Consider the following 60,948-nt stretch of genomic DNA (forward strand, 5'->3'; position numbering starts at 1 on the left):
TTACTTGGAAGAAGGCAAGGGATAAGTAACTGCCTTTAACAGTCACCTTGGATACCAGGGAGAACAAAACCTCAGCACACGACCTCAGACCTCCAAAGTGGAGAGCACCCTGGAACCTTGTATGAACCAGACTGGCCCCCTTGACAAAGCTCAACCAAACCACACCCTCATTTGCTGTGCTTGCCACTACCATAATTCTTCTTTTATTTAAAGGCCTAAAGGACAGGCGGTGGTGGTACACACCTTTAACCTCAACATTCGGGAGGCAGAGCCAGCCAGTTCTCTGCCAGCCTGGTCTACAGAGCAAGTTCCAGACAGCCAGGGCTACAGAAAACCCTGTCATGGGGAAAAAAAAGGGGGGGGGAGGGTAAGAAAAGAAAAAGGCAACAGTGAGAAAAAACATGGAACCATGTGAACAATGCAGTTATCAGTCAACAGGAAAGGAGCAAGATTCCATAACCTCTGTTCATCTGTTCACATCTCAAAACTATATGCCTAAGACATCTACTGAAAGGAAGAAGGGCTGGAGAGAGAACTCAGCAATTAAGAGCAGTTGTTCTAGCAGAAGACCTAGGTTCAGTTCCTAGGATCCACAGGGCAGCTCACAGCTATTCCCCAACACCAGTTCAAGGGGTCCTGATACCCAGTCTTCTGATCTCCAGGCACACAAGTGGTGCACATACATACATATGGGCAAACACACATATATAATTTTTTGTTTGTTTTTTTCGACACAGGGTTTCTCTGTGTAGTTTTGGTGCCTGTCCTGGATCTCACTCTGTAGACCAGGCTGGCCTTGAACTCACAGAAATTCACCTGGCTCTGCCTCCCCGAGTGCTGGGATTAAAGGCGTGCGCCACCACCGCCCAGCTACATATATAATTTTTTAAAAAAAATAGACGACCATATAGCTATAAGAATCAATTAAGTTCCTAAAGTTTTCCATCTAGCTATGTATTTGTCTGAGATGGAATCTTACCTAACTCAGGCTAGCCTTGAATTCTGCTATGTAGTAGGATGCCTCCGCCTACGAAATGTTGGGATTATAGGCATGCATACATGACAGCTTTTTTTTGTTTATTTAGGATTATTTTATGTATATGAGTGTTATGCTTGCATGTATGTCTGTTTACCACATGCATGCCTGGTGCCTGAGGAGTTCCAAAGAGGACACAGGATCCCCTGGAACTGAAGTTATAGATGGTTGTGAGCCTCTATGTAAGCGCTGGAAATCAACCCTGGGTCTTCCATGAGAGCAGCAAGTGCTCTTAAATGCTAAGCCATCTCTCCAGCCCATCTGTTTATTTTTAGAGTCAAGGTAGTCTGGAATTCTCTATGCAGCCAAGGATGACACTGACTCCTGACCTTCCGCCTCTACCTCCTGAATAAAGTCATTAGTCTTTTATAAAGCTTTTAGTTCAGCTAACTCTGATGCATGCCTACAATCAGCACAAGTCAGGCAGAGGTATCAGGAGTACCAGTTCAAAGTCAATCTGGGCCACATGGTAAGACCTGTGCCCTCAACCCCATAGATAAATTTAGGTATATACACAAAGCAAAACTTAGTCCAGGCACATCGTAGAGCACATGGGCACCCCTGAAGTTCCAGCTACTGGAAAGGCTAAGGAAGACAACTTGAGCTCCCTCAGAAACATATATCCCCTCCAAATAAATAAAAATAAAATAAAATAAATCAAGCCTAAGCAACATAGTGAGATCTCATTTCATTCAAAACATAGAAGGGGCCCAGTGAGATAGCTTGGTGACCCGAGTTCGATTTCCACAGCTTGAGAGGAGGAAGGAAAGAACTTTCGCCAAGTTATCCTGACTTCCACATGTACACCATCATTATTGCTCATACATGTGTATGCATCATATACATACTCACACAAGTGTAAGAAAAAGCTTTATTTTTTAAATTACTTTTATGTGCATGGGTGTTTTGCCTGCATGTATGTCTACATCACACACATGCAGTACCCTTAGAGGCCAGAGGTGTCAGATTCTCTGGGACTGGAGTTACAAACAGTTGTGAGCTACCATGTTGGTGCTGGGAATGGAATCCGAGTCCTCTGAAAGAGCCAAAAGAGCTCCTAACCACACACCAAGTGGACTCTCCAGCCCCAGGGGAAAAAAACGTTAGAACAACAGTAAGAGGCAAGAAAGTCTGAGGAAAGCATTTGTCTAGCGATCTTTTTAGAAGTCCTCTAGGTTCAATGCCCAGTACAGTAAAATTTGCTAATTCCAGATTGGAAAGGCTGAGTCAGGACCACTTGAGGCCAAGAATCCAGCCTGGGCAACAATGAGATTTCACTCAAAACTGAGCTTTTGCTCAGTGGTAGATTACTTGTGTAACTAGTGTGTGCAAGGTCCTATGTGCAATTCCCAGCACAACAAATGGTTTGCAATCCCAGCAGCTAAGAAATGGGAGAGACAAGAGGAGGATTCCTGGAGCTTGCCGGCCACCCGCCATAACTTACTTTATAAAGTTATAGGCTATTAAAAATAGACTATCTCAAAGAGTGGGAAGGCACCTGAGGAATGACATCTGAGGTTGTCCTCTAATGTACACATCAAAAATAATGTTTCAGTCTATAAACTCACTGGACAAAATTGCTTTCAGAAAAGCAATTCCTCAGCGCTCAAGAAATGAAGCAAAGGCAAAAGGATCTCCAGTTTGAGGCCAGCCTATGCGACAGGAAGAAGCAGGGGTGGGGTGGAGTAGGGAGGTGGAGAGGAAGACAGAGGGGGAGGGGAAAGCAAGCAGGCAGAGGCAACTCTTCAGTCCCTATGTAAGAAAAACAGGTCCTGAGACTAAGGAATGGCTGCCTTGCTCCCATTTCATGATGGCTGAGGTTCAGCTGCCCCACATTCCACTATCTCCTGTTGTCTCACCACTGGAAAATATACTCAACGAGCACACTCATCTTCGTATAAAAGCAGCAAGACTCAATGAAATTAAGCCAAAAGGCTGTTCCAAGTAACTTTATGTACTTATTGTGTGTGTATTCACTTATGTGCAATTTTACAAGTACATGTGGAGAACCTCAGCCACCCTCAGATGTCATTCCTCAGCAACCATCCATCTATCTTGGTTTTTCTTTCTTTCTTTCTTTCTTTTTTGGGGGGAAAGGGGAGCAGGGCAGGGGGTAGGGCTAGGGGTTCAAGACATAGTTTCTGGGTAGCCATGGATGTCCTGGAACTCACTCTGTACTCCAGATTAGCTGAATTCAGAGATCCACCACCAGGCTCCCCCTTGGTTTTTAAAAACAACTTCTCTCATAATCCTAGAGCTCAGCAATCAGGGTAGGGTGACCGGTCAGGAAACCCCAAGGGATTCACCAGTCTCTGCCTCCCCAGAGACGGGATGACAAGCATACTGGAATGACAAGACAAGCAACAGACCTTTTGACAGGGTGCTGGGGCGTAAACTCAGTGTCTGTGATTGCATGTCAAGCACTTGACAGACTGAGCTATCTCCCCAGGCCCCCAAAGCAATTTCCACATTATAAAATTAAAAACTAAGAATAGTGCTTCAATGAGAGGATCAGCAGTTCAGGGCCGTGTAGGCAAAGAAGAAGCAAGTTCAAGGTTAGCCTGAGTGAGCTATGTGAGACTCTGTTGAAACAGAGGAGGGAGGAAAAGGAGAAACAGCCTAGGTTTTGACTGATGTTTATAATACTGCACAAATTATCAAGTGTGAAGTGGAAGGAATACCATCTTTAGAGTAAAACACACTTGACTAAATAACAGTAATATTACCCATTTGTCCTCATTTTAAAACAAATTTTTTGGAGGGTGGCAGCTTGAGACAGGGTTTCTCTGTGTAACCCTGACTGTCCTGGAACTTGCTTTGTAGACCAAGCTGGCCTAGAACTCAGAGATCCTCCTACCCCTGCCTCCTGAATGCTGGGATTAAAGGGGTGTAACACCATTGCCTAGCTAAATCTTTATTTTTTTTTTTAGATTTTAAGTGCATGTGTTTTAAAAACACTTACTTTTATGTGTTTGTGTTCCTGGGTGTGTGTATGTGCACTCGGTGCATGTGTGACTGTGAAGACCAAAACAAGATGTCAGATTCCCTAAACCGGAATTATGGCAACTGTCAGCCACTACGTGGGTGCTGGGAACCAGGCCTGAACCCTCTGCAAGACATGGCAACAACTGAGCCATGTCTCCAGCCCCCTCACTTGAATATTTATCTGAAGAACGAGTGGCACCTGCTTTACACTGCTGTTTCTTTTTCTTGAGGCAGGATCCACTATGCAGCCTCAGCAGGCCTAAAACTTGCTACTTAGACAAGGCTGCCCTCCAACTCCAAGATCTCCAGGCTCTGCTCCAAAATGTTTTGATTAAAGGCTTGTTTTATCCTGGTTATTCAAAAATGTCATGATCATTTGGGAGGCAAGGGCAGGAGATCGCTTCAAGTTTGAAACCAGCCTGGTCTTCTACATATACAGTTCCATGTCAGCCAGGGTGACATAGTGAACCTCTTTCTATTGCTAAGGTCTCACATAACCCAGGCTGGCCTCAGTACCATCAGAGCCCAGCTGGACTATTTTGAGCCATGACAGAACAGCATTTAAGAGTAGTAGTGCCAGGAGTGCCAGGAGGTGGTGGCACAAACCTTTAATCCTAGCACTAATCTGCCTCCTCAGGAGGCAGGGGCAAGAGGATCTCTGAGTTCAAAGTCAGCCTGGACAGCCAGGGTTACAGAGAGAAAGCCTGTCTTGGGGGAGAGGGGAAACTAGCTTGTCTTACTTAGGGTTTCTATTGCTGTGAAGACACACCATAACTCGTATGTTTTACATAAAGGAAAACATTGACTGGGGCTGACTTACAGTTTCAGAGGTTTAGTCCATTATCATCATAGTTATCATCATGGTGGGACGAGGCAGCATGCAGGCAGGCACAGTGCTAGAGAAGGAGCTGTGGGTTTTACATCTTTATCTGCAGGCAGCACAAGGAGTCTATGTCCCACACTGGGTATAGCTTGAACATATGAGACCTCAAAGCCCGTCCCCACAATGACACACTTCTTCCAATAAGGCCACACTTCCTAACAGTGCCACCGAGTCTATGAGGGCCATACCTATTCAAATCGCCACACAGCTCATGTAAGACAAAATAAAACCAGCATATTTGCTTCTTAACACCGTCAAGTTGATTAGCTGGTAGGCCAGCTAGCTCTACTGTCAGCAAGTACAATTTCCTTGACTTTTCCCAGTGCCACTTTGGAAAGGGTTCCATTTTTCTTTTGATCTATTTTGTTTCCTACCAAATGCAAAATTTGAAGAAGCCAAAATTCTCAGGACTCAGATCTACAATATCTGTGGTAGAAGAACAAAGCTTAGTAAGTTTTATGGGTTTTTTTTTTTGTCTTGATGATTCCTTTTGTCTTATGTGCACTGGTGTTTTGCTTACATGTATGTGTGTCGGATCCTCTGAAACTGGATAAAGTTGTGAGCTGCCATATGGGTGCTGGGAACTGAACCAGCCAGTGCTCTTAACTTCTGAGCCATCTCTCTAGTCCTGGGAAATTTTCATTTAAGTGTGAAAACTAGCCTGGGTATAGTGGCATGACTGGAAACAAGACCCGGGTCTCAAAATAAAAATTAAGCCAGGCATGGTGGCACACAGCAGAGGTAGGTGGATCTCTGTGAACTGAAGGCCAGCCTGGGTCTACATGGCAAGTACCAGGCTAGCTGGGTATGGTGGAACACACATGTGATATTCCACTGCTTCAGCAGAGGTGACAGAGTGACTGTCACAAGTTTGAAGCCAGCCAGGCCCACAAAGCAAGCAGCAGACCAGCCAAGAAGAGAGACCCTGTCATCGCCAAGAATAAAAATAGGGACTGGGAAGACAGCTCAGTCCATCAAGTGCCCGCAACACAAGCGTGAGGACTTGAATTCTAGCTTCAAAACTTACACTAAAAAAGAAGAAAAAAGAAACCCAGTAATGTCAAATGGCAAGTTCATACCAACTGTTCCAGCACAATCATGAATTAGTATTTCTTTTTTCCTAATACATCCGGGATTCATGATAAATTTTGAAGACCCCTTTGTCATCACTTGCTTCTAGTGAGCTGAAACAAGCCCCTGGAAGTACTCTTGCAGGCCTGGTTGAGCATCAGCATTTAGTTACAGAATGAGCTCAATCCATAAAGTTATGTGGGCAACTCCATCTTACCAACTTGGATGTAACAGTACTTAACTGTAGCAAACAAGCCACAGAAGAAATAACTACATTGTAGTGCTGCAACTCGATACCTTCTGGTACTCAAAAACAACTTTTAACACATGAATTTATTGAACCAAAATTTCAGTTGAGTGTACCAGACAGAAATATTTAAACACTTCCTAGACCTGGGAAGTAGCTCAGAAGTAGAGCACCTGCCTATGGTGCACATGGCCCTGGGCTCCCCAGGACCCGAGAATAGTAAATAACCGATTCTCTTGACCAAGCTAGCAGAACAGTTCTCAAAGGCCCATTTTCATGTGCTTTTGCTTTTATTCCCCCAGGCAGCGCATTAACCCAGCGCACTGCCCGTGTTTAGCAGGCACTCAATCACTGAGTCAACATACTCAAGCCCTGCTTCTACTTTAAGACCAAGTCTGGCTTAATTGCTAAAATTTACATCCTCCTGCCTCAGCCTCCTACTGGGGTTAGTCATGAGCTCCAGTGCCCTGCTTCAGAACTTTTTTAAGGAAAGGTGAGAAGAGGATGGAAGAGCTGGCTCACAGCACACACACGGTGGCTCACAACCACTTTAAGTCCAGTTCCAGGAGATCTAATGTCCTCTTCTGACTTCTGCAGGAAGCGGGCATGCATGTGGTACAAGGAAGGCGAAACATTCACACAGAAAATAAAAGCAGTTCTTTAGGTAAAAAGAGGGCCTGTGAGACAGTTCAGGTAAAGACACCCACCGTCAGCCTGACCATCTGAGTTCAATCTCCAGCACCTACATGGTGGAAAGAACAGTTTTCCATTAATTGTCCTTTGACCTCCACACACACCACAGCACATGCCGACCCACACGTAACACACATAGACGGCTGGGCATAGTTTCTAAAGCCTTTAATCCCAGCACTCAGGAGACGGAGGCAGTTGGATCTCTGTGAGTTCAAGGCCAGCCTGACCTACACACTGAGTTCCAAGACAATCAGAGCCACATAGTGAGACCTTGTCTGGAAAAAAACAAACAAAACAAACAAAAACCAGACATACAAATTTTTATTTAATAAAACTTAATAAAAATTAAAATAAACAGAATGCTTAGAGAACATCCACTGCAGTTTAAAAAAAAATCACTTCAAATACACAGCGATTCAAAAACAAAGAATATGCACAGTACTGTACAAAAAAATTAAAGTGTAGCTGTGGGGTGGTGGCGAACACCTTTAATCCCAGCACTCAGGAGGCAGAGGCAGGCAGATCTCCGTGAGTTCAAGACCTGCCTGGTCTGCAGGGCAGAGTTCCAGGACAGCCAGGACTACATAGAGAACCCTGTCTCAAAATAAACAAACAAACAAACAAAAAAAAAACACCTGAAATGTACAAAAAGAGCATCCCTTTATTTTTAGAGAGAGGGAGCTGAGACAGTGTCATGTAACCACAAATTCACTACATGTAGCTGAAGCACTTGGGAGGTACAAATGAGGACCTCTGTGAATTCCAGGCCAACATAAGACCCTACCTCTAAATAAATGAGTAGATAAATGAGTGTGTGTTCTCCATCCTTCCCTAACTAGCACAGTATGTTCTTAGAAATGCGGCTTTGATGTTTTAAACTGCTCTCAAGTCAATGACTCAGAACAGATGCATTTCTGGTGTTTCAGTATTTAGAGTGACCCAAGTGACTAGGGGTAGGGTAGGGGGCACACAAGCCACACCCCACAGGGCCAATTCTTTTTTTTTTCTTTTTTAAAAGACAAGAGTCTGATCTAACTCTGGCTGGCCTGATGCTGCCTGCACCTGCCTCCTGAGTGCTGGGACTGACATGCCACTCCACCTGGTTATCTGTCTTTTTCAGACAGGACTGCATAGCTCAGGCTAGCCTGAACTCCAAGAGCCTCTTCCCTTGTCTTCTAAGTGTAGTTTAAAGGGATGTGCCACCATACTAAGCCCCAGTGAGCCAATCCAAGCAGGATGAAGATTATTAGGGAAGGACAAAAAACAAAACTACCACACAAGCCAAATATTAGCTATGTTGACCACTCTGATCCCAGAAAATAGAAAAAATACTCCTTTTTTGGACAGGTCAAACTCTGCTGTTTGGGAGGCTGAGGTAGGAGGGCAATGACAAGTTCAAGGACACCCTAGGCAACTTAGTGAGACTCTGTCTCATAGAGCTGGGTAGATATAGTTCCATGGTAGATCACTTGCCTAGCATGCACAAGGCCCCCAATTCAATCCCAGCAACGCACCCCTTAATTTTTCTATACTAATATTTTAATTATGTGTGAAAATTATGATTTGGTTGACTATGACGATAACTTGATTAATATGGCTACAAGTATACAAAAATATCTCTTAGACTACTGACTTGTTAAAGAGATTACTAAATTAGGCTGGGTGTTGTAGAGCATTTCCCAGCACTCATGAGGCAGAGGCAGAAGGATCTCCATGAGTTCGAGGCCAGCCTGATCTATATAATGAATTCTAGGACAGTCAGGACTCTTTTAGAAAGACCCTGTCTCAAAACACCAAGAGAGAGAGTGAGAAAAACATTAAACTTATTGAAGTGAACAGTCCTAGTCTCAAGCTTTGATATTTCCTATATAAACCCCCAAATGATTCTGTTCTTGGAACATAGCTTCTCACCTCCTCTTCCAAGACCATTAAATAATCTATATAGATTGATTTCAATTCCCTATGGAGAGAGTAAAAGATACTTTAGGCACCAGATTCTACATAGCATGCAAAATACAAGATAAACCTAGGACAGGAGCAAGGAAGGTCAGCTAAAAAGCCAATATTTACATGCAAGTACCCCAAACTCAGGATTCCAATGCATTCTTGCTACCCCTCATAGTTTACTTAGTGGTCACTCTATAGAACCACTTCTGTTACACAAACACACTGAATCAATGCAGTCGGTAAAGGAGCGATGACGTTTCCTGACTTCCTTCCCTCCTCTCCCTTCCTACTGGATCCCTTCCTCATGCCAAATCACAGAGGTGCTTCCTATTTCCTTCCCTCTTTTAGAGTCTGGAAGAGGACAGAATAACAAGTCAAAACCAAGTGGCTTGCACTCCTATGTTCAATAATCAACAAGGCCAGGCTTGGGTCAAAAACAGTCAGCACTCATATCGCAACTATGATTTGAAATTAACTTGGAAGCTACAATCATATAAGCTTCCAAATCCTTTCTAAAATGACTTTTAGAAACAAACCAAAAATGTTCCCCTATACCGGGGTGTATGTGGGGGGGAGGGTGTTATCACATTCACACAAAGCCTTAAATCCCCAGTCTTCCATGTAATTTCATGTTTCTTCCCAAGGACACTAGATTAAGGGGAGGTGAGAGAGAGAAAACCTCCAATGCTAGCAAACTCTCCTGGTTATAAACACACTAAAATGTAGGGCCAGGTAGTGGTGGCGGCAGCAGTGCACACCTTTAATCCAAGCACTCGGGAGACAGAGACAGGCGGATCTCCATGACTTTGAGGCCAGTCTGGGCTACACAGTGAGTTCCAGGACAGTCAGGACTTTGAGAAACCCTGTCTCAGAAAACCAAAAAAATAAAAACTCACACTAAAACGAAAGCTGACCTTGAGCTGCATTTATTTGTACTTTCCCCATCCCACCTCCTCCCACTCCCAACAGGAGCCCAGAACAGTGTAAACTGCAACTTCAGTCTTTAAGACAAAATTTAGTTCAGTATCTTTCCTAAATTGGAGGTTCTGAAGCCTGCTGTTCTACTTTCCAAATACTGAACAGTAATTTCCAACAAGACTCTAGGAGGACTAGTTCAAAAGCTGCCACAGGACCCAAGTGGCATTCAAGGAAAGGGGTCTGACCTAACTTTTGGAAAACAAGTGGCTTAAGTAATCTGGAAAAAACCTGAGGGGCAACAGCACTTAATCTCAAACATGTCTCATCCCATCCTAGCCACCAAACATTAAAATCTCATGGGCCTGTCTGCCTTAGTGCACATGCCTTTAATCCAAGCACTCAGGAGAAATACAGGTGGACCTCTATGAGATCGGGGCCAGCCTGGACTACAAACTGAGGTTTCAAGAGCAACCTAGTGAGACCCTATCTCAATCAATAAACAAACCAACCATAGGAAGCACATATGTGATTTTTCACTTTAAAATACTAGTTTGATGGATACTGCCTAACTCAAGTATCTAGGTACAAAATTAGGGGAAAGGAAGACATAAAAAATGCATATAAATTGCCTAAAACTGACTAAACACAATGGATATTTCAATGAAATACTGAAGAAAGACTAAATTCAAATTAGCACGATCCAAGGATATAACTAGTGACAGAAAGCACTGACCTAGCATGGACAAGGGCTTGGGTCCATCACTCAGGGTGAGTCGGGTGTCAATGAACAAAGAGTAACAAGTAAAATGTGTACATAAAACCATTCGCTTAAAATGGATAAAACAGAACTAGAATGTATCTAAGTATTTGAGCACTTGTGTTGCATGCATGCAACCCTGGATTCCAACTCCAGCCATGCAACAATGAAGTCATAAAACAGAAAAAAAAAAAAGAACACGATGTCATAATTCAAAATCCCCAAGCCTCAACTGAGTGTTCAAAATAAGCCAAGATCCCCAAGCCAAGCAACACACATTTTCCAAACTTGGGTTGTCAACCAAAGGAGTGTTACTAAACATTTTTCGAATTAACTATTTTTCAACAGGTCTTTCCATGTGTCATAATGCTGAGTGTGAATAGTAAAGTCATTTTCACAAACGAGTAGACTGAGGCACGGGCACTGTAAAGGGCAATCAGTACTCAAGAGTCCTGGCAAGCTTGGTCTCCTGTAGTCTATTCTATCCATCAGAACACGGTGCTTCTGAAGGTTGAAAAAAAAACAACAAACAAACAAAAAACCCCGCAGGAACTCTGGGATGTCCTGGGTAAGAACAAACGGAGAAGAGTGAGGGTCTGCACCTCCCCGGATGGAGGCGAGGCGGAAAAGCCCCCACACCCCTCAACTCCCGAGGTGCGCCGGCCTACGGGAAGAAATCCAATCGCAGCATCTCAGCTTGCCTCCTCCACCCAAGGCTGACCTGCAGTGATTTCCACACACTCCACCCTCCCCGAAGACGACTCCCCACCACCGGCCCAGGGCAGCCGTCCGCTCCCGAGGCTTCTCCTTTGTGAGGCTCCACAGCCGCCGCCCCACACTGGGCCTCCGGGGAAAAGCCACCGCCCCCACCCGCCATATTTCCCTGAAAGGCGCCCGCGCTACGGCTCCCTGGATTCCGCCCTCTCCCGAGCCGCCGGTGCCGCTCCTCACCCCACCCCACCCAAGGGCCCTCCACCGCCCGCCACGGTCCCCCAAAGCTCCCGTGGGGCCTGCGCGCCGGGAGACGGCACCCGCCATCGCCTCCCTCCCCCTCCCCCGCCCGGGGACTCGCCCTCCCCCTTCAGCCGCCATTTTACAACCAACTCCTCCACCCTACGCCCCGGCCTGCTGGCTGGCGAGCGCCTGCAAGCTAAGGACACCGGAGGGGTCAAATTCCCGGGCCCGGGAGACTCCCACCGCCTCGGGAGCCCGCAGGCCATTTCCTGCTTCCCGACCCACGTCCCGAGCCAGGCTCGGAGACGATGCCGCCATTTTGTCTCCGGTTCCCGGCCTCTGTGGGCGGCGGCGGAGGGTCCGAGACTTCCAGCCCCCCGACACCTCCCCAACTCACCGTCGTATCGCTCGGCCTGCTCTGCCAGCTTCGCCTGGTACACCAGATCCTCCCGATCATCCATAGCGGCAGCGGCTCCGGCAGGGTCTGCGCGACGGATGGAAGCGGATAGCGTCTCCGACTCTCAGCTTCTCGCTCCGCGTCCGAGCAGTAAAAATGGCGGCGCCTCAATCCGGGACTTCCGCCTGCGCACGCGGACAACTGCTCAGCTCTATGGCAACCGCTCCCTGGCAACTGGAGCGGGGGGGCGGGTCCGGGAGTTCGGCGCCAGAAAAGGCTGGAACCAGCCCGACGGACGCCCCTCCTCCGTCGGCTCCGCGGGCGGCCCCGCAGCAAGGCGGGAACTGCAACTGCGAAGAAGAATGGCCCCGGAGAGCCTGAGAGGCTGGAGGCGAGGTCGGCCTAGGCTGGGCGAGGGGAAAGAGCCAGGAGCCTGTTCTGTGGCCGCGGGTCGAGGACTGGCCTGCGGAGGAAAGACAGAGCGAGAGGCTTGATGGGTTCCTGCAACCGCAGGCCTTTCTCATTGAAATCCACGCACTGTGCACTCTTGCACGGTTTTTCTCATCCATACGCCTTTTTCAGGTCCTTTTAACCTCTATGTAAAGAATTGAAAGGTGGGGGACTGGAGAGATGGCTCAATGGTTAAGAGCACTGGCAGCTCTTCCAGAGTACCTGGGTTCAATTCCCAGCACCCAAATTGGCAGCTCACGACTGTAACTCCAGTTCCAGGGGATCCAACACCTTCACACCAATGCACGTAAAATAAAATAAATTATAAAGAATCTTATTTATTTTTGAATTATTTTAAATTACTATAAAATTATTTATAAATTTTATTTATTTTTAAAATAAAATAAATTATAAAGAAAAAAAAGAGGGGGGTGCGCTGGGGGGAAGGTGGGGGGGGAGAGCAAGGGAATCCGTGGCTGATATGTAGAACTGAATTGTATTGCAAAATAAAAATAAAAATAATTAAAAATAAAAAAAATATTGGAAAAGAAAAAAAAGAATTGACATTTGAGCAAGGGAGGGCTCCAGTCTTCATTCATCAGCTTTTCTTTTGCTCACACACTGTAAGCATTTTCTTCTCCCCTTCAGCCGAATCTTATCACTTTGACCCATCATAGACAGGATTTTTGTTAAAAGCCCCTGGTTTTAGCTGGGCGGTGGTGGCACACTCCTTTAATTACAGCACCCCAGAGGCATTGGCAGGCAGATCTCTACAAGTTCTCGAGGCCAGCCTAGTCTACGCAGTTCCAGGACAGCCAAAGCTACACAGAGAAACCCTGTCTCTGAAAAACAAAACAAAACAAAAAGTCCCAGGTTTTGCCTTGGATGGTGTCGCATGCCTTAATCTCAGCATTAAGGAGGCAGGAGGATCTCTGAGTTGGGGACCAACCTGCTCTATAAAGTGAATTTCAGGTCAGCCAGGGACTATACTGTGAGACCCCCATCTCAAGAAAAAAAGCAAGGAAGGGTGTCTGTGTGTGTCTCGTGTGTGTGTGTGTGTGTGTGTGTGTGTGTGTGTGTGTGTGTGTGTGTCTGTCTGTCTGTCTGTCTGTCTAGTTTTCCTGGGCATGTGTAGTAATATCACCCCTCCCCACCAGTACTATAGTGGCTGAGGCTGAAGCAGGCTGGATTAAGGATCAGGCACTCAAAGCCAATCCAGTCTTCATAGGGACACAAGGGGAAAAGGGGGAAAGAGAGTGACATGCCTAGTTTGGAGTGCAAGGTGCACCAGAGGTGGAGTAAGGGCAAAAAGACATTAATTAGCTAGAGATAAATAACCCTCAATGGGCATTGCTTCTCTTGCAAAGGCCGTCATACTCTGCTTCCCAATGGATTTTCAACATCTTATTCTTTTTTTTTTTAAAGATTTATTTATTATGTATACAGAAGAGGGTGTCAGATCTCATTACAGATGGTTGTGAGCCACCACGTGGGTGCTGGGAATTGAACTCAGGACCTCAGGAAGAGCAGTCGGTGCTCTTAACCTCTGAGCCATCTCTCCAGCCCTCAACATCTTATTCTTAATATCTGTTGCTGAGACGTGGAGGAAAAGGGCCTCAAAATAAGTGTGAAATAAAAAGGTTGGAATCATCTGGGCAGTGGTGACGCACACCTTTATTCCCAGCACTCTGGAGGCAGAGGCAGGAGGATCTCTGAATTCGAGACCAGCCTGGTCTACAAAGTGAGTTCTGAGACAAGACAAGCTGTCACACAGAGAAATTTTGTCTCGAAGGGAAAAAAAAAAATGTTGGAATCAAATTATGATAGGCCTGAGGTCACAAACCAAGAGGCATGTGTCTTAGTCTGTGAATGGAAGAGAATTATTTTGTTGTTGCTCAAGTGCTGGGGACTGACCCGGGGCCTCCAGCATGTGCTTTAACATTGAGTTATAGTCCTATCCAGGAGAGCTCTATTTTGATGGTTCTGAGTAGAAGGTGACAGCATCATAATTACACTTAAGAAAAGTATTGAGGGTTGGGGATTTAGCTCAGTGGTAGAGCGCTTGCCTAGCAAGCTCGAGGCCCTGGGTTCGATCCTCAGCTCAAAAAAAAAAAAAAAAAGAAAAGAAAAGTATTGCACATTTACAGAAGTGATTCATGCCTATAATTCTAGCACTGTGGAAAAGGAGACAGAAGAACTGCAACAAGTTCTAGGTCAGCCTGGACTAAAATAATACCCTACCTCAAAACACACACAGAAAAAGAAAAAGAAAACATTTCAGTAAAACAAAGCAGTAATTGAATAAGAATGGTAAATTATCATATTACAAAATATAAGCAAAAGGTAATCGATAATAGCCTCTAGATAGAGAGGAAAGGATGGACAGGAATAGCATCACAGAGAAGCCACAAGACTTTGTAGGTGACCAGCTGTGGGAAATAATGCAAAATTTGATTTCCCATCTCCCCCTCCTCCCGCCCCCATCATAGGAATGAGGAACAGTACAAATAACAAAAAAGTAGAAATACAGAGCTGAATATGGTAACTCACACTTACAATGCCTGCACTGAGAGGCTGAGGCAGAAGGATTGCCATGACCTTGAAGTCAGCCTTGATTACACAGTTCCAGTACCAGAAAGTAAGGCTTTGTCTAAAAAGCAAACAGGAAAGCCAAGGGTGGTGGTGCAGGCCTTTAATCCCAGCACTCCGGAGGCAGAGGCTGGCGGATCTCTGGCCAGCCCGGTCTACAGAGCAAGTTCCAGGACAGCCAGGTTTACATAATGAGACCCTGTCTCAAAAATTACAAAGAATAAAGCCAGGCGGTGGTGGCACACACCTTTAGTCCCAGCACTCTGGAGGCAGAGGCTGGTGGATCTCTGTGAGTTCAAGGCCAGCCTGGTCTACAGAGTGAGTTCCAGGACAGCCAGGACTGTTTCACAGAGAAACCCTGTCTTGAAAAAATAAATAATAATAATAATAACAACAATAATTGAATAAAGAACAGGACCCTAGGAAGAGTTGCTGGCTGATAGGATACAGAGGAAAACATTAGTTCTCTTTAGCACATGATGTTTCTGAGGCTGCCCAAAAGTTATGCAGGTAGAATAACAAGCATGGAATTGAAAAGGAGCATTGACAAACCTGGCATGGTGGTATATACCTGTAATCCCAGCACTGAAGACACCACGGCAGGAAGATTAGGAGTTCAAGGCCACCCTCAGCTACACATCAAGTGTAAACCCTTCCTGGGTTTTGCAGGATGCATTTTCCTAGCAATCAAGATATGTAAGTATATTATATCACTTAGGTTATTGTATCAGGTTGGTTTTGTTAAGATTTATTTATTGTAATTATGCATATAGGGTTTTACCTGTACAGAGGTGTGCATTGTGTGTGTCTGGTGCCCTTGGAGACCAGAAGAGGACTTCCTTGGATCCCCTGGTAACAGATGATGGTAAGGCAGCATGTGTGTGCTATGACTTGAACCCGGGTTCTCGGCAAGAGCTCTCAACTGCTGAACATCTCTCCATCCCCTGTAAATAGTTTTTAAAAATCAGGTTGGAAAGAGGAACTGAAGGGCTACAAAATAGAAAATGTAACTGTAAACTATTCCAATAAATCTGGAGGAAGACAGGGAGTTTGAACAAAACCAAACAAATAAACACTCCCTGAGTTACATGAAACTGTCTCAAAATAGAAAGGGAAAGAACGAGGGGAGTGACAGACAGACGGACGGCAACCCAAGAGGCTATCCAGGTGAATGAGCACGTGTCCACAGTCCAGGCCCTTCAGAAGATGGAGATCACTTGAGTTCAGAAGTTCCAGGCCAGCCTACAAAACACAGACCCTTCTTCGAAAAGGTGAGCAGCAAGGCTTTAAGGAAGGAGCCACAGGATGGCGCAGGGGGTGAAGAACTTGGTGCCAAGAGGACCAGAGTTCAACACTCAGATGCCACAGCATAGAAGAGAACTGACTTCCTCATCCATGCCACGGCACATAGGTGTGCATACACACATATGCACACTAAATAAAATACAATAAATAAATACAAAATACGTAGAGGTAAAAGAGAACCAAACATAAAAAGTCAGGAAATCAGTACTTGATTAAGTTAAAAAATGATTTTTTTTATTTTTATTATCAGCTTGATACAGTACAAATTCTTCTCCTAATAGTGAAATGTTTCACTGAGGCTTGCCCAGTGATTGAGTAAAACCAAAACTTATTATAAGCCACAGTAATCCTAGGGTACCCCCTGCTATGTAGCCTCCCTGGTTCTGTGGGTTGCAGTCTGATTGTTCTTTGCTTTATATCTAGAATCCACTTATGAGTGAGTACATACAATGTTTGTCCTTCTGGGTTTGGGGTACCTCACTCAGGATGATATTTTCTAATTCCAGAATTTTAAGATTTCTGTTTTCATCTTCATGTATGTGCACCACGTGTGTGTGCCTGGTGTCCTCACCAGACCCCCTAGAATTGGAATTATAGACACAAATGGCTGTGAGCCATCGTGTGGTGCTGGGAACTGAACCCAAGTTCTCTGCAAGAGCAAATGCTCTTAACCACTGAGCCATCTCTCCAACCCCTTGAGCTACATTCTCTCTCTCTCTCTCTCTCCTGTGTGTGTGTGAATGTACAAAGGGTATTTACACATGTGTACAGATGCACAAGTGTAGAGGTCAAAGGTCAACCTCAGATGCTCTTTAGAAGCCATCAACCTTGAGATTTTAGGCCAGGCTCTCCCACTGGGCTGAAACTCCTGGACTAGGATAGACTGGCTGGCAAACCCCAGGAAACCACCTGTCTCTGTGTCTCCAACTCACAAGCAGGCACCATCATGCTCAGCTTTTAGGTGATGCTGGGGATTGAACTCAGGTCCTCATGACTGTGTGGCAATCACTTTATTGACTGAGCCATCACCCCAGCCCCATTTTTGGTTTTGCTTTGTGTATGTGTTTATGGTGTGCATGTGTGTGTGTGCATGTATACACACACACATGGGTGTACATGCCTGTAGAGATCTGAGGTGAACACTGGGTATCTTTTTTTTTTCTGGTCTCCACATGTGTGCTCCAATGTGCACACATTCATGCAGGCACTCGTTTTTTTGGTGTGTGTGTGTGTGTGGTTTTTTTTTTTTTTTTTTGCCTGTCTGTGTTCTTTTTTTTTTTAATTGGCCATTCAGTTCTTTATTAGACCATCAGGTGTTTTAGACAGACACGTATCACAGCTTCACAGAGTTAAACAAATGCAATATAAACAAAAGTAACATACTTTAAAATAATATTCTACAGTAGAGAAAGAACAAAAGAAAAAAATCCTGCATTGTTACTGTGAGCCAAAACAACCCCTTCCTTACATTGCTGTGAGAAGGATATTTTATCACAGGAACGTGGAAGGGAACTAAAGGCATGGAGCATATCTAACACCCAGGCTTGACCCCCAGCACCACAGAAATGAGATGTCACCACAAGACTGTAATACCCATATCTGGGAGGCAGAGGCAGGTGGATCTCTGTGAGGATCTCGATGACAGCCTGGTCTACAGAGCAAGTTCCAGGACAACCAGGGCTATAGAGAAAAAACGCTGTCTCAAAAAAACAAAAAAATTTAAAAAAAAATTTAAAGACTGTAATACCAGCATTTGGGAAGTAGAGGAAGAAGGAGCAAGAATTCAAGACCGACCTTGCCTACATAGAAGTTTGAAGCCAGCCTGCGTACCATGAAACAATGGCCCAAGAAAGAAAACAAGGGCTTGTGAGATAAGTCAGCAGGTGAAGGCCCTTGCTGTCAAGTCTGATCATCTAAGTTTGAGCCCTGGGACCCCCCCTGGTGGAAGGAGAGAACAGACTCCTGAAAGTTCTCTGAATTCTGTGCCAACTGTCATACATGCGCCTCCATACATGTAAATAAATGTAGTGTGATGGCACACAGCTTTAATCCAAGCACTCAGGAGGTAGAGACAGGTGAATCTGTGTGAGTTCTCAGCCAGCCTCATCTATATAGAGAGTTCCAGGGTAACAGGTCTACCTAGTGAGACCATGTCTCAAAAATAAATTTTATTTAAAAAATCATACAGGGCCGGGCGGTGGTGGCGCACGCCTTTAATCCCAGCACTCGGGAGGCAGAGCCAGGCGGATCGCTGTGAGTTCGAGGCCAGCCTGGACTACCAAGTGAGTTCCAGGAAAGGCGCAAAGCTACATGGAGAAACCCTGTCTCGAAAAACCAAAAAAAAAAAAAATAAAAAAAAAAAAAAATAAAAAATCATACAGAGGCTCAGGAGATAACTCAGTGGTTAAAAGCACTGACTACTTTTGTAGCTCACAAGCATCCACAACTCCAGTTCCAGGGGATCCAAGGAAGCACTCTTCTGGTCTCCTAGGGCACAGGTAGTATGAAGACACATACAGGCAAGACACTCTTATACATAAAATAACAAAATAAAAAAATAAAAATCATAGGTGCATGTAAGATATCTTATTAGACAAGCCTGGAGACCTCACGGTAGAAGAGGAAAAAAGACTCCTACAACTGTCGGCTGACCTACACACACACACACACACACACACATTATTCTCGTGCCCACACTCATACAGACTCACACAGACAAATGAATGTAATTTTAAAACAATCTCGTTAGAAGTATAGCACACTCCTGTGATCCCAGCATTAAGGATGATGAAGAGGAGATTTGAACCAATGACTAGAGCAGTGGTCCTCAGCCGCCCTAGAGGGCCCTTTAATAGAGTTGTAGTGATCCGCACCCATAAAATTATTTTTGTTACCACTTCATAACTGTACTTTTTGCTGTTATGAATCATGGTGTAAATATCTGTGTTTTCTGGTGGCCTTAGGCGACCATAGGGGTCTTGACCCACAGGTTGAGAACCATTATTTATTTATTCAATAGATAAATAACAAATAGTTTATTCACCACTACATTAATAAATAAGTCGATGAATAAAACCCCAAAAAAGAGAGTTGGAAGCCAGCCTGGTCTACATAGGTAAAATGTTTCTGCTGTGACAGGGGTCTTACTGTGTAGCTCTGACTGTTGTCAAGTTCACAGTGTAGACCAGGCTGATCCCAAACTCACAGAGATTGCCTCTGCCTTTGCTGCCCGAGTGCTGGGACTGGTGAAAGGTGTGTGCTACCATGCCTAGCTGTGAAAACAAATCTTTTTTATTTTAAAGGTCTATTTTATTAATTTCCTTTGAGACAGGGTCTCACTATATAGTGCTGGCTAGTCTGAACTCAATTTGTTGACCAGATTGACCTTGAACTCAGAGATCTGACTGTTCCTGCCTCCTGATTATAGATGTGTGTCACCACACCTGACAAACTTTATTTAAACAACTAAGCCAAGTATGGTGCCACAAGTGTGTACTCCCAGCATTCAGGAGGCTAAGGTAAAAGGATCTATAGTTTGAGGCTAGTTTGAATTAATCCTGACAAGGCACACATATAAATTCTTTTTAAAAATAGAGCTTGGTAAACCGGGCGGTGGTGGCGCACGCCTTTAATCCCAGCACTCGGGAGGCAGAGCCAGGCGGATCTCTGTGAGTTCGAGGCCAGCCTGGGCTACCAAGTGAGTTCCAGAAAAGGCACAAAGCTACACGGAGAAACCCTGTCTCCAAAACAAAAAACAAACAAACAAAAAAAATAGAGTTTGGAGCCAGGCTATGGTGGAGCACGCCTTTAATCACAGCACTGGGGAGGTAGAGGCAGGTGGATCTCCATGAGTTCAAGGCCAGCCTGGTCTACAGAGCAAATTCCAGGTCAGGGATATACAGAGAAACCCTATCTCGAAACAAAAATAAATAGATGATAGATAGACAGACAGATAAAATAAGGCTTGGGGTACAATTTAATAAAAGACTAGCATGTGCAAGGTCCTGTGTTCAATGTTCAGGAAAGCAGAATTTTTGGTTTTTTTATTAAGAGTATTTTCAGCTGGGTATGGTGGCTCATGTCTTTAATCTCAGCACTCAGGAGACAGAGGCAAGAGGATCTCTTGTGAGTTTGAGGCCAGAGTAGTCTACATGGTGAGTTCCAGAACAGCCAGAGCTATGTGGAGAGATCCTGACTCATAAACAAATAAATAAACAAACAAATAAACACTATCTTTAATCCTAGTACTGGAGAAGTGGAGGCAGGGAACTGTTCCAAATACAAGTCTAGGACAGGCACCATATAGCCAGGCTGTATCTACAGGTAAACAAGCAAGCAAACAAAAGTCTTCAGTACAGCCACATAACCGTGTAAGATACATTTTAAACTTCCTAAATTCTCTTTGAAAGAGAAGGTAACACTGACACTTGGTAAACACTCTTTGGAAAATGAGATACTGAGATGTAGCAATGACTGTGACTCAGTAACCCTACTCCTGGGAATCTGTGCTAAAAATAACTCAGTTGAAGCCAAAGACTCATGGAGATAACTTTGTAAGATTTTCCAATTGCTGCTGTAACTACCACCAACTTTGAGGCTCAAAACAACCCATGTTTATCACCAAGTTCTGGGAGAAGACTAATAAAACCTCACTGCCAAAGGCGGGGTTCATGCTGGAGGCTCTCAGAAAGAGCCCTTCCCTTCCCTCTTTAAACTTGGCCTTCCTCTATCTTCAGAGCATCTTATGGCACATCTACTACCATTAGTTTTTGTGTTGGTGGTTATTTTTTTTTTTCCGGAGCTGAGGACTGAACCCAGGGCCTTGTGCTTGCTAGACAAGCGCTCTACCACTGAGCTAAATCCCCAACCCCAAAGGAAATAGCATTTCTTTTTTTAAATTTTTTTTTTTTTTTTTTGGTTTTTCGAGACAGGGTTTCTCTGTGTAGCTTTGCGCCTTTCCTGGAACTCGCTTTGGAGACCAGGCTGGCCTCGAACTCACAGAGATCCGCCTGGCTCTGCCTCCCGAGTGCTGGGATTAAAGGCATGCGCCACCACTGCCCGGCCTCTTTTTTAAAATTTTTCGAGACAGGGTTTCTCTGTGTAGCTTGGCACCTTTCCTGGAACTCACTTGGTAGCCCAGGCTGGCCTCGAACTCACAAAGATCCGTTTGCCTCTGTCTCCCAAGTGCTGGGATTAAAGGTGTGGTCCATTATGCTTGGCTTCATTAGTTTATCTATTTATTTACACATTCATTTATACATTCATTATTTGTTTGTTTTTCAAGACAGGGTTTCTCTGTGTAGCCCTGGCTGTCCTAGAACTTGCTCTGCAGACCAGATCCGCCTGTCTCTGCCTCCCAATTGCTGGGACTAAAGGCCTGCGCCACCACTGCTTGGCCTTACATTTTTTTTGTTTTTGTTTTTTGAGTCAGGGTGGTTCTATGTAGTCTTGGCTGGCCTGCCTGGAACTCACTATGTAGAGCAGGATGGCCTCAAGCTCAACGATCCTGGGACTCACTTGGTAGCCCAGGCTGGCCTCGAACTCACAGAGATCCGCCTGGCTCTGCCTCCCGAGTGCTGGGATTAAAGGCGTGTGCCACCACCGCCCAGCAAGTTTTGACATTTTATTAGCGTGTATGTTTGTGTGTATGGGCACATAGACTTGCAGTATTGAACGTGGTGGTCCAAGAATACCTTGCTGGAGTTGTTTCTCTTTTTATACACAGTGTGTTCCCAGAAATAGAACTCACATCACAGCCAGATACAGTAGTACACACCTTTAATTCCAGGACTCCAGAGGCAGAGACAGGTGGTCTCTGTGAGTTTGAGGCCAGCCAGGGACATGGTGAGAGCCTGTCTCAAATGGGGAGAGGGCTGGAGAAGGCTCTCGGTAGTTAAGAGGACTATCTGTTCTTGGAGAGGACCAAGGTTCAGTTCCCAGCACTCACATGGTGGCTTGCAACCATCAGTAACTCCAGTTCTAGGGAATCCAAAGCCCTCCTGTTTCCAAGGGCATTGCATGCATATGCATTGCATACACATACATACACACAGGCAAACCATTCATACATATGAACTTTTTAAAAAAAATTAACCAAACAACTCAGGTCATCTGTCTTGGCAGCAAGTGCTTTTACCTGGTGAGTCATCTTGTAGGCCCCTAGTGACTTACCAATAGAACATCAGTAGCTCCCCAACTAGAGATTTCTGCAGCCACAGTTAAAAAGTGGCTGGTTACTGCCGTAACAGTGATGCCACTATTTCAAGCGTGGCATATACTATCTGTCAGGTTAGTAGTGTGGTACATAGAGTGTGGTGGTTTGAATAGGAATGATTACCATAGACTCCTGTATGAATGCATGGCCCATAGGGAATGGTACTATTGGGAGGTGTGGCCTTGTTGGAGGAAGTATCTCACTGTGGACACAGGCTTTGAAGTCTCATAAGCTGGCCAGTGTGACAGTCCTTTGTTGTTTGAGACAGGGTTTCTCACTTTGTAGAACAGGCTAGCCTCAAACTCACAGAGATCCATCTGCCTTTGCCTCCAGAGTGCTGGGATTAAAGGGGTGGACCACCACCACCCGGTGTGACAGTTTTTCCTTCTGCTGCTTGTGGATCAGGATGTAGGATTCTCAGCTCCTCTCCAGCACCATGTCTGCCTGCATGCAGCCATGTCCCACCATTATGATAATGGACAAAATCTCTGAAACTGTAAGTCAGCCCAAATTAAATATTTCCCTTTATAAGAGTTGCCATAGTCATGGTGTCTCTTCACAGCAATAAAACCCTAATTAAGACAGGGTTCAAAGCTGAGAAAGACTGTTGATGCCAATTGTCACCAGCAGAGGCAGGTTATCTTTCAGCACTATAAAAACCAACAGAAAAGCTTTCTTTTGATCCAGCTTCCTTTTACTGTGGACCAACTTCAAAGCTTGTCAACACCTTTTCTAACTTAGTACATTTTGTTATTACTTATTTGTATGAGTGCATGCCACAGCATGCATGTGGGAGTTAGAGGGAAACTCATGGGAGTTGCTTCTCTCCTTTCATACGTTGTGAGATATGGTTACCTGCTAAGCCATCTTCCCGGCTTTCTTGCATTGTGAATAGAAAGATGGTGTGATTGAACCCGGCAGTCAAGGATAACCCAGAAGGATCTTCCTTGTGTCAACATTCAGATCACAAAAGCCACATCCTTTCCATCAGTAAGATAACAAACATCCTTACAGCTCCCAGGGGTTGGAATATAGGCATCTTTGGGGGAACATTATTCTGTCTACCCCAGGGTCACTAATAGATTTTGTTAGAGTGGCTGACAATATCATCATCACACTCATGAGTAACATAAACTTCATTTTATCATCTAATATCAATCCCATGCTCAATATCCTATGAATTTCTCAGGTGTTGTTTTTGTTTTTTATATAGTACATGTATCTTTATCTTTAGTGTTTTGCCTGCATGCATGTATGTGCATTATGTGTATGTCTGGTGCCTGCAGAAGTCAGTAAAGTCAGTAAAGGGCATAGGAGTCCCTGGAACTGGAGTAACAGATGGTTGTGAGCTGCCATGTGGGTGCTGGGAATTAAACTCATTTCCTCTGCAAGAGCAACAAGTGCTCTTAACCCCTGAGCCATCTCTCCAGCCTGGATATTTGTTGTTTGGTTTTTTTTTTTTGTTGAGACAGGGTCTTACGGTGTGGCCCTGTCTGGCCTAGACATTTTGTAAACCAGACTGGATTTGAACTCAGAGATTCCCCCATGCCTCTGTCACCCCAGTGCTAGGATTAAAGACAGGTGGCATCATGCTGGGCTCAACTTTGAACTTCTGATTCTCCTGTGTGTACATACCAAATGGTGGGATTAATAAGGCATGCTGGTAAAAAGCTTTAATCCCAGCATTTGAGAGGCAGATCTCTTTTGAGTTTGAGGCTAGCCTGCTAGTATATATAGGACTATACAGTGTCTCACTACAACAAAAAGAAACAAAAACACCACCCACCCAAACCCAACAATAAACTAATCAAACCAGCCAATCAAACAAGAAACCCAAATGCTGGGATTACAAACTCACATCATCATACCCAGCTTCTGAGTGATAAGGATCTCATCCAAGACCTCTATGTGCTGGGCAAGCACTCTACCATCTCAAGTATATCCACTGCCCAACCAACAGTATTTTACGATAGGCTCACAGGTTTCTTATTTTGCAGTACTGGGGACTGAACCCAGGGCCTCGCACATGCTATGCACACTCAGTATCACAAAGCTGGATCGCTGAGGTGATGCTTACCTCAGTGATGTTTACATCACACCACTCACTTTACATACAATTCAAAGGTATTTTAGTATACAAACTGGTATAACCACAGTTACAAGCTAACTTTAGGTCATTTCTAATATTTCAGAGGCCTTTGTTTCCTAGACATGGTGGTCATGCACATGATCTTAGTATGCAGGTGGTTGAGGCAGGAAGGTTACGACGACGACTTGAAAAGGCAAACTTAGGCTACGTAAGTATGTGAGCCTCCAATAAAACTCCTAAACCTACAACTACTGAGACGTCCAGATGGCTAATCGGGTGCCTGCTGCCAAGCCTGACAACCTGAATTTGAGCCCCAGGACACACATGGCAGGAGAGAACTCGACTCCTAAAGCTGTCCTTTGACTCCCATATACATGTCATGGCATGCATGAACACATATGCACACACATACACACAAAATGAAACAAAAGTTTAAAGACTACATCTGGTCAGGCATGGTGGTGCACGCCTTTGATCCCAGATCTTAGGAGGCAGAGTCAAGCAGATCTCTGAGCTTGAGGTCAGTCTGGTCTATATAGTAAATTCCAGGACACCTAGGGCTATGCAGTGAACCCATGGCTTAAAAGGGGGGTGGGGTGGATCTGTGAGCACTGTGAAGTAGATGTGATTGGGGTGCATTAAGTGAAACTCCAAATAATACTGCTTGTAAAAAATTAAAAATCTAGCCGGGCGGTGGTGGCGCACGCCTTTAATCCCAGCACTTAGGAGGCAGAGCCAGGCGGATCTTTGTGAGTTCGAGGCCAGCCTGGGCTACCAAGTGAGTTCTAGGAAAGGTGCAAAGCTACACAGAGAAACCCTGTCTCGAAAAAAAAAAATTAAAAATCTAAAAACTGACAACTACCCTACTCAGTCTTTGCCATATGCCCTAAGAATTCTGAATCTTAGCATAGATACGTGCATGTCTGCCTAATGCCACTCTTGATTTTTTTTCATTTGGTTTTGAGACAGCATTTCTCTGTGTAACCCTGGCTACGCTGGAACTCTGTAGATCAGGCTGACTTCAAACTCAGAGATCTGACTGACTCTGCTTCCTGAGTGTTGGGATTAAAGGTATGTATGTGCTACCACCGCCAGGCTGGCCTTCTTGAAGCAACCTAGGAATCAACGTAGGTGTCCATGAATAGATAAATGGATATGAAAATGTGGTACAAATACACAACGGAATTTGGGCTGGAGCAATGGCTCAGTGGCTAAGAAAATGTGCTGCTCTTGCAGAGGACCTGAGTTCAGTTCCTAGCATCTATGTCAGGCAGATCACAACTACCTGTAACTAGTTCCAAGGGATTCAACACCCTCCTGTGGACTCTGTAGGCACCTACACACACATGGCACTCACTCACACAGACACACAGGCACATTTTAAAATAGAAAGTTTACAGGAACATGCATAAACCTGGGAATTACTGAGGTGAGCAAACTGAGGAAGACAAGCAGCCCATGTTCTTCTCACGCAGATCCCAGGGGGCTACTTTTTTGTGTGGGGGGGGGCAGGGTTCAAGACAGGGTTTCTCTGTGTAGACCAGGCTGTCCTGGAACTCCGAGATCAGTCTGCCTCTGCCTCCAGAGTAAGCACGCCACAGCAGCTACCACCACCACCACCACCACCCAGCTTTTACTTTGCAAGTATATGCATTTATGTGGGAGCAAGTGTAGGGAGAGATTAGAAAACTAGAAAGGGGTCCGAGGAGGGAAAAGAGGCTCTGAGAAAGGAAATCGTGGTGGTGTCAGTGAAAAATGTCCCCCATAGGCTCTGGTATTTGAATACTTGAGTCCCACTGCTTGGAGAGATTTAGCTGAGGGAATATGTTAACAAACAAAAGAGAACATATAATAGTCAAGCTTTCTTAAAAATTATTTTTAAAAAGCAGTACCCGAGGCCAGGCAATGGTGGTGCACGCCTTTAATCTCAGCACCTGGGAGACGGATCTCTGTAAGGCTACAGGAAAACCCTGTTGAGGAGTGCGGGGTGGGGGAAGCACCTGCTTTCTGCTGTCATGTGGCTTCTGAATTCCTTAGAATTTCAACCTGGACTAGAGTGAGACTGTGTTCAAAGGGGAAAAGGTAGTGGAGGGTATACTTTAATTCTAGTGGAAGAAAAGATATGCACAAGTAATTTAAGTCACTTCCTCATTATATTCTTTTTGTTTTAGCACATGACTCTTGAAAATATTTGGGCCCCTGGCTCAGGTCAATTCTACCAACTCACCTTGGCATTAGGATATGGTCATGCCCATGGCTATCACACATAGATGGGATTCACTAGGGTCCTACCCTGTTATTTTCTTTAGGATCTATAATACCAACAAATACCAAAAGACCTAAATGATAATAGAAGAGATATCTCATGTATGTCTGCATGTGCATCACAGGTGTGTCTGTTGCATGAGGAACCCAGAACCGAACCTAAGTCCCCTGCAAGAGCTGCAAGTGAAGTTAACGACGGTGGCACCTCTCCAGCCCTGAATAGTTTGAATCTATTAAGCAATTTCCATATAGTATTAGAGAACGGAGCATGTTGAACATAACCTTGATGCTCTGACAAATGGGAGTCGGCCTTTTTGAGTGTGGCTAATGCTACAAATTCAAAGATGCAAACCAGTGGGGCTGGAGAGATGGTTCACAGCCTGAGTTCAATTCCCAGCAACCACATGGCAGCCTACAACCATCCGTAATGAGATCTGGGGCCCTCTTCTGGCTTGCAGGCATATGCAGACAGAACACTATACATAATAATAATAATTTAAAAAAAACTTTAAAAAATATATAAACCAGTAATGAATCATTATGTGTTTAATAGTTAGCAAGTGACAGGATTACCTTCCCTTCTGTGGAAACACACACACACACACACACACACACACACACAAAGGCTGGGAAGTACCCACCCTTTTAAGAACAAACCACAGAGAACATTTTGTATTTCTGCAAAGGATCATTAAGTAGATGTGACTGAAGCTAGTTTTTGAACTTCTGTAAGACCAGGGATGCTAGGGAAGCAGCTGAGGTGACCTTCTGTCCAGCACACCCCACTGAAGAAAACATTCAACACTTGTATGGTTTTGTGGTGCTGGGGGCTGAAGCCAAAGCCTCATTCATGTTGGGCATCCACTCTTCCCCTGAGGCCCAATGTCAGGCCTCAGCAACAGTTGACTCCTGGGAGGGAGCCAAGCTTTGGGCGAGGCTGAAACCTGAAGAAACAGAGACATTAATTACTCTTGCCTTGCTGGAGTTATAGTTGAGCTAAACAATCACAATAGTATGTAACTATTGCCTGGATGGCGGTGGCACAAGTCCTTAATGCCAGGAGGCAGAGGCAGAAGCAGGAGGATCTCTGTGAGTTCAAGGCCAGTCTGGTCTACAAAGTGAGTGCCCAGACAGCCAAAGATATACAAAGAAACTCTGCCTCAAAAACCATAAGGTGTCATTTGAAAGGAGCACCATGAAGGTAAACATAACATCTCTAAGGATGCTACATTTAAGCTAGAACCAAAAGTAAAGGTGTGTGAGTGTGTGTGGTGGTGGTGGTGAGGGAGGGGGGGTCTGGTCCATGGGGAAAGTTGAAGAAGACTAGAGGAAGCTCACTGTCTTTACAGCCAAGTGGGGACAGAGCTCCTTTAGCTCCTGCTCCTACATCTGGGCCTCTTCCCACATTTTTACTCAGGCAACCCCTCTCCACATTTATGAGAAAACTTCATCTGAAGTTTCTTGAGTTACTAAACATGGGCCGTATGAACACTCTAAGAGACTATGTAAAGGAACCCAATGTTCAACACAGTAAACCAAAAGTTGGACAGTTTATTTTGTCCCAAGTTGAAATACACTTTATCTAACTGTGCTGTTAAACTTGCATATGCCAAAGTTGGATCCCCCCAGAGGAACCTGCTTTAGCTCTACACTGACATACTCCTAAGTCCACAGCAGCAACTATGAGGTTGTGTTTCGAGTCTAAGGCAGAGTGTCATATAGGCAATAGGTAAAATTTGTCCCTTGGGTATTTAGTAGACAGGGGTCTTGCTAGGTCATCCAGGCTGACCTCCAACTCCTGGATTTAAATAATTCCACAGCCTGGGAAGTGCTGGAATGATGGGGACATGGCACGGCACCATGAATCTATAGTTCCCAATACTAGAGAGAATGATGTCAATTTGGGGTGTATACATACTTTGGGGAAGGGTGGCATGTAATCTACTTTTGCCATTGTTGTTACCGTCAGAACCTTCCCTGTGCATTTGCTACTTACATTAATGGAGCACCTACACTAACATTCTGAAGCCTTCAAGCTCCCCATCACATCGTCGTCGTCGTCGTTGTCTTACACTCACAAATACCCTTTTCCAGACGAGTCTGGTGCTCTGTTCACAACCTGCTTCCTTTAGATTTCATAGACGATTTTCTTCATGTTCCCCTCACAGCCATATCATCCTTTCTAGAGATCCCACACAGCATACCCAAGGATTAACCCCATCTTTAAGCATCCACCATGTATTTAAGTTTATATGACTATTGACGGGCAGTTGAGACACACATTTTCTATTCCTTAAAACATAAAGGTTTCACTCTTTTGTGACAAATATTCCAAGATTATTTTCTCCAAAAGATCACCAAGCCAAACATTTGGCCATACTTTTATTTACTACATATACTATAAACATATACAATACATGCTACAAAAAAAAAACCATTTTTTAAAATTTAACTGTCAAGAAAGTGTATAGTGTTATAATACAATGGCACATGTTCATATTTTATTTCAAATTGGTTTGCTTATCACCCATTTCAAACCATTAATAGTGAAATGTTACTTGTGGAAAATTAAAATTATCTATTTGCATTATTAATAAACAATTCCAACAAATTAATAAGAATTAACCATGTCAAATATTAGTATCCAAAAATGGGCTCTTGCAGAAGTGATTATATAAAACATAGCAGCCAATTTCAGTTTATTTTGCTCTGTGACAATGTACATATGCACTTGACTAGGATTCTAGCACTTGCTATTTTTGGAAGATATTTGTAAGAAGTCCTTTGATCTCTTGAGGTCCAATAACTGCTACACCCAGCCAAATTCAACCAACAGTTCGTGTAATGGCTCTGAACAACTAGTCACTGAGGAGTTCTTCTGATCCCATCAACACCACACACAATGAAGACAGTACAAGCCAGCATCAAAGGCAAAGGCAAAGAAAATACAAACATTCAAATCAACTGTGACAAGGATTTTCTACAAGGAATTAAGATGCCATAATTTCAGGGACAGATTTTTTTTTTTTTTATTTAATTTATTTGGTTTTTGAGACAAGGTCTCACTTTGGAACTCTGACTGTCCTAGAAGTAGCTCTGTAGACCAGGCTGGCTTCTAACTCAAAGACCCATCTGCCTTTGAGTGCTAGGACTAAAGGCGTGTGCCACTATGCCTGGCTTAGGAAAACAAGATTTAATGTGCACTGGGATTTACAGTATCTATACTAACTGAAAACTGAACCAAGTAGTCAGGTGGAATATACCACATACTGCAAATCTGTCCACTCAACATCATCGAGCACCTACTATGTACTTAGCACTGTGCCAACATCTCCAAAGTTGAGTTTTAATGTCTTTATCAAGTTTTTACTTTAGAGTGAGGTAAAAATGTATTAAATTAGCGTCATTAGTTTGCCTGTGGTAATGTATGCAATCCTATGCCAACTGGTGTCCCTGGTCATGTAACAAGCTTCTGCACTCTGCTCACTCTTTCATACAAAATTTCTACACACATGTGCTAAGCAATGTGCTAGTCACTGAAATACCATGATTTGGTGTATGTTCAAAGAATGCAAGTTCATCATATTAATCTATACAGGACAACTAAGAAGGTACATTATTTTTCTAAAATGAGGTTCAAAGCAAAGTATAAGGTGTTTCTATTGGTCATACCACACCAGAGACCAGCAAGTGTCTTTATCACCCAAAAGTCTCATGTTACAGTCTAAAGAAACCCTAAATCATTTGTGGCCTCACAGGCCTATTCTCTGGAGCATCTGACCCCACATAAATCATTCTATACTTTAAAGGGCTTATAAACTAAATCTGGACAAGAGGAAAACCCAAATGAAGGCAATTTATAATATAATGTACTTCAAGAACTATTTTGACCATGTAAAATGATACATAAGGAATTTATGACTGGCACAGTTTTCAAAGTACTAATCCTACCCCAATGCATAGAATTCTAATCTGCCTTTTATACAACTTGCACATGATGCAGAGGGCAGAGTTTGGCCCCTGATACCTTCTACAGGATACAATATGGGATTGGTCCTTCCACTCCAAGTAGAATCTGAGAACTCTTAAGTATCCCATTAGGATACTAGTAATCAGGAGAAATGGCCCTGCCGGATCCGTTCCATCAGCAAGGAGTCTCTTAGCTGTGGTAGCAGTGTGAACCTATGATGCCCCCTTGGGGGAAGGCAGAAAGCTGGGAGTTTCTCCACTGAGTGAATCCAATACTGGCTTAAAGCTATGCACTGAATAAAGTGCTCTGCACATCCTGCTTCTCATCTGGAATGAAGATATTCACTATCCTAAGAATCAGGCCACTTACAGGTACAGGGGAAGAGAGTAACAAGGAAAGAATCCAAGAAAAAGTATGAAGCATTGACTGGGAAGGAAGACAAATGCCTCTAGTAGTGTTCTCAGAATCCTCAGGATTTGAAATGTCAGAATGAGTCATACAATGGTCATGGTCCATAAATGCAAATGCAATCCCACTGGGTAATATTCACACAGTGCATGATTACTTCATGGGAGTGGGAGGGAACAGTCTGCTGCCTTTTGATAGTATGGTTTCAGAATGAAAACAGAACCACTGAAGAAATCAGGGTAAGCAGTGTGTAACATTCTTTTCCTGACCATCAGTTTTCCACAGGTTGATCTATACTGCCAAAGAGAAAGGAGGCAAGGTATTTACCTCTTCTCATACAGGCATGGCCACTATCACCAAAAATTGCCAATTCAGAAGTTAACCACACAAGCCCTCCAGTTTCGTACCCTGAATATGGTAAATACGAGTAAGAATGGAGTAATTCAGTCTTAAAAAAGATCACAGGTAACAGAATGCTTATATAAACTAGACTGCTTTTGACACCTGTAAGAAAATTGTATAGATGGCAATTGGGGGAAAAACCAGATTGTTCCCATCTGTCAGCCAACTGTTGAGCTATACTCAGCTGAAGTCCTCATCAGGATTCTGTTGATCCAGCAGACGGACATGTGTGAATGGGAAGTGACCTCGTTTGCCATTACACTCCCCTTCCCACTGACCACTCACATTAATCTTCGTAACCTTTACCAGCTCACCGACCTGCAGGACGAGAATAAGGAGAGCACTTTATTTCCAGTCAAGAATGCAAGCTGAAAATCTCCATTCTCTGTTAGGCATACCCTGCCCATGTGATTGCTCTAGGGCTGATATTATAGAAATGGCTACTCACTACCTCCCCAGCCCCAGCCACCAGACTGGTTACTCGTGGTTAATGCAGGCAAAAGGAAAGAGTGTTGTTAGCAGTGGAGAAAGACACTGAGAATACACAAAGTAAAATGATCCTAGAAAATGACACTTCCTGTGAACTCAGCATGTCTAGTGAGCGAGCTAATCTTCCTTTTCTCTGGTCTACTATTCTCAACAACTCCCCACCCCACCCGACAAGCTCTGGCTTAGGGACTAACACCCAGTTCTTCTTGGGGGTAGCATGCACAGATGGTAGCATGGCCCAACCCCTACCTTAGCACAACTCTCTCATACACACTGTGGCGGCCACTGCTTACACAGCAGAAGGCAACCACAGCAAGCACACTGCATTTGGACCCAGAAAATGAAGTGTTCTTACTGTTTTCGAGCCCAGGCCAAGTGTAGAGAAGGTACAGGCCAAAATGCCAAATCCTCTCAGTTCCCAGCAAATGTCAACTCTCAAACCTACTGGCTGACTTGCTGCTCCTTAAAACAGCATGCATTCATTACCCAATCGGGGACAAAGGAAACAAAATCCACTACCGACTGTAGCTATAACCAGCTAACTATCACCCCTTCTAGTTCTAAAATCAAATATAAAGTTTTAACAAGATATATCTCCACTTTGCCATGAACTTAAGACAAGGTCAGTTTGATAAATAAATTCACTGAGGCAAAACACTAAACAAACAGCATGGTGGTGCATGCTGTAATCCCAGCACTTGGGACACAGGAGGAGGAAGACGATGAGTTTAAAGCTATCCTCAGCTACATGGGAAATGTGAGGCACGTGTGCCGGACTACACACGTCCTGTCTCAAAAGAGAAAATGTAGCAACAAAAAATAAATAAATAAATAAATAAAACACAACAGAAAGACCCCGACTAAGAAGCCAGATGGGGACCACTGTTTGCGAGTCCCTTGAGCTTCCCACTGTTCCTGTCTTTGGAGTCTATTTTATGGTACAATAGGGTATTTTAGAGACATTAATTTCTAATTCTCATAATAAACCTCCAGGATAAGAACATTTTTTATTTTACAGACAAAATGGAGGATTAGAACAATCATGATATTCACACAGCCAATGATTTGAACTCAGAGTTACGTGACGCTGAAGCTCACTGTGCTATTAGATCAGGAACCTTGAAGCTCTGCTGTATGAGGGAGGCTTCATGGTAAGAACATCTCTTGGAGTTCCTGTGCAAAGCCAACTCATGTGAAGGCCCAGGGACTCCTAGAGAACCAGTCTGATCATACTAACAGGGAACACTCTTGCTTACTGGTTGGTCTGTAATTTCCCACGAAAAAATATGAAAACCACAAAGGCCTTATGTGTTTGTTTGAACAACAGAAAAACAGAACAGGCCGGAGGGGAGTAACAGAAATTAAGGATAAGATACAAAGGGTGAAAAAAGAGAGCAGCTCCAACGGCAAGCAACCATCTGGCTCCAAGTCAGACATCCAAGGTGGCTGACGGACGACCACAGGTTTTCATATGGTCTTCAAGGACCCAAGACACTCAAGTAAAGTTTCACTTGTTAGTAAAAGTAATCTTCGGCTAGGGTGCACCTCCATGATATGGCATGCACACAGCATACACAAGGCCCTAGACAACTGATACAAGAGAGCATTCTAAAGTGCTGGAAATGTGTGAACCGTTGACTTGCATCATACAAGTGTCCATATCTGTAAATTCACTGAACTGCATATTTAAGTTCTGTATGTTACCAAATGATTTTATACCTCAGTAAAAAGTGGGAGGGTATCTGGCAATATTTTACTTAGCTTTTCCTAGGTGTTAGATCATCCATCTGTCATCAGGCCTTTTCTCTTTTAAGGAGAAATGGGGAGTTCCTATAGGGCCAGGCATCACTGGAGGACAGAACTGTGTGTACACCATGCATCAAAACAGAGCCAACATCTTTTCTCTTTCTTTCCTTCCTCCTATGGGGTTTTTTGTTCTGAGACAGGATCTCCTCACTCTGGAGACCTGGCTGGCCTCAAATTCACAGAGAGCTGCCTGCCTCTCCCACCCAAATGCTGAGATGAAAGGTGTGTGCTACGATGTCTGGCTTTAGAGCCCTCCCCCCCCCCCCCCCCCCCTCTTCGAGACAGGGTTTCTTCGTGTAGTTTTTGGTGCCTGTCCTGGATCTCACTATGTACACTAGGCTAGCCTTGAACTCACAGAGATCCTCCTGGCTCAGCCTCCCAAGTGCTGGGATTAAGGACATGTGCCACCACTGCCTGGCATCAGAGCCCTCTTTAAGATACAGATTCCTGAGGTGGTGGAGCTCGGCTTTAATTCCAGCATTCAGGAGGCCAGTGGCAGGCAGATTTGAGTTTGAGGTCAGCCTGGTCTCCAGAGTGAGTTCAGGACAGCCAGAGCTACACCGAAAAGCCTTGTCTCTAAAAACAAAACAACAAAAACAAAAACTATATATATATTTTCATTCTCCTGATTTCACTCTACAAAGGAGACTCAAGAAAAACTACCTTACTCTTTTTTTTTAAATTATCTAGTTTTACTTTATGGACATTGGTGTTTGTCATGGCTGTTAAGTCTCCTGGAATTGGAGTTGCATACAGTTACAGGCTTCCATGTGGGTGCTCGGAATTGAACCTGGGTCCTCTGGAAGAGCAGCCAGTGCTCTCAACCATTGAGCCATCTCTCCAGCCCCCTGTATCTTACTTTTTTTTTTTTTTTTTAAAGATTTATTTATTTAGTATGTATACAGTGTTCTGTTTGTATGTATGTCTGCACACCAGAAGAGGGCACCAGATCTTATTGTAGATGGCTGTGAGCCAGCATGTGGTTGCTGGGAATTGAACTCAGGGCCTCTGGAAGAGCAGTCAGTGCTCTTAACCTCTGAGCCATCTCTCCAGCCCTGTATCTTACTCTTAAACACAAACTTCATCAATCAGGAGTGAAAGGCAACCATCAACGAAATGATTGTAAGTTTTTTGTTTGTTTTGTTCTTCTATGTAACAGCTTTGGTGGTCTCAGAACTCACCAGGCTGGCCTCATACTCACAGAGATCTGCCCGACTCTGCCTCCCAAGTGCTGGGATTAAAGGTGTGCACCACCACTGCCCAGCAATAATTGTCTTTTTTTTTGGTTTTTCAAGACAGGATTTCTCTGTGTCATTTTGGTGCCTGTCCTGGATCTCGCTCTGTAGCCCAGGCTGGCCTCGAACTCACAGAGATCTGCCTGGCTCTGCCTCCCAAGTGCTGAGGTTAAAGGCATGCACCACCGCTGTCTGGCCGACTGTCATTTTTAAATAGACCTAAGAGGTACATATAAATAGTCAGCTGGGCTAATAAAACTCCCTAAAGTGGCCATCAACTACAAATACTTCAAAAAGACAATTATTAAGATAACCCTTTGTCGCCGGGCGGTGGTGGCGCACGCCTTTAATCCCAGCACTCGGGAGGCAGAGTCAGGCGGATCTCTGTGAGTTCGAGGCCAGCCTGGTCTCCAAAGCGAGTTCCAGGAAAGGCGCAAAGCTACACAGAGAAACCCTGTCTCAAAAAACCAAAAAAAAAAAAAAGATAACCCTTTGTACCCCATGGGGTCGTCCTCCTGAAATGCTTTGGGGCTCTTGAGGGCAAGGACAAGAGCCAAAGAGAACATGACTAAACTTAAGAGATAAGGGCTTTCAGTGAAGCCCCACGAGATGGGTTTCCCAACAGTTTGGGGGAAAGAGCAGCTGTCAGTTCTGGGGCATCGAGAGCAATTCTTGCTCTGTGTCAGAAAGCCAGACTAAAGAGGGAGGTTTATTTGGGTTTCCTGAGCTAGTCAGGTAGCTCAGGCTGACCTGACACTCACACAGCCGAGGATGAACTAACTGCTGCTCTTCCTGATCCTCCTGCCCAGACCTCCTCACCTCCCAAATGCCGGTATTATACGTATGCAGCACCATGTCTGGCTTTTGTGCTCTTTTATTTATTTTATTTTTGTCTGTTTGAGGCAGGGTCTTACAGTGTAGCCCTGGCTGGCTTGATCTCATATAGACAAGGCTGGCCTCCAACTCTCAGAAATCCTCCTGCCTCTGCTCCTCCCAAGTGTTGGGTAAGTACCACAAAGCCAGTAGAATAAAAGTATCTGCCCCAGAAATGCTCTATGTTTTTGTTTTTCTTTTTTGAGACAAAGTCTCACTATGGACTCTTGGCTGGCCTGATACTTCCTATGTTGACCAGGATAAATTTGTGAATATTCTCCTCTATCTGCCTGCTGGGTACTGGAATCGTGGGTATATGCTACAACCCACAGTAAAATGTTACAATCTTTTCTTGTTTTGTTTTTCAAGACAGGGTTCCTCTGTGTAGCCCTGGCTGCCCTGGAACTTACTCTGTAGACCAGGCTGGTCTTGAATTCAAGAGATCCGCCTCCTGAGTGCTGGGATTAAAGGCACACTCCATCACCACCCAACCATTTCAATTTTTTTTGTTTTTGTTTTTGGTTTTTTGAGACAGGTTTTCTCTGTATAGTTTTGGTGCCTGTCCTGGATTTCACTCTGTAGACCAGGCTGGCCTCGAACTCACAGAGATCCACCTGGCTCTGCCTCCCAAGTGCTGGGATTAAAGGCATGCACCACCACCGCCCAGCTCTCATATAATTTTTAAAATTTATTTTTATTTGATGTGCATTGATGTTTTGCCTGCATGTATGTCTGTTTGAGGGTGTTGGGATCCCCTGGAGCCAGAGTTACAGATAATTGCGATCTGTCATGTGGGTGCTTCGATTGAACCCCAGCCGTCTGGAACAGCCTTAACGGTGCTGAGCCATCTCTCTGCCCATTATTTCAAATTTGAAATGAGACAAATAAACAGAAAACAAAAAGTCAGTTAGGGTACATGGTACAATACATATAATCTTAGAATGCTGGAGGCTGAGCCAGGAGATTCATTGCTAGCCTGGGTTACAGCAAGATTCTAGTCTCAACATTAACCACGAAGACAAACAAGAAATAAAAAGACCTTCACACGGATTATCAAGACTCTCAAGAACTCTTAATTAAAGATGACCTTTAACTTCTGATCTTCCTGTTTCTACCTCCCAAGTACGAGGATAACAGGTGTGTACAACCAGAGGTTCTGATGACTTTTTCTCCTGATACAGCATCTTCCTATACAGTCCTAGTTGGCCTGGTATTACTAACTATGTATTACTCTAAACTGGCCTTGAACTCAGTAATCCTTAGCTTCACAAGTGCTGACTTTATAGGTCAGCTTAGTTTTTTTTCTTTTTCCTTTTCTCTTGGGGAGAGAGGGTCAAGGAGGAAGGAGCGTGCGACAGGGTATTAACCCTGATGCTGCCCCAGTATCCCGAGCTCCAAGGACTCTTAGACCACTGTTTCTTGCTCCATCGGGTCCTCACCCTCCCGACTGACTCTCTGACATCCTCCAGAGCAAGCCTGAGGATGAAGCAGACAGTGATCTATAAAGGGGACTAAACCAGGCTATTGGCTCCCAAGAAACTGAATGAACTGGTTTGCTTCCTGGCTCTGTACAGCCACCAAAGTCAGCTGTGACCCTAGTGAAGACATAATTAAACCTAGAATAGTCTGGGAACAAAAGAACACCCAGCTATCCTCACCAGGAAGTCTTAGTAACAAGGAAAAAGAAACTGGAGTCCAAACGGCATGAAACTCTGAAATTCACTAACTAGGAGGCTATCAGGGAATTATGTGAGCTCCTTTGTGGGTACACCTCCAGGTGAATCTTTTCTAGGTTTTGTCCCTCTTACCTAAGGGACAGACAGCAACAACCGCCAGCTTTCCTCCAATCCAGACCTGCAGGACTCCTGTGAGCCCCGCCCGAGCAGGATGTGCAGGCCAGCACAGGGACAGAAAGCCAGGGAGCCCAGAGGTTCACAGCAGGTGTTTTCTCTCATTCTTCCTGGTGTGTACTTTCAATGAGCTCTTTACACTTGCATACACATGGAGGTGAGAGACAACTTGGAGAGTCCCATCTTTCTTCCCACCATGGGTTTTCAGGATGGAACCCAGATCTTAGACTTTGATGGCAAGCGTCTTTACCTGCAGCATCATTTCACCCATAATATATTTTGAGACAGTGTTTTTCACTGAACCCGAGCTCACCAATTTGGCATGGCCTAGCTGTGCAGTGCAACTCCAGGGATCCTGTGTCTGCCTCATCCAGCTGCTAGAATTAAAGGCACATGCTGTTGCTCCTTGCTCTCTATGTAGGTTCCAGGAATCCAAATTCAGATACTAAGTCCTATGTGGCAAGGGAAGTAACCCATCTCCCCAGTTCTTCTTCAGGTTGAGGCAGGGGAATGCTATAGCATTATCTTTTTTTTTTTTTTTAAAGATGTATTTATTCATTATGTATACAGTGTTCTGCCTGCATGTATGCTTGCACTCCAGAAGAGGGCACCAGATCTCATTACAGATGGTTGTGAGCCACCATGTGGTTGCTGGGAATTGAACTCATGACCTCTGGAAGAACAGTCAGTGCTCTTAACCGCTGAGCCATCTCTCCAGCCCTGTCCTAACATTTTTTAATATAACTAAGACAAAAGAATACTTTAAGATTTGTCTGGGGAGAAAGTTAAGGAAATCTAAGGAAGGAGTCAGCAAATCATGGCTTCTAAATCAAATCCAGCTTGCTGTTTTGTAAACAGTTTGTCATTCTGTGTATTTGTGCCTGCTTCAGAAGTTAGAGGACAACTCTGTGGAGTCGGTTCTCTCCTTCCCCTAGTGCAGGGGCTGGATGGCTCCATGGTCTCTATTCATAAGGACTCCACTCTGCCACTGTAACCAGAAGGTAGTTATAAACAAGACAACAAGTAGAGCCCGGTGTGTTCCAATAAAGCTACCAGTGAGCTAGCAAGACGGTAAGAGAGCTTATTTCAAAACCTTAAGACTTGAGTTCAACTCCCGTAAGTCAAGGAAACGTGCAAGGAGAAACTAAGTTTGGTGGTGTACACGTTTAATCCCAGTACTCAGGAAGTAGGTAAATCTGAGTTCCTGAGGCCAACCTCAGGACTGTGAGTTCCATGCCTAGAGTACACAGATATCTAAATAAATATAATCAAAAAAGGCTGAGAACCAGGCATAGTGTCTCACATCTGTAATCCCAGCCCTTGAGAGGCTGAGGCAGAAAGGTTGCCTTGAGTTTAAGATGAGCCAGGGCTATAGGTGTGAAAACCTGCCTCAAAAAGAAAAGGCTAGGGATATATATATATATATTTCCTAGCATGCAAAGCCTTGATTTAATCTCCAGTACCATTGAAAACAGCAAAGCTGGGAGCTGGGCATGGTGGTGCTTACCTTTAATCCCAGAACTTGGGAGGCAGGCAGACAGATCTATACCAGTTTAAAACCAGACTCATCTACATATTGAGTTCCAGGCCAGGACTATATAGTGAGACCTCATCTCAAAAACAAACAAACAAATAAATCCCTGTGTCCACAAAGGAAAGCTAAACAGAAGTAATTTTCTGGTCAGGGGGTCTATCACTGTGATAGAGCACTGGCCTAGCATCCATGAGAGGCCTGGGTTCAAATCCCCATACTATAAAATTGTTTTTCCTAAAAATTAGTATTATAAATGAGACCTAAAGTCCCCAAACTTTGCAGTGTCAGAGGCATGGCACAAACCATGCCAAAGTATTTTAAGCTGTTGAGGGAAACACAGGAACACTCGACCTACACTGAGTTACTAGGCGGAGCTGGAGAGATGGCTCTTCCAAAGGATGTGAGTTCAATTCCCAGCACCCACATGGCAGTTTACAACTGTCTGTGACTCCAGTTCCAGGGGATCTGACACCCTCAAACAGACATACATGCAGGCAAAACTCTAATGCACACTAAATAAATAAATAAATCTCTTTTTTTGTTTTTTTTGAGATAGGGTTTCTCTGTGGAGCTTTGAGCCTTTCCTGGAACTCGCTTTTGGAGACCAGGCTGGCCTCGAACTCACAGAGATCCGCCTGCCTCTGCCTCCCAAGTGCTGGGATTAAAGGCGTGCGCCACCACTGCCCAGCCTTCTTTCTTTCTTTCCTTCTTTCTTTCTTTCTTTTTCTTTCTTTCTTTCTTTCTTTTAAAATAAATAAATCTTTAAAAAAATAAAAATAAAAAGTTACTAGGCTAGAGGAAGTTCACAGTTCTGACAAAAGGTCTTACTAGAGGTACTTGAAGATATCATGTTTATGAAGTTGGGTTGTGGAAGTTGCAATGTAATTATAAAAAAAAATAAAAATAACCATCAGAACTGGAGGGGGGCGGGGCTCACCAGAGGCAGTCGGATCTCTGTGAGTTCGAGGCCAGTCTGGTCTACAGAGCGAGTTCTAGGACAGCCAGGGCTACGCAGAGAAACCCTGTCTCAAAAAACCAAAAGCAAACAAACAAACAAAAAAAAAACATCCACCATCCAGGCAGGCATGGTGTCAGCACTGGAGACAGGCAGGAAGATCAGGATAAAGGCCATTTTCAACTACACAGGGAAATGGAGAACAGAGTGTGCTACATAAGGCTCAGCCTCAAAAATACCAAGGTATGGACAATGGTCACCAAGCCAATGAGTTTAGTCCCTGAGTGTAGTGGATACATGGTGGAAGAGAACTGACTCCCAAGTTGTCCTCTAGTCCCCACATGTATAAAGTTATTACATGTATGTATTCCCAAAAAGAAATATATAAATGTATTCTTTTAAATTAAACAAACCAGGGGCTGGAGAGATGGCTCAGAGGTTAAGAGCACTGGCTGCTCTTCCAGAGAACCCAGGTTCAATTCCCAGTACCCATATGGCAGCTCACAACTGTCCATAGCTCTGGTTCCAGGGGATCTGACACCTTCACACAGACATACAATACATGAAGGCAAAACACCAATGCACATAAAATAAAAATAAATTATAAAACAAACAAGGAAGCAAAGGTGAGTAGGATGTGACTATGAGTACGGTACAAAAATGTCATAAAGAAACCCACTATTTTGATTGATTACTCAAAAAAGTGTATGTAACTTACAGATATAAATATAAAGTGAGAAATGAGAGTGGAAATGTTCAACATGGTCGCAAGGTATGATAAACTAGGAGGTGTCCAACTGATGTACACATCTCACTAGGTAAAGTATTAGTTATTCAATGCTAAACTAAAAATATCTTCTTTTAATTACATTTGTTTTTGAAAACAGCCATTATGTAATAAATGTACTTAAGACTGAACCCAAGCAGAGTGAAAGGGGTCTGTAATCGTAGCTTTGGGGGCTAGGGATACACCTCAGTGGTAAATCCTTGTCCAGACCCTAAGTTACTAATGAAACAACAAAAAGCACCAGTTATAATATAAAGAACAAAAAAGTATTTAAGAGGCTAAAGCAGGATGATAATGTTCAAGGCCAGCCTAGACTTTACCTGACTTTAAGATCAGGCTATGCTACATTAAAAACTCATACAAAGTTTTTGGGTTCTCAAAAAAAGTTATTATGAAGATACCAAAGACATTTTTAATATTTGAAAGATGAGTTTGTTATTTCCAAAGTCCTCTGTGTGTGTGTTGCTAGGGATTAAAACCAAGGCCTTGTGCACACTACAGGAGTGCTCTAGTATTGAACCGCAAACCCCACCAAGGCCATTCATTCATTCTAGGACTCAAATAGAGTCTGGCTTACATACCAAGACTCTGTCTTAAAAAGCAGGGATGGGAGCCGGGTGGGTGGGGTGGGGGTGGGGGTACAAACTTTAATCCCAGCCTTCAGAAGGCAGAGGCAGGCGACCCTGTCTCAAAAAAAAACAACAGCAAAACAAAACAGCAACAACAACAAAAGTCGAAGGGAGGGCTGGGTGTGGTGGCACACAACCTTAATCCTGGATTTTGGGAGGCAGAGCCAGGAGGATCTCTGGGCATTTTCGACCAACCTGGGCTGCATGAGACTCAGCCTCCAAAAAAAAACTAAAAAGGGGAAAAAAATCATCTTTAAAAAAATGTTGTCATTTCTGTGTTTGCAAGAGCTTAAGATCCCCTTGGAAGTAGACTTCGAGCGGTGAGCTGCCTGATGTGGAGAACCCAGGTCCTCTGTAAGAAATAAAAATGATCTTAACCCATGAGCCACGTCTCTAGCCCCCACCACCACTAATGAACTTATTTGAAAGCAAACAAATAGACCTCATCTATCTGTGTCAAGGAGGACTGCAACGCTGTTAGGAAGACAAAAAGAGACTGTATCTCTGGATTCAACATCTCTAATGCCTCCAACAGTCTGAATGTCACTCAACCCTACCTCCTTTTCTGGAATCAGGGACAGCGTCTGATTATGTAGCCCAGGCTGGCCTTAAACTTGAGATCCTCTTACCTTCACCTCCATCATGCTGGGGTTTACCATCACACTGGATTCAACCTGTTTGCCTAGGAGTTTGTTCCCTACAGCAAAGGAGAGTTAAGATTCCTTCCCACTGAAGAATTCTCATATGCCTACTGTTTTTGTTTTTAAGACAGAAATTTTGTAGCTCTGACTGTCCTGGAACTCACTATATAGACCAGACTAGCCTTGAACTCACTGAGATCCAAATTCAGGGATTAAAAGCATGTACCACCATGTACAGCCTAAGCTATTTCTTCAAACATGTAAGAAAGGTGTTTTAAAGCCATTTTAGGGTATCTGTTTTATATTGAAAGAGGTCCTTTTTAGTAATAAACATAAATAACTCAACACCAACTAAAAAGAAATTTTATAAAATCACACCAGTTTTCAATTCAAATCTTTATCCCCCAAGATTTTTGTAGTATTTCATAGCAGAGAAAGCAGTTCCACCATTTTTTAAGCATTGATGCTATTAATTAAGTGACATCCTTAGAAATAATCTTTCACTGGCCTGGAGAAATGGCTCAACAGCTAAGAGCATGTGCTGTTCTTGCAGAGGATCAACATTCAGTTCTCGGTACCCATATGATGGCTCACAACTATCTGTAACTCCAGTTCGAACCTCATACACACATGCAGGCAAAATACTCACACAGGTAGAATAAAATCAACAAATCTTTTTTTAAAATTGGCAAAGAAGTGGAAAACGGAAGTGAAACTGACACAGTCACTATCCTCTTCTGGGTATGCAGTGACCTGGTCCAGGAATGCTGTTTTCCCACTCCAGTCTGTTAATAAGATCCATAATCAATGATACATGCCCACACAAGCTAGATGTGAGCATCATCCCTCAACTTCATGAGCTGAAAAACTTGCTTTCTTTATCTTCCAAGCAGTGTGACCTAGATAACATATACTCCATTTCTCAAAGCCAAGACATGAACTTTAAGACATAATTTCAAAAAAATACAAACTTCAGCAGGAGTATGATGATTCATGCCTATAATCCTAACACTTGGGGGCTTCTGCAGGAGTATCATAAATGGGAAGACAGTGAGCTCCAGGCTAGACTGGGCTAGAATGAGTCCCCATCTCAACAAAACAGAACATTTTTAAAAAGCTGGAGGTGGTGGCACATGCCTTTACTCCTAGCATCCTCTCTGTATGTTCAAGACCAGCCTAGTGAGTTCAGGACAGCCAGAGTTACATAGTGAGACCCTGCCTCAAAAAAACAAAAATTATAAATAAACAAATAATACAGTTTTCAGTCAAACCTAGGAAACACAATTAACTTAATTTACACACCCACTAGATCAGAAATGAAAATTTCGGGGCTGGTGAGATGGCTCAGTGGTTAAGAGCACTGTGCACTACCTGCTCTTCCAAAGGACCAGAGTTCCAGTGCCAGCACCCACAAGACAGTTTGCAACTTCCAATACCAAGGCATTCAATGCACTCTTCTGGCCACTGTGGGCATATGATATATAGACAGATGGAAGGAGAATATCCATACACATATAATAATTTTTTGGGGGGGTGGTTTGAGACAGGGGTTCGGTCTGTGTAGCCTTAACTTTCCTGGAACTCGCCGGGCGGTGGTGGCGCACACCTTTAATCCCAGCACTCGGGAGGCAGAGCCAGGCGGATCTCTGTGAGTTCAAGGCCAGCCTGGGCTACCAAGTGAGTTCCAGGAAAAGGCGCAAAGCTACACAGAGAAACCCTGTCTCAAAAAACAAAACAAACAAACAAAAAAACTTTCCTGGAACTCACAGAGACCCGCCTGCCTCTGCCTCCCAAGTGCTGGGATTAAAGGTGTGCGCCACCACACCTGGCAAATAAGAAGAGTAAATTTAAAGAAAAAAAAAATCAATCAAATGCATTAACGTCAGAGTCTGGTTCAAATCAATTTTTGCTCATTCTGTGGACTAAGAGTCTCACAGACAGTTCCTACCCCAACTGTAAGAACACAACCCAAAGGAAAGAGAAGAGCCAAATCACCAGAGTACTTTACCCCTTCCCTGCTGCTGTGTTCACATAACCCCAGGCCATGCTTATGGGAGCTGGCTACCTATTTACTCAGTCAATCCATGGTAGGCTCTGAAAGATGGGCCAGCGCGCCATCTCTGCATTCAAGCAGGTGAGAGACAGTGCTGAAGAGGAACAAAGGAATAAATGCAATGAATGGCAGGTCATAAGAAAGGCTACGATGGAAGAAAAAAAAAAGCCAGGCAGTGGTGGCGCACGCCTTTAATCCCAGCACTCGGGAGGCAGAGGCAGGTGGATCTCTGTGAGTTCGAGGCCAGCCTGGGCTACAGAGTGAGTTCCAGGAAAGGGGCAAAGCTACACAGAGAAACCCTGTCTCAAAAAAAAAAAAAAAAAAAGTCACTCAACTGACTTCTCCATTCCAACACACTAAGCAAAAAAGACAAGTAAATCTGTTTTCTGTAACTCACTCTCTTAGTTTTATGGCTCAATTCACATCTGCACACCACTATTTCCTCCCTATTCTGTGTGTGTGTGTGTGTGTGTGTGTGTGTGTGTGTGTGTGTGTGTGTGTGTGACACACTAAACCCAGGGCCTGCTCAAGGCTAGCATTCAGCCTTTCCTGATTCATGTCAAAAATAATTAATAGTACAGCTATCCATTACAATAAAAGCAGCTTTTGACTGAACACGGTGGCACACACCTCTAACCCCAGCATTCGGAAAGCAGAAGCAAGTAGTTATCTGTGAGTTTCAAACCAGCCTATCTACAAAGTGAGTTCCAGGATAGCCAGGGCTACATAGACACCCAGTCTCCACAATAGAAAGAAAAAAATTATGAAAAAATCCCACTTAAGTATATTGCTACATATCACTTATTACATTCTAATCTGTGTGAACCCATCTTGTTGTAGACAGTGACAAACAGAAAGCAGGAAAGAAGTTAGGATATAGGTGAGAAAAGTTACTTCATGTTAATTCCTATGAATTCAGGTGGTTATTAGTCAAAATAGGTTTAGTAGATCAATCAGAACATTCAGTTACACAGTTTTAAGTTTACTCATTGCAAAATAGGTTTTCTCTAAAAGAGAGAAAACCCACATAAAATGTCAAAATCAGTATTTAGTGGTTTGACATCTACAACATCACAAAGCTGGTACCGCATCAGCATTCCTACAAAGCTGTAAGAGGTCTGAAAGGGAGACCCTGTAGCAGATCTCGTCTTTCTACATTTTGCACATTATGTACCTCCAAAGCCAAGGCTGTCTTGTCGTAGGCATTAGGGACTCGCTTCTGGATAACCCTGGCATAAATGGGCCCATTCTGGAGGTTAGGGAGCGGAGTGTTGACGCTGGGTTGGGCATAGGGCCCAGGCTCCGGCCCACCCAGTGGCTGTGGGTGGGAACCCTCCTGGTTACCTCCAATCAGAGCCGATACTGAGGCGGAGGCAGGTCTATACTTCTCCACGTAAGGGACTGGAATCATCCCCCTCTTTCCTTCGCTGTCCTCTGCATTCCACCACTGCTCTTCAGGCTTATCCCGGATTCTCAGGATGTCTCCTTTCTTAAAGGGAAGATCTTCTTCATCATTCCCATTAAAGTCAAAAAGGGCTCGAACATACTCTGCCTCCTCCTGCCTGAGAATCACTCCACTACCCTGCCTGGATCTGGAAACTGGTTCTATCAATGTTGTAGTGTCCAAATAGTGTATTTTGTAGAATTCCAGTAAAGCAGGCAATGAATCAAATTCTTGATCTCCTATTCGGAGCCGGGAGGGACTCACTCCTGGAAAAAACAGAGCAAAGTGTCATTTGAAGGTATACTACACTGCATATGAAACAGATTTTTATGTATTTCTCATACATATCTAGTTAATATTGGATACAAAACCCTTTCTTCACAGTGCAAACAGGTATCACCCTTTAACACTGAACATCCTCTTCCAGAGGACCCAGGTTCCATTCCCAGCACCCAAATGGTAGCCTCACAACTCTAACTCCAGTCTCAGGGGTCTAATGCCCATTTTCTTGACTCCTTGGGCACTTGGCACCCACATGATGCACAGATATCCATGCAGACTAACACCTATACATATAAAATAAATAAAATAAGCATCCTCTGGAAAGGAAGATGCCCCTCACCATGGGGAGTAGAAGGAAAAAAGACAGCAATGACAGGCCAGGCCACTGGGTTCGCCAAGATAGTACAACACACGCACTTGTTGGTCATTCTCCCAGTGTTCTGCTGCTATCCCATAAATAAAGTAACCAAATATACTCTACAACCTCAGGAAATAACAGCAAGCTCTCTTTTTTGTGGGGATGGGGGATTTGAGACAGGGTTTTTCCGTGTAACAAATCCGCCTGCCTCTGCCTGCGAAGTGCTTGGATTAAAGGCATGCACCACCATGGCTTATTTTTGTTGTTGTTATTTTGAAACATGGTCTGTGTAGCCTTGGCTGATGTGGAACTCACTTTGTAGACCAGGCTCCCAGAGAGCCATCTGTCTTTGTCTATCAACTGCTGGGATTAAAGGCACGTGCCCTGGCCTCAAGCTGTCCTTTTTAATAGGTCCATCCATGCAACTGCTTCCCATGAGATGAGAAAAACTCGGAACCTACTCTAAGCTCATACATCACCATCACTACAATGTACAATTCCAAAGATGGCATCAGGTTCCCTGGATTTGAATTACAGATGGCTTTGTGTGATGACATGTGGGTGTAAGGAACTGAACCCAGATCCTCTGCAAGAGCAGCAAATGCTCCTATTCAGAGTCTCCTCAGACCCAAAGATTTAAGTATGAATGTGTGTCTGTGTGGAGGTATGTGCACGCAGGTACCTATAGAGTTCAGAAGAGGGATTTGGATATTGGATACCCTGTAACTGGAGTTAGAGGTAGTTGTGAACTCCTGGTGTGAATGCTGGAAACTCAACTAGGGTCCTCTTTAAGAGCAATATATCTTCATCTCAAGACCATACTTTAAAAACAAAAAGTAGCCAGGCAGTAGTGGTGCATGCACACCTTTAATCCCAGTGCTGGGGGTGGGGGTGGGGCGAGGCAGAGGCAGGTGGATCTCTGTGACTTTAAGGCCAGCCTGGTCTACAGAGCGAGATCTAGGACAGCCAAAGTTACAAAGAGAAACCCTGTCTCACAATCTTCCCCTCCCCGAGTTCCTCAATCTATTCTTTGGAGAAAGGAAGATCAGGAGTTCCAAGGTCAATTTAAGATGCATATGAGTTTAAGGGCAGCCTAGTACATGAGATCCTATCACAAAAACATGAAAACTGGAACTAAGGAGATGGCTTTATTGGGAGAGTGTTAATCTAGAACTGCATTAAGCCCTGAGTTTGATACCCAGTACCACATAAACTGGTATGGTGGTACACGACCATAATTCTAACACTCTGGAAAGTACAGGCACAAAGATCAGATGTTCAATGTTATCCTCAGCTATATGGGAAGGTGGGGAACAGCCTGGAATACATAACTGCACCTCTAACCCTCCATCAATTTCTGCTCAATCAATGATCTGAGAGATATGCCACAGTTGGGTGGTGGTAGTGTACACCTTTAATCCCAGTACTTGGGAGGCAGAGGCAGGCAGATCTCTGTGAGTTCAAGGCCAGCCAAGTCTACAAAGCGAGTTCCTGGACTGCCAGGGCTACACAGAGAAACCCTGCCTCCAAAAACAAACAAACAAACAAAATAAATAAATGAAAAAAAATTCATGACAACTATGTGTATGTCATAATACAGAGCACATTTTTACTGAGTCTACAATTCAAGAATAGTAAGTGAAGACACATCAGCTCAAAAGAAACAGAGTCTAGGGATGCAGTTTAGAGGGCTTACATAGTCTACCTACGTAAACACTCTTCAGGAAAACTGCAACATTAACTCAACGGTTCTAAGGATGGGCCTACAGAGATGATTTTTGGAAGCTTAATTAATTCTTACTTATTTAAAAAAAAAAAAGAAAAAATTGGCCAGGCGGTGGTGGCGCACGCCTTTAATCCCAGCACTCGGGAGGCAGAGCCAGGCAAATCTCTGTGAGTTCGAGGCCAGCCTGGTCTCCAGGGAGTTCCAGGAAAGGCTCAAAGCTACACAAAGAAACCCTGTCTCGAAAAACCGGAAAAATAAATAAATAAAATAAATAAATAAATTGCAGGCAATGGTGGTTAATGCCTTTAATCCCAGCACTTGGGAGGCAGAGCCAGGCAGATCTCTGTGAGTTCGAGGACAGCCTGGTCTACAGAGTGAGATCCAGGACAGGCAACAACAACAACAACAACAACAAAAAACCTACACGGAGAAACCCTGTCTGGGAAAAAAAGAAAGAAAGGGAAAGGAAAGAAACTGGAGCCACCACTGCTGGCTGGTTTTTTAAAAAAAGAGTATTGTGTATGTGCATGATGCATGATTGTAATCAGGGGACAAAGGCAGAGTCAGTTCTTGCCTTCCAGCTTTATGTGGGCTCCAGGGGCCAAACTCAGGTGCTAGGCTGTCCACTGAGCCATCCCACCCCCCAGTGACTGTTTTTTGAAACAGGGTATGTGATACAGCTCAGAGTAGGCTTGAGCCTATGCTTTCCTGCCTCGGCCTTCCAAGTGCTGGGATTTTAAATGTGTATCACAGTATTGGCACGAGACTATTTTGGTTATGACTGTACAGCAATGCTACCTTACAGCTTCTCTTCACAAAGAACTGCTCCTATTCTGGTCTGTCCTCACTGATCTAATTCAAGATGATTTTCGGTGAAGACAGCAATTGTGAAATTGTTCAGAAATCTGCTCAGTACTTCCTGTTGAGAAAGCTCCAAGGACCATTTACATAGCAGAACCGCTGACACAGAAAAGAATCTGTTGCTAAGAAGATCGGCCTAGATCACAGAGGGCAGAAAACTCCACTGCTAATGTTTAGCCAACCAAAGACCAAGGTGCACCTGCCAAAACGGCTTTTACTTGTTACCCCATTGAAACCATGGTTGACAAGAAGTGTTCAGAAAGTGTCACTTACTCTTTAGAATCTTCTGCCTTAGTTTCCTGAGTACTGAGATTAGAAGCATGAGCCAACATGCCTGACTTTACATATATTTTTAAAATATTTTTTTTAAGATTTATTTATTATGTATACAGTGTTCTGCCTACATGACAGATCTCATTACAGATGGTTGTGAGCCACCAAGTGGTTGCTGGGAATTGAACTCAGGACTGCTGGAAGAGCAACCAGTGCTCTTAACTGCTGAGCCATCTCTCCAGTCCCAATTTTTTTAAATATTTGTTTTGAGACAGGGTCTTCACTATGTAGTCCTAGCTGGCCAGAAACTCACTATGTAGACCAGGTTGGCCTCAAAATCATATAGATCCAGTTGGTCCTGCCACCCAAGTACTGGCATTGAAGGCATGTGCCAAGCCTAATCTATTTATTTGTATTATTACTGTATATGTGTGCAGAGGTCAGAGGACAACTCATAGAAGTTGGTTTTCTCTTTCCACCCTACCGGGCCAAGGTCTCTCTTATTTTTGCTGTGCCTTGTAGTCCAGTCACTTAGGAGTACTAGGATTACAGGTGTGAACTACTGGATCCAGCTTTGTCACATGAGTTTCAGGGAGCTAACTCGGGTCACCAGTCCTCTCTTGGCAAGTGCTGTTACCCACTGAGCCACCTCACATACTATTAAAATTTTTCTGAAATTATATATCCTGTGTGTGGGTTAATGTTTCTGTCTGTGTTTGTTAGTAAGAGGACAATTCTATGGGGTAGATCCTCTCACTACACCATGTAGGTCCCAGGGATTGAACTCAGACCACCAGGCTTGGTGGCAAGAGCTTTTATTTACCTGCTGAGTCATCCCATCAGCCCCATACATTATTCCTTTTTTAAGATTATTTTGCCAGGTGGTGGTGTCTCAGCACTAGGGAGGCAGAGGCAGTCAGATCTCTGAGTTCAAGGCCAGCCTGGTCTACAAAGCGAGTTTTAGGACAGCCAGGGCTGCACAAACAAAAAACAAACAAAGATTTGTTTGTATTTATATGCATGTGCCTGTGTGCCATACCAGCTATAATAGGTGCTCCTTGAGGCCAGAACAGGTCAGATCACCTAGAGCTGGAGTTACAGGTGGTTTTAAGCACTCTGATAAGCTGCTGGGAGCAGAACTCTGGTCCTCTGGAAGAGCAGGAACCAATCTTAACTGCTGAGCCATGTCTCTGGCCCGTGTGAATTATTCTTAATCAACATACATGCTTAACTCTGAAATTAGGGAAAGGGGTAAAATGAAATTCTACTTCCAGCTTTAAGAAACTTACAAAGAGACAAAAGTGTGAACAGTGTGATGAGTAAGAAACAAAGGAGGGTGTCTTAGAAAGCCATCTTGGCTGTTATTGCAATGGGAGATGTGTTCCTATAAAACCCAGCAGCAGCCGGGCGGTGGTGGTGCACGCCTTTAATCCCAGCACTCAGGAGGCAGAGGCAGGCGGATCTCTGTGAGTTCGAGGCCTGCCTGGGCTACAGAGTGAGTTCCAGGAAAGGCGCAAAGCTACACAGAGAAACCCTGTCTCAAATCACAAGGACAGGGCAGTTCTGTGAGTCAGGAACATTTCCAAAGCACCTGTAATCTAAGAAGGAAGGCAAACACTCCCTGTCACCCACTGCTTGCCCCCCCCCCCCCCATTATAGTACTAAGGGCAAGGGGAATGTGCTTGTGTGAAGCTGGGAGCTGCTGGAAGAACCAAGAGCACCACTAAGTTAAACCCCTTTGAAAGGTGGGTGCAATGAAATTTTAAAAGGATAAGCTTCAGAAGCTGCTCCAGCACACAAGTGAGATGTGGGCTCAAACAGCGGCTCAGCAGTTAAGCATGTATGCTGCTCTTGCAGAGGATCAGGTTCCCAGAAACTGCAACTCTAGTTTCAGGAGATCCAACACTCTTTTCTGGCCCCCAAGGGCACCAAGCACAAAAGTGGTGCACACACACACACACACACAGGCAAAACACATAAACCACTTTAAAAAAAAAAAATCAAAGATAAGTTTAATTCTTTTCTTGTTCTAATGCTGCATGGTATAAACTGGCCTTTTTCTTTTGGCTTGGCAATCCCAAACTAACAAAATACAAGCAAAGCAGTAAACAAAACCTTTGACACACTTTACCTGCACATTTCTACGGTGTTAGCACTACAATAATGGAGGGATGCCTAATTTGACTACTTGGCAATCAGATATATGGGGCAGGCAAATTTCACTGATTGCAACCCCAGAAGGGAAGAAAAGGGAAAAGAATGCACATAAGTCACAGATAAGCCCAGACCTCACCACAGCTATGAATTCGGGTTCCTTTTCCATCCTTCTAACCACAAACAGCCAAAGGCAGGAAACAGAAGGGAGGGAAAGGAAGGAGATACAGTCGGTCAGTCTAGAGGACAGAACCATCTACAGAGCCTACAGCTTCAGAGCTACCCGGGACTCGGAAAACTTCACCCACTCCATATCAAACCTGATGAGATTCTGAATGTGCAGTTCAGACATTGAGATCAAACCTAGGTCCTCACACATGCTAGGCAAGTTTCATTTTGAGAAAAGTTCTTACTAAATTGCCCAGATTAGCCTTGAACTTACCATGTAGCCTAGACAAGGCCTCAACTTGTAATCCTCCTGCCCCAGCCTATCAAGGAGCTTGAATTATATAGGTTTACATCACTAGGCCCTGGCTTGAGTGTGCAGTTATGAATTAACATATCAAAAAAATAAGCATTAACAGGTGTGGTGGTAAGCGCCTGTAATCACAGAATTTAAGAGGCTGAGACAGAAAGACTGTCCAAATTTCCTGGGCACCCTGGTCTCCGAATTGAGTTCCAGGCCAGCCAAAGATATGTAGTGGGACAAGTAACAAAATAAACAAACAAAAATAAGCAAACAATTGGATTCTTTTTTTTTTTCTTTTTGTTAAGTACTTCTCTGCTATCTGTAAAACCAATTACTTTTAAGCTTTTCAAGCCTCAGGTCACATCAGTTTTTACAATGTCATTCCCCAAAGAATTCGTAACACCTGAGGGCACTGTGCTAAAACTGGCTAGGTAACTTCTGGCAAGATCACCAAGAGCTGCTCCACCATCAACCCTTCCAAAAATCACACAGCACTTCCTCTTTCCTTCATTACTGTTCCTTTCTTCCTCCTCCTCTGCCTATAGCATTTACAGAAGTTGCTTAAATAAATAAATACCCAATACTGGTCTAATAAAGGCTGCTGCCTTCCATCTAACAAGGAATTCTGAAGACTAAGGAAGCCTGGCATGATAACATGTGCCTATAACCCCAATATCTGGGAGGTGGAAACAGAAGTATCAGGAGTTCAAGATCATTTTTGGCTACACAGGGGAGGTTCCAGGCCAGCCTGAGCTACATGAGACCATTTCAGAAAACGTAACAAATATTAACAATAAACAAGGGAATAAAGACTATGCAAACAAGCCCAGCAGTGGTGGCGCACGCCTTTAATCCCAGCACTTGGGAGGCAGAGCCAGGCGGATCTCTGAGATCTCTGAGTTCAGAGGCCAGCCTGGGCTACAGAGTGAGACCCAAGACAGGCACCAAAACTACACAGAGAAACCCTGTCTCAAAAAACCAAAAAAAAAAAAAAAAAAAAAAAAGACTATGAAAACAAAAATCTCAGTGGAAATTGGGAAATTGGCATGGTACTTTATAGATTCATGTTTGATGCAATCAGATTCTCATTTACTGGGTGTTACAACTGCTATCTAATTCCTTCTCTGTGCCTCAGTTTCTTTGTAAAACAGGCCAAATACCTATCTAATAACTTCTAAAGTGGCCAGTGTCATGCACAGAGGGGGACACAAGATGGAGAGACCAGCCTAATCTAAAGTGAAACCCGTCTCCCAAAAGCTAACATAACAACAACTCTGCCTTTAAAAAAATTAGCGGCGGCCAGACAGCAGTGGCGCACGCCTTTGATCCCAGCATTCGGGAGGCAGAGACAGGCTGATTTCTGATTTTAAGGCCAGCCTGGTCTCCAGCTAGTTCCAGGACCACTAGGGCTACACTGGCAACGTAAGTTTGATCCCTGAAACCCATATACCCATTGAATGAGAGAACCAGTTCTCACTCATCTCCATACATATACCTCAGAACATGCAACCCACCACATGTATCATGCACACACACGTAACAATAAAAATTTACAATAAATAAATTTTATTAAAAGGCTGGGAGTCAGCAAGATGGCTCAGTAGGTAAAAGCATTTGCCCCATGCCTGACAACCTTAGTTTGATCCCTAAACTCACATGGTAGAACAGACTCCCACAAGTTTTTCTCTGATCTCCATATGGGCCCTGTAGCACTCATATGCCCACATATACACACAAAATTTTAAAAAATGTACAAAAAAGTATACCATGGATTCTAAATGAGACGAAATTTCAGCTTCATCCTTCTGTAAATCCTCTCAATTCCTTAAGAAATTTCAGGCTGGGGTGATGATTCAGTGGGTAAAACTTGATGCACAGACACAAGGATCTGAATGTGGACCTCCAGCATCCACAATGAAAAACCAAGCTTTATTTCTGTAAACCCAACACTGGGAGGCTAATGCTGAAGAATCCCAGGGGCTCATGAGCCTACCAGTCTAGTCATTTGGTGACATTCAGGAATAGTAAGAAATCCTTCTCAAAAAATAAAGTGACAGCCAGGCAGTGGTGGCTCACACCTTTAATCCCAGCACTTGGGAGGCAGAGGCAAGCAGATCTCAGTGAGTTCAAGGCCAGCCTGGTCTACATAGTGAGTTCCGGGACAGCCAGGGCTACACAGAGAAACTCTGCCTTGAAAAACAAAGTGACAATCAGTAGAGGAAGATGCCCAGCACCACCTCTAGCCTTCATACCCAGGCACACATAAACACATACACATTACAGACCCAACTCCAAGAAAATTTCAATTCACCCAAAAAATTCTTTGAATTACACTTCTGCCAGAGAAGATTCCACACTATCTTGATAACTCTCAAGAGCAGAACAGTCGGATAGGTCCAACAAACTCAGAATTCTCTCCTGGAAATCTGCAATTCACAGGAGCACAGTAAAGCTGGTGGCAACTCTTACAGTGAATAAACCTGTTCTATCTGACCATGGGACTTTTTTTTTTTTTTTTTTTTTTTTTTTTTGCATGAAGTCTCTCGTAACTACTAAAGAACTCTGGAGAGCAGCAGGAGAGATGCTCAGCAGTTAAGAGCACACGCTGCTTTGCAGAGGACCTGGGTTCAGTTCCCAGCGTTCACATGGTAGTACACAACCATGTGTAACTCCAGTTCCAGAGGATCTAATAACACCTTCTTCTGGTCTCAGCAGGCACTGCATGTACGTGGTATATTTATATACTTGCAGGCAAAACAATCATATATGTAAAATAAAAATAAAGAAAATTTTTAAAAAAGAAAGACAAGAAAGAACTTCTCTGGAACCATTAGATTAGAGGGATACCCTGACCACCCATCTCCAAAGTGAGGTAAGATGATCACAGCCTTGTATTAAGATGATCACAGTGTGTATTAAGCAAACACTGTATCAGTAAGCTACATCCCCAGCCCAAGGAAAGCTCTGAGGCTCCCTCACCCTCTAGACAACAGGTGGAAAGCTTCAATTGTACAGGTAACAGCAATTACAATGCTGTTTCCATGGACTAGACCCAAGGCCTTTTCACACCTCAAGCACTCTACTCCTTTCTACTCAGCATTACTCCCTAAGTGGTCCTGTGTTTACCAACCACACTGTGCATGCCAAAAAGCCTTTCAGAACTACCTTCTAACATCATTATATTTTTTCTTTTTTCTTTTTTGGTTTTCGAGACAAAGTTTCTCGATGTAGCCTTGGCTGTCCTAGAACTCACCCTGCAGATAAGACTAGCCTCAAACTCAGAGATCCACCTGCCTCTGCCTCCCTGAGTGCTTAGATTAAAGGCATGAGCCACCACGCCCTGCACATCATTATATTCTTAATAATTATAACCTGGGTATTTACTTAATATGCCTGCCACATTCAAGTATTTTATATATTTGAATCCATTTACTCATTGTAACAGCCCACCCTATGAGGTGTTGCTATTTTTTAAACTTTCACAGAAGAAACCAAAGCAAAGCAAAGTTTAGAAAAAAAAAAAATCACCCAAAGTGAGTATGAAGTGGCAGGTGGGACTGGAGAGATGGCTCAGTGGTTAGGAGCACTGGCTGCTCTTGCAGAGGACCCAGGTTCAATTTCCAGCACCCATGTGACTACTCACAACTGTCTGTAACTCCAGTTCCAGGGAATCCAACATCTTCACAAACATACATGCAGGCAAAACACCACACATGAAACAAAAATAAATGTAACCACATAGAAGAAGTGGCAGATAACTAATTGGAACCCAGTCTTACTTGTCACTAGAATATGTATGTCCAGTGTGGTGGCCCACACCTTTAATCCCAGGCAGAGGCAAGTGGCCCTCTCTGAGTTGGAGGCCAGACAGACTTACATAATGAGACCCTGTCTTTAGATTACACACACACACTCTATTCAAGTTTGGTTTTTGGCCTCCAATTCACTACATAGGCAGAGATGATTTGTACTGTGAACTTTCTACCTCCACTTCACAAGTGCTGAGATTACAGGTCTGTGCCACTAAGCCTGGTCTGTGCGATGCAGGGGACTGAAATTGGAGCCTTCAGTCTTACTAGAATAAAGAATTCTATCAACTGAGGTACACTCCCACCTTCTCATTCAGTTTAGAACTCTATCAGTCAAAAATCTAGTCTTTACTGTTTCAAACAGAAGAAATTAGTGGATCAATTGTTCCAAGTCTTCCCAAGAGGCTCCTCTTGAAGCCCAACCTTACAGAATATGAGCAGTAAACTTGAACAAACTTTCCCCTATGACTCTGGGGCAGAGTCAAGATGCTCCCAGGCTATAGCAGTATAGGAGATCATCTGTGGGAGCTAAAGATCTATGCTAAGTTCAAATAGGGTCACTGAGCTGGGCCTAATGTCTCAGGCCTATAATCCCAACATCAAGGCAGAGGCAGGATCTTTGTAAGTTAGACATTAGCATTATCTACATAGTGAGTCCCATGTTAGAGCTACAAAATTATTCCATCTTAAACAAACAGTTATTGGGATAAGGTGACAATCCCTGGCCTATCTTACCCACATGCCTCTTACTGTGTGTGTGTGTGTGTGTGTGTGTGTGCGTGCACACGTGCGCACAAGTGCATGATGTATGCATGAATGATGTAGGTGTGGGGAGGTCAGAGGACAACCCTTACGAGTTGATTTTCTTACTCTACCTTGGGATCCAAGAATCAAACTCAGATCCTCGGGCTTTCAAGACACGTGCTTTTACCTAGTGAGCCATCCTGCTGGCTCTTTTATTTATTTATTTGTTTGTTTGTTTGTTTATTCAAAATTATGAGCTGGGTAGAGGCAGGAGGATTTTTCAAAGTCAGCCTGGTTTATATAGACAGTTGCAGGCCAGTTAGGGCTGCACAGTGAGCCTCTGTCTCACAACAAAAGAATGGAGTTTCCTGTGTACACTTCAGGGATCCCAAACAAATAAACAAAGAATAACAAAACTATATAATGAAGGGTTGGGTCAGTTCTCAGGTCACACTGTCTAGCTCAAATTCTGGTTTAGTTATAGACTGCATGTATGACCTTACAAGTTATTGGATTTCTAGTTCCTCATCCGAAAACTGTGAGTATTTTAGTAAATGGAAACTGCAGTATTTCACTCACTATACTGTTACTGGCAGCCACGTATATAAGACACACAAAGCACTCAGCAAAGCATCTGGCATACGATAACCAGTCAATAACTGTTAACTATTAATATTATATATGCCTCTCTAAAACTCAGGTAATTCCTGTGTGGCTTTAAAAAAAAGAGCTTAATGGGGAGAACAAAGATTAAGTAACCATCATAAAGTAAAGACAGTAAGTGAACTGACTGCCCATAGAGAAAATGGGGTACAATTGCCACAATGCCAATAAACTTTCCACACCTCACCCACAAACTGGCAAGCTCCTCGCTTAGGCCAACCATCTATTTTGAAAAGGTGGAGCTGCTAAGATATAAAACCACAATGACCAGGTATAGAGAAAAATCAAACTAACAAACCTGCCTGCTGCTATTCCCAAATTTTGTAACAAAACACACACAGAGAAAGCTGAGGACTGAAATTTTCTACCCCACTATTGGGAATAAAACCTAGGCTGCCCAAATGCTAGGCAAATAAACTACCACTGAACTATATCCCTAGTCCCATCCACTAACCTTACTTTTTATTTTGAGGCAGAGTATTACTAAGTTCTCCAGGATAGCCTGGAACTTGTAAAGTCATCTTGCTTCAGCCTCCTAGGTGCTAGGATCAGAAGCATGAACTACGAAAGGGGCTGAGAACTGAATCTCAATGATAACACACCATCCTAGTATGGCTCTTAACACAGAACAATGGGTTATCTTGCAGATAGCACAAAAAATAGAATTTATCTTATTTAGGGCAAATATGCTATATTAATATTCCTATCTTATATTATTAAACCTACAAGACTTAGAAAGATCTAAATGTGTAAACTAAAAAGATCTCAATACTCAGTTTTTCCCTTAACTTGTGTGCTAACAAGAAGGACTGTCTAGCCTACCTCCTCATTTCTGGCCAAACTGAGTTAACTTAAGTCAGGACTATCCTAAAAGGGCAGGTCTGCTAAGGTTAGCCACGGAGTCTTCATTCACGAGACTGGCTCAGATCTAGAGAGGAAAAGGCTTGCACTTCAAACATCCAGAAAGCAAGAAGCTTGGTGGTATTACATACATACACAGACAAAGGTGACTTTGCAACTCAGAAACCTCAAGTACTAAGTGCATGGATTTCCTTATCATTGCCAAGAAAACTCTAATAACACGGGCAAGACAGTTAGAATTCAATGATCCTTGACAAGGAAGACCCAGTGGTATAACCAAAATTCTTCGTGTTATCTTCCAGCCAGGTCTGTTCTTGTATCCTGGAAGACTTTGACCACAGCACCAACTCACTGAGCAAGAAAAGATCCAGAAGTACATGACAAGACACTGTTTAAACCCAGGGAGAATGACGCTCCATTCACTTCCAGGATTGTTCTCATTGGCTTATACCTGGTTTATTTTCTGAAGGAAAAAAAAAATCTTTCTTCCACTAATCACTTTGAAACTAGAAACTCTAGTTGCAGCAGGCAATCCTTTGGACACTTAAAACCTCTTGAACACAGTTTGCCAGCTAGGCTTCAATTACGCTAGGCTGGTCACAGAAGGCTTTTTTCTATTACCAACTCACTTAGTTCACCACCTTCGTATTCCACAAGGGAAGAGCACGGTAAAAAGATTTTGGAAAAATGCCCAAGAAAGGAAAAAACCGACCGGCTTCCTGAGGGTGTCTCCATCCCTCCCAGCCAGCCAGTACGTGGTGACTTCCTACCGAAGGCCACCAGGGGAGGATGGCCAAACCCGGCGCTAACACTGCAGGAAACGTCTCAAGCCTGAAAGCCACTTGTAGAATTAGCAGATCCATTCTGGGCACCTCTGCCAAATTATGTCCCCGCAACATCCCCATTAACTCTTTGTCCCCAAGTTGCCCAAGTTGCCCGGCCCTGCCCTGCCCTTGGGCCTGACCCTGGCGCTCAGCCCCACCCCGGGGCCGCAGCAGTTCCCCTTCCCCGGCTCCCAAGGCACACCCAGAGGCCTCGGTAAGCAGCTCCTCCTCCCCCACAACCCCGCTTGTCGGTGGGAACCAGCTGGAGCTGAAGGCAGCTCCCCCGCCAGGGTCACTGCTGCCCTCTCTGCCCACGTCTCTCCTCCTGAAGCAGAACAGAGTTCCACGGCCCTCATCCCCGCCCGGAGCCTCCCGCCCGTCTGTCCCTCACCCGGCGGAGGCTGAGCGGGCGACGGAGGCACTGGAGGGCGCGGGCCGCTGCTGTTGATGATGTAGTGGGAGACACGCGAGTTCTCGGAGACGCTGAGCACATAGTCCCCGGGGCTGGTGCTCGAGTCCCGCACCAGGAACACCCCGTGCCGCTGGCCCTGCAATAGCGCCACCGCCTCCTGCCGGCTCAAGCGGCCCCAGTACCAGCTACTCCGTTCCTCCGAGTCGAAGTTGCCCGCCATGGCCGCCTCCGCGCCTTCACGCTGGGCCGCCGCCGCCACGCGCGCCCCTCCAGCCCTGGCGCCCGCCGCCCAGCGGACCGGCTCCGGTGTCAGGCTCCCAGCAGCGCCCGAAATGGCGGCGGCGGCCGCGGGCCTTCCCCACCGGAAATGACGCGCTCTCTACCCGAGGGAGGCTGCCGGGAAGGGGACCGCCGCCCGCCATTGGGAGAAGGGAAACGGAGTCCTTGGGGCCCGCAGTGCGCATGCGGCTTCATGGGCGTCGCCTCCTGGTCCAAACTCTGACCGCCGAGGATGGGGAGGCGGAGTCTAGGGCTAAGGGGCGGAGCCTCAGTGTCTAGGCTGACTGATCTGTGTTTGACAAGATTGGTGGTGGAGGTCTTTCGCCCAGGACCTACAGGTAGCAACTCCAATACAAAGACTGGAGTAGAAAAGACGGTGGGGTTCCAAGATGTTAGCCTCTGTCAAAGCTCCCTGACAAGCTGGTCTTTTTTTTTTCTGTTGTCTTCAGTTTCCCCCGAGGCCAGCTGAAGTTCGTGTTATTCAGTAACAGTCATAGACATTGCATTTGCCTTGCAGGTGCAGTGGTGACCCAGACTGGGCCGTAAGTCACCGAATTCACAGACCAGTGGGAGGAACCAGGAAACAATTAATGACAAAGGAACGCCAAAGGCTGTGATGGGGAACAGGGATACAAAGAAATCCACTAAGTAGTCTGTAGAGGGATCCAAAGGACGGGGTAAAGTGACTCAAGACTGTAATCCCAACACCTGGGAAACTGAGACAGGAGGATTACTGCGAGTCTGAGGCCCTACCTTACAAAACCTAAACAAATAACAACAAACAGGGGTCCACAGATGAGGTGGCACAGGTTGAATGGTGGGGTGTTGAATGGCAAGTGAGGAAGGGTACTCAATGCAAAGAAAGCAAAATGTTCAGACAGGCAAAAGAATGGAGTTCTCCCTATTGAGGTTCCCATGTCCCCCAGCCAGAGCCGTCTCAGTTTTCAGCTGTAGCGATGGGTATCTCCGCACTCACTCTCTTTGTGATCATGATCATCTCTCTTCAATTTTTTTGTTTTGTTTTGTTTTTTCAGTTTTTCGAGGCAGGGTTTCTCTGTGTATTTTTGCGCCTTTCCTGGAACTCACTTGGTAGCCCAGGCTGGCCTCGAACTCACAGAGATCCGCCTGGCTCTGCCTCCCAAGTGCTGGGATTAAAGGCATGCGCCACCACTGCCCGGCCCTCTTCAATTTTTTTAAATGATTTTTTTTTTTTGAAAGTGTTTCTCTGTGTAGCCCTGGCTGCCCTGGAACTCACTCTGTAGACCAGGCTGGCCTCAAACTTAGATATCTGCCTGCTTCTACCTCCCAAGCCACCAATGATGCCCTGCTTGAAATGAAATCTTACTCTGTAGCCCAG

The 60,948-nt window shown here is 44.3% G+C and overlaps 2 protein-coding genes and 1 long non-coding RNA gene across 4 annotated transcripts in view; all 3 read right to left on the minus strand.

Annotated features, from left to right (window-relative positions):
• Window positions 1-11,882, minus strand: part of LOC128121380 (uncharacterized) — a 12,297-nt gene extending 415 nt beyond the window's left edge. Inside the window, exons 1-2 of the long non-coding RNA XR_008222171.1 lie at window positions 3,208-11,882; window positions 1-336 (exon numbers count right to left, since the gene is read on the minus strand). The exon at window positions 1-336 is cut by the window's left edge and continues 415 nt beyond it. This is a non-coding gene — a long non-coding RNA (uncharacterized LOC128121380). The remainder of the gene's footprint in view (window positions 337-3,207) is intronic.
• Ywhae (tyrosine 3-monooxygenase/tryptophan 5-monooxygenase activation protein epsilon) overlaps window positions 1-12,061 on the minus strand; it is a 33,933-nt gene extending 21,872 nt beyond the window's left edge. Inside the window, exon 1 of the mRNA XM_052756033.1 lies at window positions 11,889-12,061. Within this exon, the coding sequence (XP_052611993.1) occupies window positions 11,889-11,952 (64 nt within the window). The 5' untranslated portion in view covers window positions 11,953-12,061. The remainder of the gene's footprint in view (window positions 1-11,888) is intronic.
• Window positions 12,062-29,154: 17,093 nt separating this feature from the next.
• On the minus strand, window positions 29,155-59,674 carry Crk (CRK proto-oncogene, adaptor protein). 2 transcript variants are annotated; one of them, XM_052756415.1, is made up of 3 exons: window positions 59,292-59,674; window positions 45,607-46,142; window positions 29,155-31,898 (listed from the first exon to the last, which is right to left on the minus strand). In XM_052756415.1, the coding sequence occupies exons 1-3, from the start codon at window positions 59,530-59,532 to the stop codon at window positions 31,761-31,763; spliced, it is 915 nt and encodes a 304-aa protein (XP_052612375.1). In that variant the 5' UTR covers window positions 59,533-59,674; the 3' UTR covers window positions 29,155-31,760. The 2 variants fall into 2 exon arrangements, with proteins under 2 accessions (XP_052612375.1, XP_052612376.1); XM_052756416.1 differs by having other exon boundaries at window positions 31,781-31,898; window positions 45,777-46,142.
• Between the last annotated feature and the right edge of the window lie 1,274 nt (window positions 59,675-60,948).

This window comes from Peromyscus californicus, unplaced genomic scaffold (assembly GCF_007827085.1).
Source record: "Peromyscus californicus insignis strain IS unplaced genomic scaffold, ASM782708v3 Scaffold_3__1_contigs__length_106647218, whole genome shotgun sequence".
Classification (NCBI taxonomy): Eukaryota; Metazoa; Chordata; class Mammalia; order Rodentia; family Cricetidae; genus Peromyscus; species Peromyscus californicus.

Coding starts and splice junctions, on each gene's coding strand:
- Crk (XM_052756415.1), bottom strand. CDS start 59,532: ATGGCGGGCAACTTCGACTCGGAGGAACGGAGTAGCTGGTACTGGGGC. Junction 46,143..59,291: donor GCCCGCTCAGCCTCCGCCGG/GTGAGGGACAGA, acceptor TGTTTTTTCCAG/GAGTGAGTCCCTCCCGGCTC. Junction 31,899..45,606: donor AGACAGCCTTGGCTTTGGAG/GTACATAATGTG, acceptor CTCGTCCTGCAG/GTCGGTGAGCTGGTAAAGGT.